This window comes from Panicum hallii, chromosome 6 (assembly GCF_002211085.1).
Source record: "Panicum hallii strain FIL2 chromosome 6, PHallii_v3.1, whole genome shotgun sequence".
NCBI lineage: Eukaryota > Viridiplantae > Streptophyta > Magnoliopsida > Poales > Poaceae > Panicum > Panicum hallii.
The window spans coordinates 870,522-931,774 of NC_038047.1; the positions used below are offsets into that span (position 1 = coordinate 870,522).

The 61,253-nt window shown below is 46.9% G+C and overlaps 8 protein-coding genes and 1 pseudogene across 11 annotated transcripts; 2 read left to right on the plus strand and 7 right to left on the minus strand.

Moving 5' to 3' along the window:
* Positions 1-4,240: 4,240 nt before the first annotated feature.
* On the minus strand, positions 4,241-7,075 carry LOC112897458. Its single transcript, XM_025965752.1, has 2 exons — positions 6,031-7,075; positions 4,241-5,300 (listed from the first exon to the last, which is right to left on the minus strand). The coding sequence occupies exons 1-2, from the start codon at positions 6,616-6,618 to the stop codon at positions 4,659-4,661; spliced, it is 1,230 nt and encodes a 409-aa protein (XP_025821537.1). The 5' UTR covers positions 6,619-7,075; the 3' UTR covers positions 4,241-4,658.
* A 1,206-nt stretch (positions 7,076-8,281) lies between these two features.
* On the plus strand, positions 8,282-15,628 carry LOC112897171 (U-box domain-containing protein 4). Its single transcript, XM_025965396.1, has 5 exons — positions 8,282-8,479; positions 9,673-9,947; positions 12,807-12,920; positions 13,020-15,065; positions 15,190-15,628. Exons 2-5 carry the CDS (start codon positions 9,678-9,680, stop codon positions 15,247-15,249), a joined length of 2,490 nt encoding a protein of 829 aa, XP_025821181.1. The 5' UTR covers positions 8,282-8,479; positions 9,673-9,677; the 3' UTR covers positions 15,250-15,628.
* Positions 15,629-15,783: 155 nt separating this feature from the next.
* On the minus strand, positions 15,784-25,470 carry LOC112897170 (phospholipase SGR2). Of its 2 annotated transcripts, none has more exons than XM_025965395.1 (22): positions 25,006-25,470; positions 24,422-24,495; positions 23,962-24,114; positions 23,638-23,793; positions 23,099-23,170; positions 22,883-23,020; positions 22,613-22,663; positions 21,705-21,875; positions 21,008-21,157; positions 20,644-20,709; positions 20,028-20,552; positions 19,643-19,730; positions 19,451-19,557; positions 19,289-19,361; positions 18,138-18,240; positions 17,826-17,919; positions 17,655-17,717; positions 17,423-17,471; positions 17,242-17,342; positions 16,768-16,814; positions 16,419-16,664; positions 15,784-16,113 (listed from the first exon to the last, which is right to left on the minus strand). In XM_025965395.1, the coding sequence occupies exons 1-21, from the start codon at positions 25,292-25,294 to the stop codon at positions 16,421-16,423; spliced, it is 2,814 nt and encodes a 937-aa protein (XP_025821180.1). In that variant the 5' UTR covers positions 25,295-25,470; the 3' UTR covers positions 15,784-16,113; positions 16,419-16,420. The 2 variants fall into 2 exon arrangements, with proteins under 2 accessions (XP_025821180.1, XP_025821179.1); XM_025965394.1 differs by having other exon boundaries at positions 24,422-24,522; positions 25,006-25,469.
* An 845-nt stretch (positions 25,471-26,315) lies between these two features.
* LOC112897202 (far upstream element-binding protein 2) lies at positions 26,316-31,583 on the plus strand. The gene is made up of 7 exons (XM_025965449.1): positions 26,316-26,638; positions 26,768-27,006; positions 27,177-27,362; positions 27,456-27,551; positions 27,625-27,696; positions 27,792-27,908; positions 30,232-31,583. Exons 1-7 carry the CDS (start codon positions 26,410-26,412, stop codon positions 31,378-31,380), a joined length of 2,088 nt encoding a protein of 695 aa, XP_025821234.1. The 5' UTR covers positions 26,316-26,409; the 3' UTR covers positions 31,381-31,583.
* A 198-nt stretch (positions 31,584-31,781) lies between these two features.
* Positions 31,782-37,349, minus strand: LOC112897201 (non-lysosomal glucosylceramidase-like). Of its 3 annotated transcripts, none has more exons than XM_025965447.1 (19): positions 37,132-37,349; positions 36,858-36,928; positions 36,492-36,608; positions 36,157-36,213; positions 35,938-36,008; positions 35,657-35,756; positions 35,496-35,566; positions 35,306-35,406; positions 35,087-35,190; positions 34,932-34,985; positions 34,788-34,843; positions 34,632-34,670; positions 34,398-34,545; positions 34,117-34,301; positions 33,960-34,030; positions 33,794-33,866; positions 33,637-33,698; positions 32,341-33,520; positions 31,782-32,253 (listed from the first exon to the last, which is right to left on the minus strand). In XM_025965447.1, exons 2-19 carry the CDS (start codon positions 36,885-36,887, stop codon positions 31,956-31,958), a joined length of 2,817 nt encoding a protein of 938 aa, XP_025821232.1. In that variant the 5' UTR covers positions 36,888-36,928; positions 37,132-37,349; the 3' UTR covers positions 31,782-31,955. The 3 variants fall into 3 exon arrangements, with proteins under 3 accessions (XP_025821232.1, XP_025821231.1, XP_025821230.1); XM_025965446.1 differs by having other exon boundaries at positions 36,858-36,958; XM_025965445.1 differs by having other exon boundaries at positions 36,858-37,003.
* Positions 37,350-40,227: 2,878 nt separating this feature from the next.
* Positions 40,228-40,905, minus strand: LOC112896801 (annotated as a pseudogene).
* Positions 40,906-42,488: 1,583 nt separating this feature from the next.
* LOC112897422 (succinate dehydrogenase [ubiquinone] flavoprotein subunit, mitochondrial-like) lies at positions 42,489-48,015 on the minus strand. Its single transcript, XM_025965713.1, has 16 exons — positions 47,828-48,015; positions 47,520-47,675; positions 46,255-46,342; positions 45,938-46,084; positions 45,720-45,860; positions 45,223-45,308; positions 45,046-45,138; positions 44,890-44,953; positions 44,601-44,744; positions 44,325-44,512; positions 44,059-44,233; positions 43,805-43,975; positions 43,517-43,586; positions 43,301-43,421; positions 43,161-43,198; positions 42,489-42,819 (listed from the first exon to the last, which is right to left on the minus strand). Exons 1-16 carry the CDS (start codon positions 47,900-47,902, stop codon positions 42,717-42,719), a joined length of 1,860 nt encoding a protein of 619 aa, XP_025821498.1. The 5' UTR covers positions 47,903-48,015; the 3' UTR covers positions 42,489-42,716.
* Positions 48,016-49,793: 1,778 nt separating this feature from the next.
* On the minus strand, positions 49,794-51,491 carry LOC112897781 (uncharacterized acetyltransferase At3g50280-like). Its single transcript, XM_025966178.1, has one exon. The coding sequence runs from the start codon at positions 51,373-51,375 to the stop codon at positions 49,984-49,986; it is 1,392 nt and encodes a 463-aa protein (XP_025821963.1). The 5' UTR covers positions 51,376-51,491; the 3' UTR covers positions 49,794-49,983.
* A 761-nt stretch (positions 51,492-52,252) lies between these two features.
* On the minus strand, positions 52,253-53,947 carry LOC112897492 (uncharacterized acetyltransferase At3g50280-like). The gene has a single exon (XM_025965798.1). It carries the CDS (start codon positions 53,907-53,909, stop codon positions 52,497-52,499), a length of 1,413 nt encoding a protein of 470 aa, XP_025821583.1. The 5' UTR covers positions 53,910-53,947; the 3' UTR covers positions 52,253-52,496.
* Between the last annotated feature and the right edge of the window lie 7,306 nt (positions 53,948-61,253).

A 61,253-nucleotide genomic window follows, 5' to 3' on the forward strand; every position in this document is an offset into this window, starting at 1 on the left:
TTAAAAACTCTTATTCATATGGGGAACATATTTATTTAGAATTGAAGGCACATGTATCTAACACGTGTTGTTAAGACGATCTTTATTATCCTTATTGAATACTCCTTCCTTTCTCATCGAAATGTTTATTTGATGCTTTGGAAACCTGTTTTTTTCTCTCTCTCTCAAACACTATCTCCTCATCTTTCCCTACATTTGGCTGGCTTTCTGGCTTCAGCTTCATCGAGGGTGAGCGCATCACCCAGATTTCGAGTGTGCCTGTAGCCACCTGCTGACACCCATGCATGCTCCACCAGGCACACCGTACCCCTAATCGGTAAATAGTGATGATCACCGCTAGGTAAAAAAAAAATCAAGCCAACCGGGTAAAAAGCTAGCTAATATATACATGTCGTATGGTTTTCCATCCATTATTAGGATCTGAGACGGGGATTTACTAATGCATACAAAATTAATGTGGTCCAAAAATATAAATAGACGATGGTGTTCTTTTCGAAAAAAGGAGGGAGCTAGTGTTGCACAGAATGAAAATGGAAACTTACGTACTAAAATCATTTGTTAGCTTGCTTCGAACTGGCCCGACCCCAATCCTTTGTTCTGGTCTTCTGGATCAGTCAAGAGCTAGCCAAAAAAGTGCCCAATGCCATCATCCGATCCATTGATGGCCAACCACCTGACCTGAGATAATGCATTAATTTGTTCGAAATCGTACGTGTTAATTGTCGAATGGATCTACGTGAAGCGTGCAATTAACCACACATGCATGCATGCTACTGCTGCCGCCTGTTGACCTCGCCCGCCCGTGCCGCCGCCCTCCTCCGGCTCCGGCTCCGGCTCCGGCCCGCCCGCCGCCGCAGTGGGGAGCGAGTGGTGGCGAGCGACAAACGGGAGGAGGGTGAAAGTGTTAGCAGGATCCCCTTTTACATTTGCTTGTTAGGTTATTACTTTGTGATCGAATTTATGCAAACTGTTTTCATATATCGTTATATTGTCATGGCATTTCTTCATATATCATTATATCTAAGTAATAGTGTTAACATTAACTCTTATTTTAATTAAATTTCAGGCAAGGGATGGCGTTAATCTGGTTTTTGCTTGATTTCTTCACGCCTCTGCTGGCGGCTCAGCCTGTACCTGCACTGGGATCAGGTGCTGACGACGACTACTGGGAATTCGGGATTTCGCCTCGGGGAGTTCCTTTGAAAGAAATCTAAAGTATGCAGCATCCAGCCTTCCTACAAAGGTCTCTTCTGCTCCCCTATTCAAAATGGGGCGTGTTCATGCTATACGATCGATGTACTATTGCGTTCTCGGATAAGGAGTTTGTGATGTTTTTAATGAATGCTTCTGCAAATGACATGTCGTTAGTTTCTTCAGTACGACAAGTCAGAGGCAGCTATTCAGAGAGACATGATTCGAAATGGTGCTGCTTCCCTCGTTGGGGGCGGATCTAGGGAAGGCTAGGGGGCTGAAGAAACAAACCCCCTCCCCCCACCCCCCAAAAAAAAGATCATCCGGTGTCCGAAAAACGGGTCCACAACCAATCTTAGGATATTATATCATCTGCTAAATGAAGGCCAATCAAGCATGTTCCTAGCAATCTGTTCCGAGTGATAAAGCAGCAACCCATGTTTTGTTGAACTGATCAAGAATCAGCCGAGGCTCTGGCTTTCAAAAGGAGCCCACAATACTTTTCTTCCATGTGATTTAAACGGTTTCTCCCAATCTTTTTTATAGAATATAAAAAAGGAAAGTTGTACACCTTCAGTATGTAGAAGTCACCATCATTGACGTCAGGAGGAGCAGGTGAAATAAAAAAGGAAGTAAGGAAACCATGAAGAGATTTTCCCTTTCACACGAGTTGTTTAATTAGTGGCATCCTAACACACACGACCTTTTGTAGTCCAACCCAATCTTTCTCCCCAACCAACCTCTCTTCATCTCCTGGATAAGCATAAGCACATACTAGCTTTTCGAGGCAAGAAGAGATCAGAGAGGTTTGAGTTGTGATTCATGGAGTGGATCCAATCCAACAACGCATGTGAATGGAAGGTGCTGAAAAGGCCGCCTCCATTAGGCTGTCTCCAGCGATATCCTCCAAATCCTATCCTCTACATCCTTCATTTATAGAATTCTCTACAAGATTCTCTCCTCTATATCTCATTTCTCTCCAACAACGTTCTCTAAATCTCGTTCTCTATACATTAAACCCTATATTAGAAACGTATTTTGTTCCAAATTTTTGTACGTACGTATTTATCATACCTCAAACGCTATGGACATATTTTATTTTTATTTAATTCAGTGTTTGAAACGTAAAGAAAAAATAGAGAAGAGGAGAGAGAATCTCTATATATAGAGGAAACCTGTAGCGTTCTCTATTTTAGAGGACCATTTAGAGAACGCTGCTGGAGCAATAGAGAACGGAATGTTACTCTATATATAGAGTACAGAACGTTTTACAGAACGCTGCTGGAGACAGTCTTAGCATCGATGAAATCGTCGGCTGAGGTGGAGGTGAGAGATAGTAAAAAAAAGGAAAAGCAGCTCATGATTCTCATGGATTCCTGCACCTCTTCTCCTAAAACTCTAGCTAAGACCTCCTCCAGCGGGGGATGATGTCGCCGGCCTCGGCTGATGTGGCGAAGAGAGAGAGAGTGTGTGTGTGTAAATTTAACTGCGCTAGCTACTATTCCCTCTCTAGCTCTTGAGACATCAACCGAAGTTTTGTGAGAGCACACCCGCTGGAGCTACACATATCGAGGAGAGGAAGAGAAAAGCCTTTTGTTTCTTTATTGTCTCTCAGTTCCACCTCACCCAACGATGTCGCTGGGACCGTTGGAGGAGGCCCAACGTGCCATGCGCTAGCGGCGAAATATAGCCGGCACAACAACTTTTTGAGTTCCTCTCTCTTCTCCAGCTTAGTGTAAGCCGGCGATATCGCTCCTCGTTGGAGGAGGCCTAAGGCAAGGCAGGCTGGTTTGTGGAATCAGTTGGGCTTTCCGACAAGGCCCATAGGCTCTTCCAGGTCTATTCGAGCTTAGTTGACGAGGCCTGCTGGTAGGTATTCTGTATGATGGGCTTGATCGACCAAGATCAGGTGCTAATCCTGCCTTACTGACAAGTACTATGCGTGGCAAATGGACTAGACGGTAATTGAGGGATATACCTCTAGGGCTGCAGACTGCAGTAACAATCATACAACTCCAATAGTTCATTCACCATGTGCACATATGCCACACAAACTACACCTTTTCCCGGTCTCCTCCAATGAACTGTAAAGACTGATGGTCACAAGGACGAATCTGCGCATCACTTGCTCGGAAAGCCCCGTAGAAATTGATAAAGATTCTTTTTTTAAAAAAAACCATTCGGGAACAACCAAGTTGAAATATATATATTTTTTCGATCAACTCTCAGAGGCACAAATCCAAAAATCAGGACACGTCACTCTCATCCCTTCTTATTTCTAGTCCAAAAACGCGCCAGGTCACCAACAGAATCAACCATCGTTTCCTAGACGGCACAAGCACCGGAAACAGTCACTTTCAGACAATCTCTCTTCTTCACGAATCAGAAACACCAGAAATGCAGTTCTCACACACCAAGAGAGAGAGAGAGAGAGAGAGAGAGAGAGAGAGAGAGAGAGAGAGAAGAACAGCACACAAGAATTTCCCCAAATATCTAACTGCGAGAATAGGTTGCAGCACATAAACTAATGCCTGGATTAAACTAAGATTAGATTAGATACACAGTACGAATGCTTACTATAATACCATGGTTCGTGGACCTGTGCCCATCGATCATGTATTACTAAACACCAGGGCATGACAAGGCTGTGGGCTGCAGCACCAGCCTGAATCATGTCCCCCATGTTCACCAGCCAATCTTAGAATATTGGGTCATCTGCTAAACGAAGGCCAATCAAGCATGTTCCTGGCAATCTGTTCCAAGTGATAAAGCAGCAACCCATGTTTGAACTGATCAAGAATCTGCAATGGCATACTCATACGTGGCTTTCAAAAGGAACCCACTTCTTTTTCTTCGTGCAAGGACAGCCAGTCTGCACAATGCAATGCTACGCTATGCAAGAATATGGCATATTCTGCTGCACGCGTCCACATACTTCACTATCTATCTTTTCTGTCATCGACGGAACAACCAATGGCAATCTGTGCCTTCAAGGTTTAGAGACAGGATATCAAGCATACAGCGACATCTGGCAATGCCAGACTTGAAGTGAAGCAATGATTGATAAGTTATATTCACAGAAATTAGTATCTGACCAAGTCATTACAGTAGATAGGGGGGAAGAAGAAAAGAAAAACGATCCTCTATCAGATGACTATGATATATTAAAAAGAATGGGAGGTGAAAGAAATGTCCTCTCCGTTGGCAATGCCATTTGTCCATAGCTCGGGACTCAGCTTCAGGATAAGTGAAGCAATTTTCACTGTCCCACACAGCATCATCCGCGAGAGACCCATCCATCAAAAACCATCTCTGACCATCCATCTATAGTGAGACACATGTCGCCAACTCCAATCTAGTAGTGTAGAGTAGCTCTAGTTCCTGACCGGCATGCACATCAACGGATACCTCCCTCTATCAGTAGCATAATGCTGAAGATGGTGAGGACGACGCATGGTGAAAACAACTCAAAAGTCCAACACAGTCGAGGTGAGGTTCATCAACCGACCCAAAGCATTTGGAGCAAACTTCCTCGCAAAGAGGTAGCAGACAGAGGTGGGCTTTGAGTTGTAGAAGCATTGTGTGCCATTATTCCTGATGGCCTGGATGAACTCTTCTGTGATGTCTGCAGCACCATAACTTGCTGGATGCGGGCCTCCTCTTGACCAATCAACCCATGTGATGGTCCTGTTCGCGTTGAGGGGCCCATGGAACAAATGAAGATAAGTTGGTATGTAATGCTCATCTGGGTAACAGGATGGCCTGCAGTGCTTTCTGAAGATTGAGTAGTACTTGTAGTCTGCTACTATCTGGACAGCCAGTTCACGGTTAAGCTCAAACCACTCTGACCCTTTTCTCCATTGATCTGCCATGATGTGAGGTGCCATGCGCCGGTTGTACCGGCCAGCACATTGAGGGGTGTCAATGTTGTAGGACTCAACAAAACTGTGCGCCGAGTTAATGAGGTACTCATAGACGGTCGGGAAGTTGAATACAGGAATGCAGCTCTCCGAGAGCAGCACAAACCGCTCATTTGAGAAATCCAACAAGGCATTGGCCAGCAGGCGCTTCTCAGCATCCACAAGAGTTATTGATCCCCAGGACACCTCCTGCATTGGAAAGAAACAATATGTTAGAAATTGGAACAACAAAGTTATCCATTGAAAAAGGGATAAAACTGCAAGCGCATAATAAGGAGAAGAACTGTGCTGTGAAGCAGAGAAGGAACACACACATTACACTGAAATTCGAAGGTCATACTTTAGCACAAAAAGAAAAAGGGAGAATAATAGGTCCTTTGGGATATCACTCTGAAAACCGACTTTACTGAATAGGTCAGCCCAAACTTCTTGACTGTTTAATTTATTAAATGATCGAACAGGAATATTTGTCAAGCGAGAATCTCATCACCACTCATCTGAAATTCGTGAGCACCACTAGCCGTTGAACAAATTAAGTAGTTTACCAACCTAGCTAGCATTGGGACAAGCAAGCATATTCCCCTAGAGCAAATCCTCACCAAATTGCACGCACACACATCTCCCAATCAAGTTGAGCACATGGCAGGCACCAACTAGCACGACATGAGGCCACCAAGGCACCAGCTATCCAAACAACCAGATTTTTCTTTTTTTTTTTTTGAGGGGGAACCAGATTTTTTTTTTCATGCACAAAACAACAATAATGCGACGCAAATTCTCAAGCTGCTGGATTGCAATGTGCTGCTAGTAGGGAAGATTCATGTGCACAATAATGAATGGATGGATGGATTAACAATCAGCTAGGTAGTCACGAGTAATAATAAGCGAATGAATAAGGTGAAAGAAAACAAAAACCAACCTCGCTGGGGATCTGCCTGCCGTAGAAGGCCGAGTTCTTGGAGACGTTGAGCTTGTAGTCCGGCACGGTGTGGACGTAGACGGAGTAGAGCCCCTGGTGCCCCCGGAAGAACTTGTCCCAGAGCGGCGCGAAGGGGATTGGCCCGCGCGTCATGAAGAGGAAGGCGACCTTGGGCACCCGCTGGAAGGGGAAGTCCTCGGCCTTGGGGACGAGCGAGGCCCGCCAGAAGAGCTCGTCGTCGGTCATGGAGTGCGCGAGGCGTGGCGGGTGGACGAAGGCCTTGAAGGCGAGGCCCATTCCGCAGTCCCGGTCGCGCGGGTCGCAGCCGAAGGTGGTGGCCGGGAAGAATAGCTCGGCGTGGGAGGAGTTGTAGTAGTAGCGCGCGACGCTGCCGCTGACGGAGAGCCCCAGCACGACGCCGCCCATGAAGATGACGGTGGCGGTGACGAGCTTGAGCAGGCCCGTGGACCAGTCCTTGCGCGGGGTGGGCGGGAAGTAGTCGGACTCCTCGTCCCCCATGCCGGCCCCGGCCGCGCCGGCGCCGGCGCCCCGGGACTTGAGCGTCTGCTTGGAGTCGCCGCCCCACATCTCGGATTCAAAGGAGCCGCCGCCGCGCGAGATCGAGCGCTCACGTCGCCGGGATCGGAGGCCCGACCTCCGGCACCCGCGGGGGAGATGGGATCGGGTGGGACGAGTGCCACTGGCTGGCCCCCGGCGGAAGGGAGGTGGGGGGGACGCCGGGGAGCCGCGCGCGCAGGTCGGCACGCGGAGACGGAAGGGGCCAAGAGGGGGAGAGGACGCTTAGCGGCGAAGGAGGGGGAGGGCGGAGGAGGTCGCTGTCGAGTGGTGGAGGCGCGGCTGGGAGGCTGAGGGGGGAGTGAGCGGCGCGGCTCGGGGGCGGGCGCGCGTGGGTATTTATGGGATGGATCGGTCGGGGAGCCCCTCCGCGGCCGGGAGGGAGCGAGATTTCTCGATGAGGTCGCCGACGAGGAAGAGGAGGAGGAGGCAGCCAGGAGGTGGGAGGGGAGGGGAAAGGTTGCCAAGGCCCGGGCCAAGGGGGAAACGGTCAGAAGGCGGGGCCCGCCCGCAGAGCCGCGGTGGTAGCGGGCCGCAACGTGGTGAATTCGCTTGGGCCGCGGCTGACGGACGGGGCCAGGTGTCCCGCGGCGGGCCCACGCGGCGTGGAGAATTCGCCCGGGAGACCGGGCTCACGCGGTCGTGCCGGGTAGCGGGGCCCGCCTGTCATGGACCGAGATATACTACTAGAGCTGCCGCGTAGCGTGGCGTACGGGGGGCTGGTGGTGGGGCGTCTGGAACGGTCGGCCAGCGACCGTGCTGGCGGTGGGTCCCGCCAGCCAGTGGCGCGGGGCACGTGACGCGAGTCGTGTTGACAGGTATGCGGGTGGGGCTGCCGATTTTCCGGCCGTTGGGCCGGTGCTGGGCGCGGCGGTCGGCCCGCGTAGGCGTAGCGTCTTCCTGGCATCAGGTAACGCCGTTTGATCAGCAGGTGAGTCCTCCACTCCTCCTGCAGTGGAATCCACACGTGAGTGAGAGAGAGAGAGTTCCTGCATGCAATCGTATGCGACGTGCCAGCAAGCGTTGCGTAGGTACGCGTGTTCTCGTTTGTTGTTTTATCTGTAGACGTAGCGTAGTCGTCTTCAAAAGGACGTCATGGTCGTCATCGGAGACAACGATGCAGCGTCCATTGTGGCATGGCCTGGAATGTGTCTGCAAGCTGTTGCAACTAAGAAGCGCGTCAGCAGCTGGAACGTAACGTACGAACAGAGCAGCGCTGCTCGATCTGTCCGCGCCGCCGCCGGCCGGCCAAGTCAAGGTCGCGGTCAGCCTCAGCCTCGGCCCCGTCGCCGGTCGCCGCAAACGCACCCACGAGCTGACTGGCCTGGGCCCGGCCGGCTCCTCCTCCTCCGGTCGCCCCGGCTCTTTTGGGCCGGCGCAAGCAACCTCGGCCCATCATCCGCTTGGCGGTCAACGTTCCACGGTCGGAATAGTCCTCGGAGTAGGTGAACGGGCTGCCACCACGACCGCGTCGTCGGTTCGTCCCGGTGCGCACCCGCCACCCTGCTGCTGTACATACAATCAATGATCCAGCCAGCAGCCATCATCATCCAAGCCAGTTGGATCCAACAGTCCACCACCACCGTAGCACGCACAGGCCCGGCCCGCCCTGACCTGCCTGACCTGACCTGACCTGACCTGACCACCAAACCCGCCCAACGGCCGGGCCGAGCCCAACCACTCCCCCAACCCAAGCAGGAGGCCGAGTCCTCTCGCTTCTCTCTCCTCTCTGGCTCTCTTCTTCCTCCCTCCTCGCACTCCGCGTCGCCAGAGGAGACACACCGAGCGAGCGATCCCCCCAACCCCACCGCTACCGGCTCCGCCCCGGATCCCCTCGCCCCTCGCCGCCGTCGCCGCCGCGAGGCCAGGCCAGGTCAGTCTCCGCCTTCCCTCCCCGTCTCCGCTTCACCGCCTTCAATCCTAGCTAGGGTTCCTCCGCCGCCGCCCACGGCCGCCCCCTCCACCCCCTCCCCCGCGTGCTCCCGCTCCCACCGTCCTAGGGTTCCCGAGCACCACCCCGCCCAGCCGAATCTCACCCCGGAAACTTCCGGGCGCCCCCCCCCCCACGTCCCCGCTCCGCGCGGGAGCTCCGCCTCGCCCGGCGGCCCGGCCGCCAGCATTCGCTCCACCCCCCTCGCGGCTCCTCGCGCGCTGTTTCACGCCATCGCGGGGACGGAACGGGATGCCACGCAGGCCGTGCTCAAAACCTTCCCCATTTGGACTCCACGAACCCAGTGGCCGCGGCTCGTTCGTGAATTAATTAGGCTTCCATTAATTTTATTGCTACTCTATTAGCTGCTGCTGCTGCAGTTCCTACCTAGCATGCCATGGCAGCAGCATCACTGCTAACTGTTGCCCGTCACGGCATGGCATCTCCCAAGCTTGCTTGTGTCGTGCCACATGTTCAGCGGGCTATGCCTCCAGTGCCAGTCTTATTCGCCCTACCTGCCCTGCTCAGCTGTTGCTGGGCAAATACTACGTGTTCCCGTGCAATCACCGGTTACCTCCCGACTTCCAACCTAGTTCCTGTGGCATTACGTGCTACAATAAATCGCATCGCGTCTCTAGCTCCAGCATCTTCCTTGTCTGGACGCTAGCATCGCGCCAGCATACCAGGAGCCGTACCTTACAATTGTCCGCTCACAGCCGACACGCAGATTTCAGAGCTGTATCCTATCTGCCAATCATGACTGTTCCATACAACTATCTGTACCCTACGAAATCTACTCGCTACCTTAATGGCGGATTGCTTGGACCTAAACTACAATTAGCTGTCATTCTTATGCGCATCGCTCTTAGTCAACACTTAGCATGCCAATCAGGATATGCATATTGTGCATTGTTGTGGATCAAAAAGAGATGTCACAATGCAGATAAAATAAAAAATATTATAGCTTAGCAAATCAGATATGCTGGGATGACTACCAATTAGTACGCACAGTAATAATATGCGTCTTGAGAACCACCTGTATGCTTTTAATGAGACAACATATACGGATGCTTTTGGATTTTCTATAATTATGGATTTATGTAGTCTTACTGTCACATGTATGGCTTCTTGAACAGGGTTGATGGATAACCTCTCCCCAAGCACTCTGCTAAATAATATCTCCCATCTTGGTGTCTTAACATCTGATGGCTCTACCGTGAGACCCAAGCCTATCCAGAAGTACTGCCAAAATGTATATGATATCTCGAGCATTGTGAACCCCCTTCTTGAAGATCTTTGCAAGTCTCCAGAAGAGCAGCTCAATGAGGTCCTAAGAGATCTTGACACTGCTATCAATGAAGCTTCAGGCCTTATTGGAAACTGGCACCAGACAACCAGCAAAATATATTTCGTAAGTACATACAAAGTCAATATATTCACCTTTCACTTGCTCACTCTACTTCCCATGTATTATGCTTTAGAATTACGGCACTGCTAGTGACCGGACGTCCGATGGATCGGACGCTCCGTTGCAACATCAAAATAAGACATTTGAAACATAAAAAATGTAAGATTGCAACATTGCAAAAATGCAAAAAACAATAGTTCAATGTAAACATCGTATTCTGAGAAAAAAAAATTCCCGCCGCAACATCGAACGGATGTCTCATGCAACATTCCCAAACAAAAATCACCATATGATAGGTTGAGATTGAGCACAGTGAAACATTAAAACACAAACACTGCAACATCAAAGACTTACAAATGAAACACCAAAAATTGACTAGCGCAACATTCGCGCATATCAACAGCACTTGCAACACCCAAAAATCTCTGCTGCAACACCATAAGGTACCCATTGCAACATCACAAAATCTCCACTGCAACATCACCACCCGGTGTTCCCCCCTACCACAGCCTTCGCTCCTCCTCTGCAACCTCCGGAGCTGCCCGCCATGGCCGCCGCCCGGAGCTCATCCGGCGGCCGGCGTGGCTCGCCCCTAGCGGGGAAGCGGCGACCGGGGCAGGGGAAGGCGCGGGGGAGCGGCAGCCCGCCCCCCCCCCCCCCCCCCACCGCGTGCGCCCCGCTTGCTGCCCTGCCACTCGGAGGGCTGGGCCAGGAGGGCAGGACGGGGCTTGCTGGCGAGCAAGGAGGTCACGACGGCGAGTGAGGGCCCCACGGAAGGCGGAGGTAGCGGTGTCTTCTCCTCCATCCCGCTCGATGTGTTGCTGCCCTTCTCGTCGGAGCGCCTCGCTGTCGGAGGGGAGCACGGGCGCCTCGCGGCTGGTGGGGGATCGGGGGCGCTACGGTCGCCGAGAGCCGCGCTCGCTGGGCGCAAGTGCACGAGCTCCGCCGTGCTCTTCCCGGCGGCCACCGGGGGGCTCCACCGCCTCCCTTCTCACCGCCTAGGCGGGCGCATCGGCGCGGGCGAAGCAAAAGTGGGCGGCGAGGTGGCGCGTGCGCTGGAAATAGGATGTGTGGGGTGAGCAGCGTGGCTGATTTTATCCGGATGGGAGTGCTGCTTTAGATGATGGATGGGGCGTCCAATAGATCGGACGTCCTATCCTTAGCATTACCGTTAGAATTATGCCACCCAAGGGAAATCAATCTGTCGCTTTTTAACAGCATCGCACCCTTTCCAGTTCTTACTAGCAAGCTGGTACTCTTCTGATTCTTTTGTGTGGAAACTCAGTATCATACATGCATTGGCTATATACAAATGTTTTGTATTGTCTGTTACAATCACCATTTAGCCTTACTCACCCTCTGTTTTTTCTTCTTATTGTCTAGCATTTACACTACCAAGATAAGACATCACGAAGATTGCTATCATCCTAATAACTTGAACTCTTGGTCCTTGAAATATAGTAATCTTTTTAGCTGTTGCTAACAGCATATATGCTTGTATGAGCTGAAGCATTTGAAAATTCAATATAATCAATTTTCAGGCCAACATTAACTATGATTGGTCACTTCTTGTGTTAAATGAAATTACCACTCTTATGTACAATAACCTTTTAGGTAACTATGATTGGTCACTTCTTGTGTTAAGTAAAAATATAAAATTACCATTCTTCTTACCTTTGAAGTGTGCTGGGAATTGATCGTGGTCATTAGTAGCCTAGATGTTCTAGCTAGACTTACTTGAATAGCTTTACCCGTGCATTGACATTTTAATATGGTTTATCTAGTTAGCATATTGGTTCAAGGGAGGCAGCATGTAAATCCATAATACATAGTTATGCAAAAAGAAAACTGGGCAGCCATCCTAAGGATATACTTATAGGTAAAGACTTTACATTAGTGGTGCATGTGCTTGACTTCCCACCCGCATGATGGGGCCCACGCGCGCACGGCAAGCCAAATGCGTTTATCCAGTCGCCATCGGGGCCCTACCAATGCTGCCTCATCTTCTCTTGTGAAGTCTCTCTCAAGAACTCTCAGATCTCTCGTGTGGCAGCTCCAACGCTGCTGGTGGTGGCAGTGGTCGACTACAGGTGACTAGGTTGGTTGGTCCCCCTCCTATCTCCCCCTCCCTATCCTTCAGATTGGAGGCACAGTGGTGATCGGAGCTCACTGGTTGAGTTGAAGGGCTGGATTTAGGGTTGGGGGTTCGGGATTGGGAATTCAGGGTTCGGGTTGGGGTGTCCGGCAGCTGTAGAGGGATAACCGGCCTGGCAGCCGGCCCAACGATGTCGATGGGTGGTGGGATTGAGGGTGCTGCCAGCTGGGGGCCAGCTGCCTCAGTTAGCGGAGGACGAGGTTTAGGGGTGGCGGCGGTGGTGGGTGGATTGGCGTGAGGTTGCTGTTGGCTGTGGTGGTGGCTGTGAGGTTGCTGGTGGCCATGGCGGCGGCAGGGAAGGTCAAAAATGGAATGCAATTTGCTTTCCTAATCATTTGTTTCCTTTTATGGGGTGTGCTTGCAGCTGGACTATACCATGGCCGTACGTTCGTTAGATGTGTCCATACTTACATGCTATTCATGTATGAGGGAACTTGCATAAGTTAATTGGTGGTCAGTTTTGTTGTGTGCAGAGAACAGTGTACTTGTCCTTGTTGCTGATATTCCTTAATGTTTATGTCATTACACATGAAACACTTTCTTGTCCATCATGTGGTGTAGGTGTATTCTAAATGTTTACATGTTCATGGATTTCCCTCGAACTTGCAAGGTTTAGCATTTAGCTAATGCCACTTGATGAGTGCCATAAATATTGAAATATACTCATGAATTTCTGATTTGATAATGTTCTTATTACCTTAAAACAGGGTTGGCAAATTGAATCAGTAATATCAGATATTCAGGGATGTTCCCTTCAGCTGTGCCAGCTGGCTAATTCTCTATTGCCTTCTCTGACTGGCCGTGCCTGCACATGTATTGAGGTAATAAACATCAATTACTTTTTTTATTGCTTCTGTTGATCACCCTAATTTCTCGTATGCATCAATCAAGCTCGTCTGTGTTTCTTTACTTTTTTGTAGAAACTCCAGGACATAAATTATGAGCACATGTTTGATCTAGTTAAGGAGGCTGCCAAGGAGCTTGCTGAGACAAGCGCAGTGAGTTCTGATAATCTGTTGAAACTGTCAAGGTCATTGAGCCTGTCAACAAACATCGAACTGTACATGGAAGCTATTTCCCTTGAGAATCTCAGAACAAGGGCACTAAGAAGTGAGAATCGTGAAGAACTGGATCTAGCTGAGCAGATGATTCCACTGGTCAACCATATGCATGATCGCCTTCTCAGGGAAAAACAACAGCTTAGCATCAACGGGGTTCCTATTCCTGCTGATTTTTGCTGTCCGCTGTCCTTGGAACTGATGTCCGATCCAGTTATTGTAGCATCTGGCCAGACCTATGAGCGGGTTTATATCAAGTTGTGGCTTGATGAAGGTTTTACTATCTGTCCGAAAACACGCCAAAGACTTGGTCACTCCAATTTAATTCCTAATTATACTGTGAAGGCTTTGATAGCTAACTGGTGTGAATCTCATGACATTAGGCTACCTGATCCTATGAAATCCCTGAAGTTAAACTTTCCTTTAGCTTCCTCCTCCCTCCAGGATTTGGGTGCTTCAGGTGGCAGTCCTCTACATCCTAGTGTCATCTCAAGGGCTAATATTCCTGGGTCCCCAGAAGCTGATGTGTATTTGAGAAACTTGAATGGAGCATCTCCTCCCCACAGTGTGGCCAATCAGAACTCTCATGTGCATGCCAGCCGTTCTGGTCATGATGTCTCAACAAGTCAAACTTCAGAAAATACAAATGGTTCTGCACCTGATGTATCAAGGTTATCACTTGCAAGTTCTGAAGCAAGAGAGTCTAGTTTGGAAGGAAGACGTGGTGGTTCAATTGGACAAACTTCAGAACAGTCGACAGAGGAAGCGTTTCAATCTTCTAATTTGGATAGGGATATGCAGGACAACATGGCCAGTTCTTCATTGAATGGCAGTCTTCCAAATAGTGGTCAACTTGATGGGGAATGTGACAATGGGGTGACAAGGGTTCCAAGTGATAGGACAAATTACAGTAGCGATGCATCTGGAGAGGTTACAGATGGTGGTGGTGCGCCTGTGGCATCTTCTGTTCCTCAAAGGGAACATTTAATCCCTCCAAGACTGGCCACTAGAGGCCAATTTATTAGACGGCAAGCATCCGATAGGGGTTTCCCCAGAATTATATCTTCCTCATCGATGGATGCAAAAAGTGATCTCTCTGCCATTGAGAATCAGGTTCGGAAGCTGATTGAGGATTTGAGAAGTGATTCTGTAGATGTTCAGAGGTCAGCAGCATCAGAGCTTCGTCTTCTAGCTAAGCACAACATGGAGAACAGGATTGTCATTGCAAACTGTGGGGCTGTAAATCTGCTGGTTGGTCTTCTTCACTCACCAGATGCTAAAACCCAAGAGCATGCCGTGACAGCTCTTTTGAATCTGTCGATAAATGACAACAATAAAATTGCTATTGCAAATGCTAATGCTGTCGATCCTCTCATTCATGTCCTTGAGACTGGGAACCCTGAAGCTAAAGAGAATTCAGCAGCCACTTTATTCAGTCTCTCGGTTATTGAAGAAAATAAAGTGAGGATTGGGCGATCTGGTGCAATCAAGCCTCTAGTAGACTTGCTAGGAAATGGCACCCCTCGAGGAAAGAAAGATGCAGCTACTGCATTGTTTAACTTGTCTATACTTCATGAGAACAAACTTCGCATTGTGCAAGCCGATGCTGTGCAGCACCTGGTTGAGCTTATGGATCCTGCTGCTGGAATGGTCGACAAAGCTGTGGCTGTGTTGGCAAACCTTGCTACGATAACAGAAGGGAGGACTGCGATTGGGCAGGCACGTGGCATTCCAGCCCTTGTTGAAGTTGTTGAGTTGGGTTCTGCAAGAGGCAAGGAGAATGCTGCTGCCACGTTGCTTCAGCTCTGTACAAACAGCAACAGATTTTGCAGTATAGTTCTTCAAGAGGGTGCAGTGCCTCCTCTAGTCGCCCTTTCACAGTCAGGAACACCTCGAGCAAGAGAGAAGGTCCGCTGCTTCCACAAATCATCATATTTTTTAGAATTAGAAAATGTAACAAACCACCTCTAAATCCTCATCCTAATGCCAGTGTAACCTAACTCTGCGGTGTGATATGCTGTTTGTCGTGCAGGCACAAGCTCTTCTCAGCTACTTCCGCAGCCAAAGACATGGGAATTCAGCAAGGAGATAGCCTTCATAATTTTTGTTGCAGTGTACATTAAGCTATGCCCCTCATCGCGACTGGGCTCCTGTTGTTCGATTGGCACTGCCGGACGCGTGGGCTGGAATTGTTGCATTGCAGTGCCCTGTGCTCAAACTGTTCATAGATTGAGATTGTTATAAGCTCATCTCATGCAAGTGTTGTGGGCGGTGAGTGTTGTCTGTTGAGATGGTATCTTTTTGGTTTCTTTTCTTCTCTGCCTTTTGAGGATTTCTTTTGTATAGCGTATCCATTCACCGAGATTTTGTCCTGTATATGCTATTAGCTGTGGCGTTATGATTGTTTGATGGATCATGGATGTACAAGTTATAATTGTTCTGTACCATATAAGCCTTGTTCTCATTTTTAATTGCTTGTTCGTTGATGGGAAGTTGAAATTTCGCTGCGGTTCTCTTTCTACCGTGTAACTTGACGTCTGCGAGATTTGAGTCTCTGAAATAAATTGTGATATACTACCACATTTAACTCTTCTTTCCAGAATTAGGTTCTGAAATTGGGGCAAGATTATAGTAATACAAATATATGGCCGAGCTGAAAGCCTGAAATATTCCTTAATATGTACAGCTGCAACATTACATCCAAGTAACGAAAATCTATAGCCAGATTCTATGTACAACATTGCATTCAGGATAGGAGAGAGCAAGTTGCGCTTGGCAGCAACCGTTCATGTTCTGTACAACGTTCTCTGGAGTGCCTAATTCTGGTGACACGTTCACCATTTCGTGGACTTTAGTTTTCTGAGCCGTTTGTGGAATTGTCCTTCCATCACATGCCTACATCTTATGCTTGGCGAGGACCGTGAGGTTGTAACATGATTGCAACAGATAATGGCACCTGGGGGAGGAAGAAAGTGTTGGGCTTGGTGTTCATTCAAAGGAAGCAAAAGATTCCACCCATATCACACACATTGTTCCATTGTGTCAACTAAAAATGCAGGGAATGACAAGTTGCTAGTTCCCTCCAATTTACCATTTTCTAACTCAGCTATTTATTTGATGATCAGGTTGGATTTTAGAGTTCAGGTAAACAAGTACCTTAGCAGCATTAAGAAAAAACTAGGCAGGATGTTAATCCCAACTAACCAAACTGTGTACGTAACAATCTTGAAAGGAAATGAGAGCAATAATCATCCGACATACCATCAAGAGGCTTCGCAGTTGGCATCATTCTCCTTTTTTCTTGTGTACGTTCTCACCTTTCTGGAGAACTCCTTAACTAATGCTTCATCGGCAAATGTCAGGGGCGTTTCTTCAACAAATGGATCTCTCTCATAAAATAGTTTAATAGGCATCCTTCCAATGACATCTGTTGGAGGTTCCTCAGGTATGTCACGATACAAATGTCTTAGAATGAAGAGAGCCGTATCATGATCTCGCCAATAGTTGCTACAGGTAAGGTAACAACTCCAAGGTCAGTGAAAATCTGAAACTAGATTTAAACAGGTAACAATATAATCAATCAACAGGAAAGTTTTTTTTTTTTACTCACGTATGAGCTCCCAGAGCAGATAGATATGAATGTTGAAATGTTTTCTCCTGCAAGAACATGATCAAGATCGAGATAAAAAAAATCATTGAATCTAAAACATACAAGAACAGCAAAGCCAAAAATGGAAGTGAGGAGAAAGTGGATGATGTGGCCAAAGGAGTTCACTGCAGTCTGCACATGTGAAGGTGCCAGCCAGTTACAAATAATGTGTAAATACCGAGCAGTGCTCTGACATGATGCAAACAGAATTTCAGAGTTGCACACCCCTTTGTATGATCAAACCTCAACCAGGGTTATCAAACCACAGTTTAATAATTAGTCATTATTTTTTAAACTGAATAATTAGAAATGCTGGTGGTGGAACCCGAGTCTTCACAGAAGGGCTGTGAAGTCGGGATTGTAAGATGGTGTGTGACTGTGTGCCAGTTGCCCAGTGTGCTGTAATACACCAATATAGAGTAGAAATTTTATCACCTGAAGTACATGGTCAATTCGACCATCTGGTGCACCTGTCAACCTTTCCATCATCATGGAACCATATGATCTCTCTTTCTCATTAGCAGTCTCACCATCCTCTATATGAATAACAATTATATTTTGTCAGAACTGTTTTATTTGGAATTTTAAATGTAGAAAGATAAAGAAACATGAATACCTTCTGTGTCATTTCTGCTCAATGCTAGCATAGCAGCTACTGCTTTGACCTATAGAAGGAAAAAAAATCGAAGAGTTGAAAGTGCATATTCACTAAAGGCTATACTAAGAGCTTCACTGCTAGATCATTCATAACACGTACTACTTAATAGATCAAAACCCACCAAGATTCACATCACTGTTTGTTAAAAGCATGCACCAAATTCACATAACCCTTGCAGAGCAGACCTTACCTTTAATGACTTCAATTGACGGGCAATGGCTTGAGAGCGTGCAGCAATATCTTCTGTGAACTCCTACAAGGTATATCAACCCAAATAAGGTAATCAAGATACAAAATCCTGTCAAGTAAAAAAAACACATTCTCTGCTAGGAACAGACAGTTAAAATGATGAATAACCCACCTGCACTCCAACATGTATCCTCTTTCCACCTCTATGGTAGGGTACAATGACAGGGCGCTTCTTTAGATAATCTTCACATACAAGTGGTTCAACTCTGTATAAAAGCCCACCTAGATTCATATGACATATTCCTCACTACGCAACAGATAAGTACACTGTCTTCCAGTGCAATAAAGAACTGTATCTAAGTGTGACAAAGGCTATCCACATCTTTTCATATCAGGTTGCCATTATTTAGTTCCATTGCAGTATTGTATATGAACTCTCCAAACGTGACATAAAAACAACACTATGTTTCAGAAAGCTACAGACCTGTATGCTACAGGATCAAAAGGATGAAAAATGTTGAACATCTGCCGGCAGCATGGCATCTCTTCGATTATGTTCTCATCCTGCCAATAATCTTGCCCCTTGCCTTTAGAGCAAGGTATAAAATTCAGATACAAGTCATGGAATGATACGAGACAGAAAATCATAGAGCAACTGGCAACAATGGAAGCACTACAGCTGCCAGGGAGAATTGTCAGCAGCTGTGTATTAAAAGAAATGCTAAAAGTAACTTGAAACATGTGGCACTATGAGGATGGCGGGGACAAAAGCACTAGAGGATCTGTTGCGTGAGGAGTATGAGCGGTAGTCCAAAAAACCACAGGCGTGAATGTAATAGAAAAACTAACCCAAGCCATGGAATTGGCATGTCATCAGACCCTTTTTTTCTATCTATTAATACAATAACACAGTTCTCCTGCGTGTTCGAGAAAAAATTCATGTGCCACTATATGGACATCATCCTTGATAGTACATAGGAACGGCAGCCCATTTTATCCTCTTCAAAAGTCGCCTGTAATTGGGCTGTTTTTTCTATCAATACAACGACACGCAGTTCTCCTGCGTGTTTGGGGAAAAAAAATGTGCCACTATATGGACATCATCCTTGATAATACATAGAAACAGCAGCCCAATTTATCCTTTCCAAAAGTCTTAAGATTTTTACAGATACAAATTACAGAAACAACTTTAGAAAAGTTCGATGGCCATTGAGAACATTTAATGAATGGCCAAGTAAAGTTTATTATTCTTGCAAAAAGTTTTCGGCAATTTCACAGGTCTTTGTTAGGGCTATCATGCAACGAAGCATACATAATTTTCTTCTAGTTACTCGTGGATAAATCATTATCAAGCAGGTAGTTCAAAAGGTGATGAAACGCTAAAAGAGCTCAATATAATTTAAAATATAGTCTAAACCTAACAAGAACACAATGTAAATTTATCATAACCAAGAAAGGACCGGAAAAAAAAACATCAACACTGATGGAAAGCAAGCGAAAAATACACAAAGGGTTGATTGCTGTTCCAACAATAATCACTTATAAACAGCACTATTATCAGTCAAAGGTTCCATATTTGCTTTCAAATATAAGCAGAGATTTTCTCCTTTCAAAAAAAGGTCAAAGGTTCCATACCAATACCAATACGGACATTACGCAGGGAAAGGAAGACACCCAAGGGAGATCCAACAGCAAAGAATGTGTCAACCTGAATATCCAAAAATAATGTAACAATGACATCAAATTCAAGTGAATGAAACAATGATAAAATGCTGAAAATAACCCAGGCTATATTACCTTAAAGTTTAGTTTTGTGTATCTGATTTGTGGTGAGTAGGACTGATTCGTACTTCCTTGCACTGTGAAAAGTTTGCCAGAGTTCATAGCAAGATTGGCACTTTTACCTATCACAAATACATATTAAGATCTGAATAACAAACACATTACAAACCTCCTAAGAGATGCCTTGGACCAAAAGCAACTACTTACCTTCATGATACTCAACACCACTGATGCTTTCAGCCACTAGATGATTCTGTTGTTCAAGTTGCTCTAGCCTAGCTTTAAGACGTTTCACCTGAATAACGGAGAAGTATAGGCATCAATTTGTTATGTCGGTTTAACTAGCACTATTGCTTGGATTCAAGCTAAGACTGTTAATTTTGGGCTTCGAAGTGAGGTGTTGAGTATCTGAGCAAGTAAATGTAAATGTAAATCTTCAATATTACTATAATATATGTATTTCAATATTAATTAAATATATTTATGTGTCCTTCCTTTCAAGGCAATAAACAATTGGTGAACCTTTTTATGAAGTTGAAGATTCAAAGATGATAACCACATTATAAATTAGCTGAATTCTGTTTAGTCACACCTCTTCTTCTAGTGAAAAAATCAATTTATCTTTGTCAAGGACCTCTTCATGGACTTCCTCAGCAGACCTTGAAATGCCAGATCCTTCAGCATCTTTTGTGCTTACAGCTGACGTAGTCCCTTCCTCACTATGTATTGTCTGATGATTCTCAACTGTATTTTCTTCTTCATTTTGTTCAGCGTCAACTGCACCAGGTGACACAACTGTGTCATCGTTGTTTGGTGAATTCTCGCGCACACATGACGGGGGTGCACCATCCATATGTGAAGCATCAGTTCTGGTGCTATCTTCATCAACGACACCATTTACAGTATCAGCACAAGAATGCCTTAGAGCAGCAGTATCATGATCCTTTGTGGCTGCATCATGTACAGCAACTTCATTGGCTGATTTTGCTCCTTGACTTCTATCAGATGTCCATTCCATGTTCAGATACTCTGTTGGAAATGGGGCCCAAAGGGTTTCTTGATGGCAAAGTATATCATAAGACAAAACACTTCCTAACGAGTGGCCATACAATGAAACCTGCAAAAAAAGGGCAAGTCAAAATATTTCTCGCTTTATCGACACAATTGCAATCATCAAGAAAATTGTCAACAAGTCATGGACTGCAAACCTTTCCACCGTAACCAGGATTTCTCTTCAGAAATTTCATGTACAGCTTGTTCAACTGGTTCGAGACCTGTAATATGTTCAAGTTACTAATTTATTGTAAGGAGTTCAACAATGCTTTCAATCATTCAGCTAATACAATATAAAAAAATATCACAGGAATATTCAAGTTTTCTAATATACACCAAAGGAGCATATCTGGAGCAGTAAGTTGGAACGTCAAAAGACATAGTATCAGTGCCATCAACAGTTGCTTGGACTAATCAGATTTGGTTCAAAGCCACCAAAGAAAATCAAGGTTTCACAAAAACAAACAAACAGACCAAAACATAGAAAACAGAGGTTATTGCAGTGATATAGCAACTTACCGAGTCAATAATATGTTGACAGTAGATAGGACTCATGTAATATAGAACATCATGAACCGTGGCACCTAACGCAACTCGAAGCCCTTTAACTCCATCCAAAGTGAGTTTCTCAACAGTATGTTCACCACTGAGCTTCAAACCCTTCCTCCACTGCAAAAATAAGCACCAGTATTAGAAATGGAAGTCGCAACAATGGAGATTTAACCCGACATATCATGGTTGCATAAAAACAATTCTGTGACCTGTTTTCTTATCAATATATATAAGCAAACACTAAGCAACTGTTATTAAGTGTGTATGTATATATAGCTCAAAATGCCTGTGTGTGTTAGATAACAGCCAGTACTTTGTTAGTTCATATTAAAACATAGACAATGTTCAAAGGTAATATTCTGAAGTGCTAGGCATTTTTTGTCAGAATATATAACAAAGTAGTTCATAATAATTAACCATTGGCTACAATGTTAATTCAGGATGTCTGAATCCGGAATTCTTTAGTGGTAAGCTAATTGCATTGCTTCTGTTGTGTTGTGAGGGAGGGAGGGAGGGAGGGAGGGAGGGATTTGTCCATGTGGTGTTTTCTGCACCTGTTTATTCTTGCTCTTAAAAGAAATAATGCACAGCCCTCCTCTTATTCGAGGGAAAAAAAAGGTATCTCAGCAGGATGTATCACTTATGGGAAACTTTGAATTGTTACCTGACAGGGAATAAATAGAACCCTCTGGGTGCTTCTTTGATAAGAAGTTAAGTATCTTTCAGCTAGATTAGCAGTTACTCGACGGAAATCAACAACATCATCAACAAGATTAGCTTTCTCCAGCCTCTGCCCAATGCCATGAACCATGAATACAAGATGACCAACTGGAACCTATGAAGAAGCAATTGCAGAATGTATTACCACTTCAAAGTTTTTTGCTGCACACAAAACCTTATAAAATTTAGGGGAAGATTTTCAACACAATGAACTTCTGATTATTCAATAATGTAGCAACCTTTTGGTGAAGATGATAGTGCTAAGCATTCAGACGACACAAAAGGTGCTCCATTGAACTATATAGTTTTGCAATACAGTCATACAGTCATTTGCCATCAGGCCAGTCAGAATTCAAAATGTGCAAGGTGATGTCTAAGAGATGAGTTAACGACTTATGAGGACACTACCTTCCCCCAATGCTTGATTTGTGGTTTCTTGCGTCTTAGATCTGAGCCAAGCTTGTTCCTTCATGGAGGCACTAGCTTCTCCTCTCTCCTCTTTTAATTGTTCACAAATTTTATCCTAGGCAGACACCTAATTAATGCCTAACGCATTGCCATGTTGGAACATACTGACCTCATGTTTTTTTAGTACAAAAAGTCACATCATGCCACCTAGTCGTACATTTAACAAAAATGTTGCTAACGGCCTACCAATAAGGGAATTAGGTTAACTAGAGAAAATAGCAGGGAAGAAATATTCTAAAGTACCTTTTCCTGTAACAATAATGTATATCTAAATCATTTGCCTGTGGAAAACATATATTCACAGTGCACTTCAGTCTCACTTCTGAATTCAGACTACCGATATGGAGAAAGAAAAGGTCACTGCACATCTGAAACAGTAAATACCTGAGAGCAGTAATCATCCATTTCCTCTTCCTTTTGCTGACGCAACTCATCCTGGAAAAAAATCAGATGGAAGTTATACACTAAACAAGAATTGATCAGGCAATTGTCCACATTCCAGATTCATACTTACAGGCCTGATACGATCTAAGTCGACAAACCAAAAGTAGGAGCGCACTTCAAAATTTTAAGGCAAAAAATAGAGAACAAAGCTGCTGTTCCGCGACAGTCCATTTGTTTTTCTGTGATCTAAACAGTAACATGGTAGGTTACCTGTGAAGGCTTTGCAGGATCAGGAAGAGGAAAACCACGCCTTAATTTGATTGTGTTGCTACCAAGCTTAGGACCTGTATCAAAGACAAGCCAAGCTTCCCAAGTATCATCCTCTCCAGTAAAAAGAGCATGCAAATCCTGCACAAATTATATCTTAGCCTTGGCCCCAAATTATCAATCTTTATTTTCTGGCGAAGCATTATCAGCATTACATACCGGTGTACTTCCTTGTAGATCAACCCGTGCTGCAAATAGGCCTGAAGGTTGAAATTTGCGACGATGCCAGACCTAGTTTTGACAACAACAGGGTGTTCAGCTATTTTCTGAGCTAAAAATTAGAGAAGGGAGTACAAGTATGGCCAAAACTAACAGAGCAAGATGACTAGAGTGAAAGGCTTATGCACAGTGTAGATCACATCACAGCTTATGTAGTTATATCATTTGCCATCACAATCACGAAGCCCACGGTTCAGAGCTAAGTTCCCAGCTCACTGAATTAATTTCACTATCTGATAAGTGAGTTTAGTTATCCTTTATAGCGCAAATATAATATCCAAAGATTCCTTATTTAAAATTTCAGCTCACAACCCATTGAATTGATTTAGAGTATTTGGATCTGGTCAACCAAGCTTAGTTATCATTCCTAACACAAATGACTATTCAAAAATCCTTAGCAGTTATGGTAAATTGGCAGTCCAGAAAATATTTACGGATAGCCTTGGCAAAATGCTACTAAACAACACCCCACAAAATACCTGGCAATTATATGCTAACTCCAGTTGTTCAGCAACATCCTCGCGCAAGGGAAGCCAATCAAGACCACCTTTGCGAGCAAACCAGTGGCCTCTCAAGACACGCCTGTTTTCCCCATTCCAGTACACAGGGAAGCAATGGCGCCTCAACAAATCAACCTGCAGGAGAGCAGGCTGTTATGACAATAACTCATTCACTAGATAGCATACTGGGAGTAGTCAGTAACAATGGGTAGAATACAAATAGGAGCCAAAGTTTTACTTCTAATGATCTATATGTGATTCATATTGGTAATGATTGAACATACCAGAAAAGAGAGCACAAACCTCATATAGTCCACCTTTCACAGGAACCCCAACACGCTCTTCCTCCATCTTATAAAGATATTCAGAATCATCACTTTCAACCAAGGATCCTCTTGGTCCTTCACTGCATTCGGCATACTCCCTCCACCAGTACGCAAGAAGCTCCTCCTCCCTCTACAAACAGTAGCCAATAAAATGAGCTTCAACTCTTCAAGAAAGTGATTACGAATGGAAAATATAGTTCCCCTTATATTGTACATAAGACGAAAAAGAAGAGCAAAACAAGTTTAAACTCAAATGTGCAAGCACAGACTACTATAGATAAAATAGCAAATGTAAAACTAAGAAATATGGATCAATTGTTTGAAGATGTTAATTAATTCTCAGATGGATGTATTTCAATAATTGTAGCAATAATACTAATGCTGGAGTGGTTTGTGAGTAAGAATTCAGGCATCTGCATCTATGTTAAGACACTAACCTCCAAGAAAGACGCCTCCAGCGCCAGAGAGTCCCTCTCACTGAACCGGAAGTAGTCTCCTTTCCCGACAATCTCTGTCCTTGGTACCGAAGAAGAGAGCACTGTATCAATGATAAATCACATGAAATCATTAAGTGTTGAAACATGGATACTTTTACCTCAAGCATTGAATTATTGAAAACGTGATAGTTCACGAGACCAATGAACTAGTACAACAATAGCATGTGTGCTCAACCGTGCAGATTTGTTCTGCTACTGTTCAATTATGATGACCCTAAAGTAGATACAGGTCGCTGGAACATGAATGACCCCGATTTGCCAATTGCCACCTTTTAAGTTTCCAGTTCCCATGTCAGTCATAAGCCCAAATTAGTAACTAGTTTGCGTGACATACCGACATCTAAAACTAACGCTAGTCGTAGAGTTAGCATGAGCCATGGATGAGTTGCTCCGAAGCAGATGATTAAGGCGGGGGCCACTGATCAACTGTTGGAGCACCACAGGAAACCTAAACGCCCAAGTCAAACACACGCGGGTGGATGCGGCGGAAGCCGGAAGGGAGGGCAGGAGACGGGGCGGCGCACCTTTGTCGGGGAGGGGGAGCTTGCAGAAGTACCAGCGGACCTCCTGGCCGTCGGAGGGGCTCTTGGTGCGCGCGAGGTACTTGTGGCGCGCCGCGCAGTGCTTGATCGCGTCCTCCAGCCGCCGGATGTTGGACTCCGTGTTCCGCAGGGAGTCCGGCGACGCGCCCTCCGCCTCCCCGGCGGGGGGCCCCGCGTGGCTCGCGGAAGTCCCGGACGTCGACGCGCCCGAAGACGACGCGTCGCCCCCCGGGCCGCCGCCCTGCGCCCAGCTCTCGTCCGGCCCCGCCATGCGCGCCGCCCCCTGGTTCGGGATCGCCGGCGACGAGGGAAAAGGAGGAGGAGCGAGTCGGAGACGGGGAAGAGAGGAGAGGAGGGCGGTGGGGACGGCCGCGAGGTGGGCCCCAAAGAAGGGTTGGGAAAGGAAGGCACGGGACGGAATGTGCCGCCCGCGAGGCGAATCAGAAGAGCCCGGCCCAACCGCAACGTCCGGCCTGGGTGAAATCACAAATCAGGACCGGCTGGCTGGAGCAGTGTGCCGAATCCCTCCTCTGCGGTTTGTAAAATGTTTGTCGAATTTAAAAGGTGCTTCCAAACAATCGACAAACAATCGACAAGAACTTTCGGTTTTAAGGATTTTTTAAAAAATAAGTGCTTTACAAATGATCTAAGTATACCATATTTCTAATAGCTCCGTGTTTTAGTCAAGTGAATGCTTATTGGACGGACAAATATCAACTGTATTATAACTTATAGAGATGTTGATATTGTACAACAAGCTAGCACGATTTCGTTTACGCACTGAAGTGTATATTGGTTGGCTATCATAAAAGTGATAATAGTAAAACTGCAGTTATTTAGTAACTTGTTATAGATCTACATTACACGAATGCTCCTAGCGCGCTCGTATTGCGCCTTATGACGGTCTTTTCCCTGAGTCACGGTATGAACTTTGACATCCTTGGTTTCTCAATGAATTTGAAACACCAAAGAGAAACACCGCACACAAAAAAATCACAAGAAGAAAAATACAAATACATTAACTCTGAGCGTAGGAAAAGTAAATAAGATGGGACATCAAACTCGAAGTGGTGTATGCTAGGATGGTTTTATCCCTTAGCTGAGGCTTGAAACCTTGCATGCATGAATGTATATGCACAGACTAAGTATCCCAATATGTTGTACCGTAAAGATACACTTTCACTTGCAGACAGGAGAATACGCCTTTCTACATATGACACGTACTAGCTGCAACAAGAAACGCCCTTTCTTCCCTTTATATAAGCGGCCGATAACAGCCACGGACCCCCATCTCGCCCCCAGAAGCGCCACCACACCGACCCGTCTAAAAAGAAAAAAAAATCGGGGGCGGCGAAAACCCTCAAACCCTAATCCCTTCGCTTCCTCATGGCGGACCCCGACGCTGCGCCGCTGACCCCGCCGCCAGAGGTAGTAGCCCCCGAGGAGCATCCGGCGGCAGCCGAATCCGCCGCCGCCGCGGCGCAGGAGGTGGCCGCGGCGGGCGAAGTCGATCACAAGAGGAAGCTTGAGGAGGTCGGCGCCGATGCGGAGGCGAACGGCGACGGAGAGGACGCCAAGCGACCCCGCGTGGACGGCGAGACCGACGCCTCCGCAGGTGGATATCTCACGGCCCCCTCGTCAATCTCTCTCCGAATCTGTTTAATCCATGGCGTGGGCACTGCTACTTCTCGTTGAAGCTTTCAGCTAATCCGGTCGATTCGCTCGTTTTCTCGTTTGGGATCAGGGACTGAGCAGCAGAACGATGGGTCCTCCGTGAATGTCGAGGAGCCCGCAGCTGCAGGCGACGGCAACGTTGCCCCTACCGAGGGGGTGGCAGATGGTGATAATTGCGCGGTCGCGGCTTCTGAGGTTCTGCCACTCGAGCCCACACCAGAAGCAGCAGCTGGAGCTCCACAGCAAGAAGGTGAAGCAGCAACTGCCTCGCATGAGACATCTCGTAAAATCGAAGTGCCCAATAGCAAGGTATATTCATCTGTTGAACTGATTTTACTGTTGAGATTCTGCTTTAACTGATCATACATAATACTAGCGAGGCCTAGGAGGAATGGATGAAACAGCAGATAAGAGCATTTATAGGCACTACGAATTTTGACTTGTTGTTCGGTGCATGCTGATTATGGGAATTAATGCAGGTTGGTGTACTGATTGGTAAAGCTGGCGAAACAATCAGGAACTTGCAAACGAGCTCGGGTGCAAAGATCCAAATCACCAAGGACGTCGATGCTGATTCGAATGCTCTGACCCGGTCGGTCGAACTAGTTGGAAACCTTGCAAGTGTTGATAAAGCTGAGCAGCTTATTAAGAGTGTTATAGCTGAGGTACTAAATATGTGTGTCCATTCGTTAATTCTAGTTGTTTTTGACCTGTGCATCCACCTGCCAAATCCTAACAATTCCATCGCTCTATTCCAGGCTGAGGCTGGAGGTTCGCCTGCTTTAATAGCTAGAGGCTTTGGAAGTGGACAGTCAGGATCCGAGCAGTTTGAGATGACAGTTCCTGATAACAAGGTCCTTTCTTAGCGTTGACGATGTAGTTATAGTGTGCCATTTTATATGCTCAACCATTACCTGTATGCTATAGGTTGGCCTGATTATTGGAAAAGGTGGCGAGACAATTAAAGGCCTGCAAACAAGATCTGGGGCTCGTATTCAGGTGGATATGTTACTTGTTATGTTGGCATGCCAATACTTCTACCGCCCATATATTGAGTGGTCTAAGCTGATGAAAACTTTGAATTTTTTTTGTAGTTGATACCCCAACATCCTCCAGAGGGTGTTACATTGACTGAAAGAACTGTACGTGTAACTGGGAATAAGAAACAGATTGAAGTCGCAAAGGATTTGATCAAGCAGGCTATGAATCAGGTGATGTGATCTTACTTTGTCTTTTGTTTGTAGTCTATTCGTGCTTTCATTGTTAAGTGTTGCTAGAAGCCTAGAAGCTTGAATTCCGTTATGCTTTTGCTTGTTCATTCGCTCTATGATTTAACTCTGATGCTAGCTGCTGATGTGATTTTGCTTCATGATTGATTTACTCATGATATGGTTACTCATGTTATGCTAGACACAGAATTCAATTTTCTCTTCCTGGTACTTCTGTTACCTTGGCAAATTCATGGCATTACTGTTGAGAACGCTGGATACTGTGCTATTATATTGATTGGTTGATTGATATAACTGCTCTGAGCTTTGGATGCCATGCCCATGATATGCCTGTTGTATCATTGTATGGTTCGTATAATATTTCTGATATTTTGGAGCCAAACTTAAGATTTTCTGTCATTGTTCTAATTAAACAGTCCTCATCGATAAGCTTTTTAGCTTGTATAGATGTCTCAAGTATACTGATATTTTTGTTATAAAGAAAAACACTGCTTGGTTTCACTATTTAGTTGTTAATATTGCAAGTAGATTGCCATTTTCTTGTGTTGGGGAGTGTTGGACCTTTGTTTTTTTATTAATTCAAGTGTTGTTATAAACTAACCTCTCTTCTACAATGGCCCTTGTATGAAGTACCAATCTTGATATATTGCAGGGCCTAGTTGGGCTGAAAGGTAAGTTCTTCTCTTAATTAGTGATCTGTTTGTGTTCTCTTTTCCATCTTCTGATGAAAGATAGATGAGACACCATTACTTTGTGAGGACCAAGGAAATCAATAATTTCTATTATCTCCTCATCCACAATGTTTTTTAGGAATATTTCTCCTAAGCTTCATCAAATTCAATACCTCCATGAAATATTTCACTTCCTTCCGCTCGTCTAAATCCCTATCCTTAGCACTAAGCTCTATGATTTTTGTTGCCTTATTTTGTCTTCCCGTTTTACAGCACTATGCATGCTTCGATACTTGTCCACTCTTGACTATAAAGAATATGAATTATAAAAGAGTCAAAAGAATGCATTATCAAACAATTCAGAGATGGAATGGACTGTTGACAATACATAGCAAGTGGTATGTTTGGGAGATTTGGATAAAACTGCTAGAATTCTTTATCCCACTAGCTTGACTGTTAGTAGTAAATACATTATGAATGTTTTTTATCTGTTAGACTTAATAATAAACATGGGCATGCTTAATTGAAATAAGGTGGAACAAAAGATCCATGACTTCAGCTTTTCAAGTGCTGTGTTACCATACCGGCGGATTGTCCAATTAGCATTTTGCTAATTACTAGATACGATCTGATGATGTTTCCTACATAAGCAGTCACAACTGACAAATCAGATTCATTCGCTTCCAGTTTCCATGGATTGTCTTTGTTGAAGGTGCAAATTTGGAGTTGGTTGGGTATCCTAATGCAGATACAGCTAGCTTTCCTCATGGGGGTCATCGTTCTTCATCCTATACATGCACCGCAGAGGGATATTTTCCATTATCCCTTACCCTTGCATGGTTTATGTAGTTGGTAACTGGTGAGGCTGCCTATTGCCACAAGGAAACAGAAACAGTATGGTATTTGAAGACTGCAACAGGTGTATCATTGCCATGACAAGGCTACTGCATCAGCATGTCTAGGTTTGCTAAACTGAATTGTTTGCGACTGTATGTTGTCTGCAAAACACGACTTGCATATGCTATAGCTGAACAAAAAGTTTGCACATCATTGGTACTTTGGTATAGCGCTCTTATGTAGAATGTTGAAGTAACTATAATGAAATGCGGGTTACTTAGCACTATTATAAACCCCATATTTTTTACAGTTGCTATCAGAATTGTGTGCTGCAGTGTATTTAATCTCTCAATGTTTATGTGTTTTGGATTGAAGCTGCTTGTATGTTTATGAGATGCACAAATATTTTAAATACTGAACAACCCTTCTTTTTTATCCACATTTCTTGTTGCTGTTTTCAATGATGGTTACCAAGATCTTGATGATATTTGTATTATATTAATGGTGTCACATACATTATGTTCTCCACAAGTTTGAGTCGTATTGATGGAATTCTGTTCTTGAACAATTTTCTTGAATGATTTAATGATCAATGTTGGACTGTCTTAAGTATGGTACATGGCCAAATATGCAGGCGTATTTTCTCATTGTTATTCTTATTTAATTGCAATGTGAACTCTGTCTGGTTGCTCCTTAATAACATCCTATAATTGCCTTTTGCTTTCTTTGATAGGTGTATTTGCTACTATTTATTATCTAGTTTTCCGTTCTGGTTTCTAACAGGCTTTGTTTTACAGAATTTCTCAAAGCATGTGAACCAATCTGGTGGATATGGTCCGCAAGGTTACCGCCCTCAGGGTCATGGTGCAGCTTCGCAGTGGGGGCCACGTTCTCAAAGTCAGCCTGGTTATGGGTACCCACCAAGAGGTATGCCTCCACCTCAGAACTACAACCCACCCTACGGTGGTTACCCACAGCAGGGACCACCAAGAGGCAGCATGGGCTGGGACCAAAGGCAGGGCCCTCCGCCCCATCCTTCATATCAGGGTGGTGGTTCTGACTACTACAAGCCGGGATCTCAACCATATGATAGCCAGCCACCAAGCTACCCTCCTGGACCAGGGAACTACAACAGTTATGGGCAATCTCAGGCTCCTGGATATGGACAACCTCCGTATCCGCAACATGCGCCTCCACAGAACTATGGCCATGGGTATGGTGATCCTAGATACAATGCTCCGCCTCCGAACCAGTACTATGGGCAGCCACCTATGGCCCCCCAGCAAGGCTATCCTCAACAGGCAGATCCTTATGCTAGGCCTCCATACAGTGGACCGGGACAATGGGCTCCCAGAGGTGCTCCGGCTGCAGATGGCTCCTACCAGGCACCACCGCCTGCATCTTATGGGCCACCCTCCCAGCAACCTCCTGCTTATGGCCAAACATATGGCGCAGCAACTGCACCTGATGGGTATGCTCAACAGGGCTACCCACAGCAGAGTGGGCAAGCACCAGCTCCATATGGCCAGAATGCACCAGCAGCACCAAGCTATCCTCAGCAAGGCACCCAGCAAGGTGGCTATGCACAGTACCCACAAACCCAACCAGCATATGGTGATCAAGCAGCTCAAGCCAATTCGAACTATGGCTACCAGGGAGCTCCAGCAGATCCCAACTATGGAAGTGCCTACCCACAATCAGGATATGGAGCTCCGGCAGCTGGTCAGCCTGGTTATGCTTCTGCACCAGCAGCTGGCCAGCCTGCAGCATATGGCCAGGCAGGATACACCCAACCAACTACAAACCCTCCAAGTTATGATCAGTCTGCAGCAGCACCAGCTCAGAGCGGATACGCTGCACCTGCCGCAAATCCACAGCCTGCTCCAGCAAAGGGGGTGTCACCACAGCCTGCTGCTGGATATGCCGGTGGGCAGTGGGCAGCATGAACCTCTCTCAAACTTCACTGACAGCAAGATCTTGTTGGGTACCTGTTCCAATATTTGGATCTTTTGGATGTTTCTGGGGATGCAATGGGCAGCGGACTTTTGTTATCTGAATGAGATTGTAACCCTTCAAGTTGTAATACTTGCATTGCTGTAGAACCTAGTAGTCTGGTTAAGGTGACACTAAACATCCTATTCAGCTTTAAGAGAACCTTTGTTTTATTATTTCGTAGCATGTCGAGTAATTTCTTGATCCCTTGTCTATATGTTTTGCTTGGTTTTGTTGGTGTGTGTTTTGCCTTCTGTTATGTTGTTCATGGCAAGAGAAGGCTGCGCTTGAGCATCTGAAACTTCGTTATTTTCGTAGTATCTGATATGTTATTTGTGTTAGCATGATGAGAATGGACACTGTAGGAACATTCTTTTCAGACGAAGTGCCTGGAAAGTGTAAAGTTTCATCCTCTCTCTATATATGAAACAAATACGTTCAGGTGACAATCTTGTGGCAGTTCCTAACTGCTACGGGAACGCTGATTGTTTTTAAGACATGGAGTTCCCTCCAGAGTTTTAACCAGCTCTCATGCTGGGAACGCCATTTGCTTAATGGCGTTGTAGATGGCCCAAAGGTATCCCTTTGGCTGCTGCTGCTCCGGCAGCTTCAGCATGCTCGCCACCTTCTCGAACTGCGCCTGCCCCAGGGCGGCGTCTGCCGGTGGCGACTCCTGCGAGGCGGCCTCCGCCGCCGCTGTGAGGCCCTTGTGGAGCTTCGGCGGCGACAGCGCCCACTGCATCGCCCAGATGCTGAGTGGCCGCATGTAGTGCAGCGACCGGTAGCCGCCTTCCTCCGTCCACGCCTCCGGCGTCTGGAACGCGTACCTGCCATTCACCATCGTTCACTCGCCCATGAGCCCGAGCACGAATTTGGTAAGCAATTTTAATTTTTGGAAGCTGTTGAGCACTGACCCGAAGCCGTCCTTGGACCAGGCGGCGTCGTGGGCGCCCTTGGCCGTCCGGAACGCGGCCTCCGGCATGCCCTCGTGGACCATGGCCGCCGCCACGGCGTACGTCACCCCGGGCCACACCTCCTTGGACTGCGTCGACGACGCGTCCACACTGCCGTCCGGCCGCATCCCGTTCACCGCCCCGACCGCGCCGCCCTTCACCCGCATCACGTTGTAGTCCAGCACCGTCGCCAGCGCGCTCCGGGCCTTGGCCTCCTCCACCACCGGCTCCAGCCCGCACGCCCGCGCGTACCACTGCCCGGCGAGCTGGTCCGCCATAATCGACGAGCTGGTCGCGCCGCCGCTGTTGTCGTAGTTGAAGTAGGTCCCGTTCCATAGCTCGCCGTTGTACACGCGCTTCGCCTTGCCGTGCCGCTCGCGGAAGTAGGCCTCGGCGGGTCGGTCGCCGACGATGCGCGCCATGGCGGCGGCGGCCTGCAGCGCGGCGACCCAGAGCCCGCCCGTGTAGGCGCTGACGCCGGAGACGGACCAGATGTCGTACGTCTGGTCCGGGATGCCCTCGTTCTCGATCATCCCGTCGCGGTCCCGGTCGAACTGGTCCATGTACGCCATGGCCGTGTACACCGCCGGCCACGCCGCCTCCGCGAACGCCGCGTCGCCCGTGGCCACGGCGTCGCGGTACACCTGGAGCACGAACTTGGGGTTGAGGTCCTTCCACCGCGCCGCGTCGTGGAGCATGTACGCGTTCAGCTCGAACCACGGGTCGTTCAGCCCAACGTCGTGCGGCACCGCGCCGAGGACCTTGCGCCGCACGGTCTTGCCGTCGAGGGTGCGGCGGAGGCGAGGGTCGTGGAGGAGGACGGCCCGGGCGAAGTCGCGCTGCAGGCTGAGCTCCAGCTTCGGGAAGAGGGCGAGCAGCGCGAAGGAGGAGTAGAAGTGGACGTCGTAGGTGTTGTACATGTTGTACTCCATCCCTTCCAGGTACAAGAACTGCCCCACGTTCTCGTCGCCGCCGCGCAGCAGCGCCGTGCCGAACGCCGCCGCCGCCCCCGCGTGGGAGCGCTCCGTCGCCGACGCCATGGCGCTCACGATGCCGTCCACCGCGCTGCCGCCACCCTGGGGCGCGTCGAGCAAGAACGGACTGGATGAAGCAAAGCCGGCGTTCTTTGGAGGCTGCCCGTCTGTCGCTTACATTTCTTTGTCAGTCGCCATCTCATGATCTTTTTTTTTAAAAATTTTGCCTGTTCAAAGACAGATGATTTGTTTGATTGATCAGTAGCAAGTTGCTCGCAGTTACCTGTCCAGATGGTGCCTCCAGCATTGAGGTAGTAGAGCTCGTTGAACAGCGCAGCTGGATACCTGAAACCAAATGTTCAGTGTTTCAGACCAAAACAATTGTCCAGCCGTGCTTCATTGTCAGTTTTGTCAGGAAATTAATCTGACTGAATTCTAACCATTCAGGCAGCCTTTCATCGTGTAGGATCGGCCTTTGCCACTCCTCGATCTGGGATTCCCAGTTCATATGCTCTAGTCATGCAGTGAATTCAAACACGCGTCAAACAAAATGAAATTCTTTTGATCATATCTCTTTCTGCACGAAGGTTCAGTCATGAAGCTCACCAAGAAGAGCATCATGAGCCAGTTGCTCTGCAGCTGCGTCGGTATCAACGCCGTAGAACTTGGTGTACCTCCTGCCTCACCCACAACACCATGCAATGTCAGTGATCACTGACAAGCCACTGGTCACCTCAGGATCAGCAAGACGCGGCGCGCTCACCTGCGGTACGTTGTTCCGGCGGGGAACTTGACATCGGGGCACGCCCAGGCCAGGGAGAACGACACCACCCGTGCCGCCCCCGCCGGCACGGCCGTCGACGCCGCCACCGCCGCCCCGACGGACGACCCGGGCTTCGACGCTGCCCCCGGCGCGTTGCCGGCGCCGGCGTGGCCGAACGAGCCGTGCTGTTGCAGCAAAAGTGCACGGCGCGTGGAGCGTCAGAGATTCAGAGGACAACAATTCAGAGTTCAGGGATGGATGGATGGATGGAATGTTTCTACCTTCTTGATCTCGTTCCACATGTCCGTCGCCGTGAATTGGCCGGAGCTGGACGTTCCCATCGTGAAGGACGGGCAGACGCTGACACGGACGTCGTCCGTCTCCTGGGATGCGATCGCGAACGTCACCGGAGGGTGCCCGCCCGCCGTCCTGCATTGGCGTCAGTGTCATCTCAGCACCGGCATTACAGAAGCGCAAAAGGGAAAAAAGAAGGCGCCATGGATGATCAAACACACCTGTGATGGAGGAGAACGCCACTGACGCCGTCCCGATCTCTGCAAAACAGGCAAGAACACAGTTGCAACATGTAAGAAGGCAGTGTGAATGATTCCTGGTTTCTGCTGCATTGCATCAGCTGCAGATGAGAATAAACACAATGCCATGTCCATTACTTCATTTCTGAGTTGATATGATTCCCGGTCAGTTCCGATTTCCCACCAACCGAGTTCTGCAAGAGGAATGGATCAAAGGTCAGGTCATCAAGGATCTGATGCCTTTCTACTGAAAGAATAAGCAAGGTGTTGGTCTGCACTTACAGCCCAGGTGAATAGCAGCGTCACATCTGCAGGTGTGCTCCCAGAGTTGTGTACCTGAAATGCAGGCGTCAGCAGGCTACACATAAAAAAGTTGTAACTCAATTCAAGTCATTGCATCTTCAGCAAAGACAAAACGAGAAGAAAACAAATTGTACCGTAAACGTGAAAACAGCAGCCGGGAAGCTGCTCTCTTTGTAGTTGTGAGGGATGAAGGGTGATATCTGACGGCAGGTGATCTTGATCTCTGGATCAGGCTCGCCTTCATTGGAATTTTCAAACATTATCATCTCATGGACATGATTTATGTATCTACAGAAACATTATCATTCTTAGTTAAAATTGTTGATCTGAAACTGACGCAGTCATCAATTTACCATCATATACTGTCCATGATCTTGGAAACAGGGCGTGGTAAGTGCATTTGTCCTCCTTCAGCTTCCAGTCCCAAGATCCAATACCGGCTTTACCGACTCCCCTGTAAAATTAAATTTGCACAATGCTTAACCATGATGCCTTGCCTATTCGGATGCATACAAATAGAGTTGTTAGGATTGCACTGCTCACTTCAGGAGATCAGCAGTCGGTGAAGACAACACTGTGGAGTACTTCTTCCCGTTCGGGCGCGAAACAAAAGCCTAGGTAGGAAAATAGTAGTTATCAGAAGTTGTTTACAGTTAAGTGCAACTGGGTATTGCAAATTATGGATGTAGTTGTAGAATTATTACTGAAAACTGATTTGCTAGGATAGGTTTCTCTTCATTTATGACGGGGAATATCTGAAATTGCTGAAAATACCCTCTGTAGCTTCTCCCTATGCTTCCTGCACTGAAAAATGGAAGTGGTTTGAACAAACTGTCTGTCATCAGCTATAGACAAATTTTATACTAGCTCTCACCACGGAAAATTTAAGGTAATGTATATATGTGAGAATAGCTGAATTTATTCCTATACCAATACTAAATTTAGCTTCTCTAGGATTTATATATAGAAAGCTGAGAAAACTGACCCTAGCCCACCGAGCGGTACACCACGGTAGCAGTTATCCATCCATTTTCTCAGTGGATCATAAACTGTAGCCTTTAGAAAAGTGACAAAAAGTTTTGAAGTTTAGTGACAGGATAGCATAATGTAGTGACGTTCAACAACTGAAATCCAATGAAAGAAAGTTGGTCTCGGAAAAGAAAAAACCGCTATCATAAAGTTTGTTGATAAAAGAGCTGCTTACTCGGCCTTCTGCACTATCTTCAACTTGCAATTTCAATACTTTGACAATCATGGGAACCTACAATGCCACCATAAAAATAGTCAGTGTTAACCTAGAAAAGGAGTATGTACAGTTATTGCTAAACATGATCGGTGTTGAGTGCTGATACGACTAAGCCAAATTAATCAGTGGCATTATAGTATGAGAAGTACATTTGCCGTCCAGGTCAATAGAATTATGGCAATAGAGAGGACGGCCCTATGCTTGGCATTTTCTTAGGGAAGTAGAGAAGAGCCAATTTAACCACTTCCATTGGCACCATCTAAAACAGAAAGCCAAACGGTAGTACAACTTACAATTGCCATCATATCATTCATGGTCATGCTAAACATCGCAACCTTCTTGCCTTCATCATCGAATCTCCTCTGCCAAGTCCTCGATGCAGGCTGCGAACAATCGATGTGCGAGAGCACCTAAAGTAGGAACAATCATGTGAGAGTAGTGTGCATGCTGAAGACAGAAATGGTTGAAACAATGAATAATATCCTTGCAGATCATCAGAGGAACATCTCATGATCGGTTATGTTCTAGGTAAGAAGTTCAAAAGCCACTTGGCAAAAAAGTACAAGAACACAAAGGGATGGGTCCATAGGAATAAAGGGAAGAAGAGATGGCGCTTCTGAACAAAAGTTCCTACAACAGAGTACTGATTCAGAAGGTACCTTGGCTTGCTCCAACTCTGCACTTCCCATGTCGGTTCTGGCTGGGTTGAAGCTGAACAGCGATCAGGGTTCTGTAGACAGACAGTCGAAAGCACAAGAACCTGAATAATCCAAAGGAATCACAGAAGGCAGTGCACAAGTATCACCTGTATAATGCCAAGAAACAGCAAAAAGCCTGAATGCAAGGGAATGGACCCAAGACATGCACTCCAAACACCCGTGGAGAGGATCTAGAAATCATCCGAAAACGACAGAGGAGGAAGAAGAGCGATACCTGAACCCGAATGCTCCCAGCCTACCACAAAATCTTGGATCGCCGAGCTCTTTCAGAAAGGCTCTCTGCTCTGCGTTTTATAAGACTCCCATCAGGGAAAGAAAAGCAATGGACTCCACGAGGGTTCTTGTTGGCATCAGTTTTTTTTTTTTTCATGTCTTGGCTCCTTCTGGCGAGTGGAGAAGTAGGCACGGACTAGTAAGCAAGGAGGCAGACGTCAGGGGTAGTTTAGTAATGTTCTGTTTATATAGTGACGATGTCGTTTTGCCCTCTTCAGTGATTAAGGATATTTAGCCGGCTGACAAGTGACAACAACTGTGGGCGGTGGCCTGCAGCTAAGGGATTTTTTTTTCCCGGATGACACTGATCAAGAAAAGGACAAGTGGATGCATCCATGGTGACACATCTCATCAGGAAATAAAGTCAGGAATTCAGAATCAGAATAACAGTGTTCTGAAACCAACAGCAGGAAGCATTTTTATCAGCGAGACAGACAGTAGGAATAAAGGGTATCTTGAGAGAAAGATAACCTTAGAAGCCAAGCAACCATCCTTTCCATGGTGATCGCCGTTGAATCGTCAGACTCAGATATCAGAATATCACCGAAACAGCGTGCTGAAACTGAAGACCAGTACCAGTAGGGCTGTGCATTTTTTTTCCTCCATGAGTTGAAGTCAGTACTAGCTCCTCTGGATGTTTATCCATGACCAACGATATTTCAGACTCTACTAGCAGCCAGAGACGCAAGTCTTGTTCACATGTTTCGCATGTTCTCTGAAACTGAAGATCAGTACCATTAGGGCTACGTCGCATTTTTTTTTTCTCCATGAGTTGAACCTCTGCGTGCACATGTTTAGCAATGGGCAGCAACAATTTTAGACTCTTCTAGCAGCCGGACAGGAAGTCTTGCTCACATGTTTCCTGCTGCTGCTAGCCGGTCAGCCTTCCAGAAAGTCTAGACGTAGGCAGCCGGAGACAAATACACGGATACCAGCGGGCGAGCGAGTTGTTTGCTCCCTCAAGGAACTGCTGCATGCGTGATGCCGACGTGCCGTCTAGAAGAAGAAGCAGCAGCAGCAGCAGCTCATTTTTCCATTCCATTCCATTCCATCCACGTACTGATGATGACCATGAGTTTTAAACATCGAGGACGACGACTACTCACAGGAACGGGAAATAAACTGCGTTCTGAAACTGATGGTGTGCCCAGACATCGTCTCTCTTCCATTCCTAGAAACTGACCATACATTGTCCACGGATGACGCATGTTATGACTTTGTGGTGGTGTCTCTCTATCTGCACGCTTTTCGTTCAAGCCTGGAAGTCCTGTCTGCTGATTCAAGGGATTAAAGAACTTCTCGCCATGCACCCACTAACAGATAGGAGATCTTTTGAACTTGACATTTGCCTCTCCTTTTTCTTGTATAAAAAATTACTTTTTTTTACGAAAGCAGGATTAACAAGGGAGAGTTGCATCCCAACAAATCTGGGAATCGGGACGCGTGCACCAACCATGAAGCTTGCAATTATATTTGTGGCTGCATGCTGAGATCTTGGGTTTCTCTGCAGGGTGTGTACTTGATATTGTTTGTTGTTGGAGACAAGCAAAGCACGCGCCACAAAATGCACTAAGATCCAAAGATGAATGGTGATGGTGGACATCAGTATATATAGAACACAAGATTCACATATTCAAGAGTGGTTGTCGTTCGGATCTCGATGTGTTTGTTGTTGCCATGTCGGAGCACTCGCCTGCCGTGCAGGCAGAGCTTCCAGCGCTCCATGGCATTCCCTCGTTGGCAATCTGACTGGTGCTAGGAGCTCATGGTTTTTTTGAACGTACGGCAGGAGCTCTGTCAAAGAGAGAAAAGAAGAGGGGTTTAAGGTACAAATCACGAAAAACAGGGCCAGTCCCTGTGCCCCTTCACGAGAAACCCAAAACTAAAACGCTGCGTTACTAAGGGGACGTTTGGATGGGTGCCCGTGGCTGCCCGGCCAAAAATTGGCCTTTGACCGTGGACACCGGCGGTGTTTGGATGCTGTCTGTAGTTTGGCAGGCTCCAATGATTGTAGTTCATTTTTGCGTGCTCTGGCCGGCCAAATCAGGGCGGGCGGCTGTATTCTTCGCCGAATTTTGGCCGCGGCCAACGCTTTGGCAGGGTCCATTGAGGGCAGAATCCAAACGCTCTTTTGTCCTCCCCGCAACTTGTCGCACCGATTGGAGTTTATTTTCGAGAAGGCGCCGATTCCGCTCTTTCCACCAATTCCACATAATGTAAGTCGCCAGACCATTGAAATCCCGACGCTGGTTTTTGTGTACAGTCCTAGCCGTTGCCTCCCACCAATCACTGATGCAATCCAAGTCATGCGCTCCCATGACAGGACCTGGTTCCAAACTGCCTGGGCAAAGGGGCAGAGCAAGGAGAGGTGTTGGCTGGTCTCCAAAGGCCCATTGCAGAGAGCACATGAAGCTTGATGTGGCCAGCCCCGACGCGCGAGATTGTCAGCCGTTTGAATGAGAATCCAGGCGGACAGTTTGCACTTATTCTCAGTCCTCGCACGCCAGATAATGTCCGTCTTGACGCAGTATAGACGCCATCCGGCGTCCATTTCCTGGTGATCGAGGCACCACTCTCTAGATTTAGGAGCACTCCTTGAATTCTAATCCATAGCGAGACAAACTTCTCAGGGTGCCGTTTGTTATTTTAATTTGTAGTGCATTGATCTAGGAGTTGTTTGTCAGCTCTTGCACTACTGTTTTGCTTTTTCTTTGTACCAGTTCATAGTGTTGTGGGGCCAGGCCCTATCATGGTCAACGGTTTGTATGCAGAAGCACTGGACCGCGAGTCCACCTATAACACAGTGGATTTCAATTTAATATAATGGATGCCAACTAATTTCTTTAAGATTATTTTAACAAAGTTCTACTAAGATTTTTATCTAGCCTTCCTCTTTTTATAAGAGCCAGCTGCCTCCATCCCTCCCTAAGCCTTCAGTTCCCCAATTCCTTATTACTCTATCTCATAAGCATGAGAGCTCTTGATTAAATCATGTAGTCATGAGGTGCAATTAACGACTGCATTGTTGAATTTTAATTTATGGGATAGAATTTATCATATTTGTAATTATTGACGACTGCACTACACATTGTAAATATAGAATGTGGTTGAAGAGGTGCCAGAACGCGGCCCCGTCGGCCACGCCGTGGTTGAGCGACATGGTGACGAACACGCCGTCGGCGAGCTCGGTGACCTGCGCGGCGAGGATGGGCCGGGCCCGGGAGCCCGCCGCGGCGTCCGCGCCCACCAGCCCTCGAGCGGGAAGAAGGACCAGACCACGCGGGGGACGTGGAGCGGCCCCGCGACGTCGGCCACGGTTACGCCGGCCGCCACGGCGTGCACGAACTCGGCGCCGTCGCCGGTGTCCCACCATCGTCGCTGCTCCCCCTGGTCTCCTCGACGGCGAGGAGGCCGGCGAAGGGGTGGAAGCGGGCCAGGGCGCGCGCGAAGGACGACGCGAGGCGTTCGACGAGCTGGTCGCCGCCGCCGCCGCCCGGACCCGGAGGCTTGGGCAGGAGGACGCCCATCTGGATGTGGTCGACGGTGAGCATCTGGAGGTCCCACGGCGTGAGGTGCACCGTCTCGGGCTCCGGGCTCGTCGCCCCGCAGCCCGGGTTGCTCGCCGTACACGGCGACGGCCGGACCAGGCGCCGGGACACGACGCGGACGGCGTGGCAAGCAGACGCAGAGCTCTCCATCACCGTCACCTGATTATTTTGAGAAGACCTCTGACCCGACGATGAATTCGTGGTGCTATGATTTTAGTGCCCACGGCAGCATTCACCAACCACAACCGATTTGAGATCCAGAAGATACAAGACGGCGATCGCTGCGCTTTGGATTTTGGATCGCCACCGACCGTACCTTTTGCAATTTAGCTTTTCTTTAAAAAAATTATATTTGAACCTCTCAGCCAAGTAAACTCAATTTTAAACCCTGCGGGTCGGCGCCATGACCTACGGCGCTGAGCTAACACTGCTCGGCGCTGAGCTACTTTGCGTTGTACCGGACGTGGCGGTGATCTGGCGCTGACATCGACAATACTCGGCGCGATAGATCTCGGCGCCGAGATCAGGTCCGTTCATCTTGGTAGTGAACCAGAAATCTTTACATTTTGGCATATGACATGACAGACTAGCAGAATAACAGTTCCAACAAAACATGCAACAACCATATTGGTGAAAACCCTCCTCTCCAACCTATGGTATAGCAGTTTTTTTTTTACATTTTTTAGTGATCTGATCCTGGTCTCAGCAATTGGTTAGTTGGGACTGCGGAGCCGTCGGCCGATCCACTAACCAAGATAAATGAAATGCGTTATCACCATGACAACTATAAACATAGTTTTAGTTTCTGATTTGCATATCATTATGTAAGGATCCTGCAATATATAATAAGAATCTACATAAATAGAAAGTGAAACAAATTTGATGATAAAAGTACTCTCAGTACGAAATATGGGATGACTGTCAGTTGATGTCGTGAAGTTACATTTTAATGAAAAATGCATAAACACAACAACATTGTAAGCACAATATAAGTGATGGTGTTCACCAAATTATCATCAATAGTTCTATGTGACCAAGCCAAGGCACTCAGCATGGCTGTTTCATAATTCATCAGTCTCAATCATGACATCCGGAAAGCGCATTAAGATATTGCGGTTACAGAACAAATGATCTGACAATGATAAGCTATACCATGCGGCATGAGGGAACCCTCGAATCCTTTTCGGACATGACCCAACCAGAATACAGTCAATCTGCTACTAAACGATGGATCAGCCCGCGTACCTGGTAACCCGATCGGAATTCATGTGCAATCCAATCCGGAGAAAAGTGGTTTCTTCCCTCAGCAGCTGGCACATGCTGGCGAATCGAGCACGCTAAACACTACACAGCAGCACCCTCTGCATCCAAACCTGAGTTTACTTCGCCTAGGGATTCAAACGTAATTTCTTTTCAAAAGAATCAAAATGTAAAATATTCGGCGCCACCGACAAGATGGCAAAAACGATTCCTTTGAAAGAAAGAAATAAAAAAATCATTTTTACAACTATATAAGAGGGCTGCACAGTGCTCGATCGAACGCACTTGCAGTTGCAGCTTGATGGTGTTGACCAACAATGATCATCCATCCCAGCACCTTGTTTGAGCTCGTTCCTGCATGTTGCACTGCAGCAGTCTGAAAATGGCATGTCTTAGGCCCCTCTGACCCTGAGCATCAGTGCAAAAGGACCAATCGAACAGAGCTACCGCACTATGCAGATTAACATGAATCAGCCAACGCACACGCATGAGCTCAGAGCATCAGGTAGAGCATTACCAACCATGCAAAATTTCATTTACACAAACGTCGGTCAGGCATTAGCATGTGTTTCTTCTTCTTTATTCCTATCAAATTACACGATAGAGTAAAAAGAAAAAAAAAAGGACGGAATACTGGTCACGTTCTCAGCCAGGAATGCCCATCTCCTGCTTTATTAACACCTTACAGAGAATTCCTGAGGTGTCAGGCCTGAATCAATCAATACACACGCGCTTTTGGAGGGAATGACTCGACTTCGTCGTCCAATGTGTTCATGTGCACTGGCCTGTACGCCAATCGAACCTTCTCGTTCTCCCAGTACCTGTACAAGAAGAAACATCCGTAAATCTAGATGTCATTACTGAATCAGACAACTGTGTTTCCTTCAGCCGACTTCTCTGAGCACCTTTCGTTTTATGGCCACAATAGATGTTGGCTGTTAAATTCATGTTCCAAGATTTTATTTTTAATAACCTACTGATGCATGATATATGTTGCTACTGCTTTGCAAATACGTTTTACATTTGTTCAAGCACAACTTATTTTCCTTGAGTCTGTAGATCGGCTTCTGTGGAGCTGCGACATCTGTCGTGTAAATGATGCAGCATAACAGGAGAAATTGTTTTGACATTATTTCTGGACTTAATGAACAGAAATACTTACCCCAGTGAGTGCTTCATCCAGTTCTCATCGTCTCTTGTCTGTCAACATGGAGGGGGAAAAAAGATTATTATAACATATAAGCATGTGGTATAAGTAAAAGGGAAAAAGTATAAAAGGAAACAGAGAGAGCAGCTGCAAACCGTGAAATCTTCACGAGCATGAGCTCCTCTGCTTTCCTTCCGAGCCTCCGCTGAATACATAGTTATGCATGCATTTATCAACAGATTTTCCAGCTCAAGGGTCTCTATCAAGTCAGAGTTCCTGTGAAAACAAATCACAAAGGAATAAAATGGATGAAAAATGAAACAAACAAGCCAGATAAGTTGAACAAATCTTTTGAGGAAGATTGAACATACCAAATGAGACTCCGATCACTGAGCTTCACATCATGAAAACTCTCCCATGTTTTGCTAATCAGCTCACAACCTAATAAACAAAAGGTTGGTGAGAATAGATGGTGATTTTGTTTTCCACGGATACCAGCCTTCTATTAATAATTCTCAGCAGTTTATCATGACAGGTGACAACACACAGTTTCCAGGGATATACCAGCCTTCTAATAATAGCTCTCAGCAGTTTATCATGACAGGTGACAATACTCAGTAGAGCAAGGTGTAGAACTAGACAGAGGACATGAGGAATACCTTCTTCAAGAGTTTCTTGTGTACGGAATACAGCAGCATTATTTTGCATAACACGCTGCATGTTGAGACGGATCTTGGAAGTTGGCAATGACCCATTGGCATTCCTCAGTTTGTCCAACCAGGCTATGGTCTTTTCTCCAGCATCTTTTTCAAGAGGTTTCTGCTTCTGACCTATAACACGGTGCAACATTGATTAGGAGCATCAGGAAGAGAAAAAAGGCGATGAATTACCAAGTACCAAGAAAAAATCTTGCCTGGCTTAGAAATATTGGCAACCCTGTTTGCACAAGCTCTGCCAAAAACAACTATGTCAAGAAGTGAATTTGCGCCTAGACGATTTGCACCATGGACAGATGCACATGCAGCTTCACCAGCAGCCAACAGACCAGGAACAACAGCATCTGGATTATCACCCTTGATATCCACTACCTGTTATGCAGAACAAGAGAATAGAATTTCTATTATAATACCGGCAAGTTAAACCCATACTAATCATGTTTACTGCACATTCAGTACAAACCTCCCCATGGTAGTTTGTTGGGATACCACCCATATTGTAGTGCACAGTAGGCAAAACTGGAATTGGCTCCTTGGTGACATCAACACCAGCAAAAATGGCAGCAGTTTCAGAAATACCAGGAAGCCTTTCCTTCAGAACCTCAGGGGGCAGATGGTTCAGATGCAAATAAATGTGGTCCTTCAATGGCCCTACAGTATCAGATGAAAAGACAAGTTCCATGAGGAAGGAAGGAGAACCTCTAGGTACCCAACATGAAATTAGTGGTGTAGCACGTACCAACACCACGGCCTTCTCTAATTTCCATTGTCATCGATCTTGAAACAACATCACGAGAAGCAAGATCTTTTGCAGTAGGAGCATATCGTTCCATGAACCGTTCGCCTTCACTGTTTCTAAGGATACCACCTTCACCACGGGAACCTGATGACAAAATGAGAACAGAGTATATAAATTGTCAGAAAAAAGAATACCATTCACAAGCAGAAATATACCATCAAGAGACTTGTTTACAAACAAATGAATTGCCTAAGCTAAGCACAAGAAGAAATGGTTGGATATATACAACCTTCAGTAATCAGGCATCCAGCACCATAAATGCCCGTAGGATGGAACTGCACAAACTCAAGATCCTGCAATTGCATATATGAGGTAAGCATGATCAGGACAGGAACATGGGCAAATAGCTAAAGCTAATAACACAGCCCAGGATAAAAGGACTCACTTGAAGAGGTAAACCAGCACGTGCGACCATAGCATTGCCATCTCCAGTACAGGTGTGTGCTGAGGTTGCTGAGAAATAGGCCCTGCCATAACCCTATGTTCATAAAGCAAAAGCAAACTCATCACTATTGTTGACATAAACAAACAATTCTGTCCCCAAATTTGTAAGGTGGCTTACTCCTGTGGCTAGAATTGTATTAGAAGCACGGAAACGGTGAAGGGTGCCATCCTCCATGTTTAAGGCAATGACTCCCTGACAGTTGCCTGGAAATTGATGCAAGTTTATTAATAGAAGTTTAACCATGGACTGCTTAAGCTTCACATGTCACCCAATCAAGTAGTAAGAAAAATACAGGCACGTGATGGAATTATGAAAATTAGTGCAATTATAGGAGTAGGCAAGTAATCCTAACTACTAGAAAGAACTAATATATTTTATAAGCAAACCTAGGTTCATTAAACACCATAGTAATTAAAAGAAACCAACACAGCAATAATGGGTTAAGACATAAAAGTGCTACAATCACGTAAGCCCAACAAAGCACCGAAGCTTGGGAAAAGGGTATAGAGCAACTAGTAGCAACCTATGGAATTCTTCTTTGATCCACCCTTTTAAGTCTTGCAGTAAAGTACTAGGTAAAAAGGAAATTGACAGCATAAAAAAAACTTTCTTACCTTCATTGTCCATGATAAGGTCTAATGCAAAATATTCCACGAAAAACTGAGTATTGTGCTTCATTGCTTGACCATAAAGTGTGTGTAGCATAGCATGTCCTGTTCTGTCAGCAGCACAGGCACAGCGGTAGGCTTGTCCACCTGATGATTATACACAGTTAGAGCAAGCAGACTAATAAGTGAGAGAGTGCTTTTCAAACAAGTTCCAGAACTATGACCTTTTCCAAAATCTAAGCTCTGTCCTCCAAAGGCGCGTTGGTATATCTTTCCCTCTTCGGTTCTTGAAAATGGCAATCCATAGTTCTCAAGCTCTATAACAGCTTTTGGTGCTTCTCTGCACATATATTGAATAGAATCCTGGTCACCTGGAAATGGATGAGAATGGCAAATTAAAAAGAAAAAATTGTCAAACTTATGACACTTGGATAATTGCTTGAAGATATCATTCCCTGTTAACCCTTATTAAGAAAAATTATTTTAAGCTAAAGATGACAGTGTTTTTCCAATGAAATCCAATTATGATGAATTAGCTTACCAAGCCAATCGCTTCCCTTAACAGTGTCATACATATGCCACCTCCAATCATCTTCGCTCATGTTTCCAAGTGCAGCATTTATGCCTCCCTGATATCACATTCTTGCAAGTTTAATGGCTTAATGCATAAAATGGCAGTGCATTTTACTAGAGCAAATATTCGTGAATCAATGCTGAAAAACTTGCATCCAACCTCAGATCAACTGAACAAAATAAAACTGCTGCTGTGCTGGTTGAGCCATGTGAACTAGGGTTATCAAAGGTATGAAACGAAGAAAATTTTAACTAGAAACAAGAGGACCGACATCACAATACAAGAATAACTTTATGGCAAACTAATACACATATTAGTCATGGCTGGTCAGTATGTTGAAACTAATTTTGATTACATAGACAAGTTTTATGCTATATGTTTTTTTGCCCCTACCATAATGCCAATTATAGAACCCCAAAATCACACTTCCACCATAAGGAAGTGCTGGATTAAAAGAAGATCGCCCATGACTCCTTCAAATAAAATGGACACAACCTATTACTCAAGCTAGCAGCTCAGCACTAGTTAACAACATTTCACTAGTTTAAGCATTCAATTAGAATGTTACTGCACAGAAATCATGCCACTGAGCAAACGAGATGCCCAAATCCAATTTAAGCGAAACAAAACCAATTAGCGACAATCATGTCCGCAGAAAACAGTTGCCACATCATCACAGGCAGCATCTTCTATTAAAGGCAATAGACCTAGCAACTGTTGGATACCTAAAAGCTGAAGCTTGTTTGTGCATGACAACTAGGATTATACAAAGAATGGTGCCAAGAAAACTTCAAGTGCATTACCAGGCAACATATAAAGAGACAACACAATGGCAAAGTAATACAAACCCATACACGACAATGGTTTCTGTTTAATTCCATACAAAACTGAAAACTCTTGGCACTTAATTTTTCCACCCCTAACTGACAGCGAATTTTGAAAGCCAAACATCACGCTTCATCCTGCTCAACTAAAAGCAGATGCCCCATGCCTCCCTGCTCGTTGCAACAAAATGGATGCAATGCAACCTTGTGGTCAAGCTTGCTCAGATCCAGTTAACGAAATTAAACCCTTATGACACCTGATCAGCTAGCACACAACTACCCTAAAATAATCCCACCAACGAAATGAGGATCCTAAGAAAACCTTTTTAATTACTTAGCGCATGGGAAGCCTTTCAGTGGGACCCGAAGCAAACAGTAGCAGCTATTCAGCAGGCGCAATAGCGTTACCTGTGCGGCGACAGTGTGCGAGCGCGTGGGGAAGAGCTTGGTGATGCATGCCGTGTTGAAGCCGTGCTCGGAGAGGCCGATCGCCGCACGGAGCCCCGCGCCGCCGGCCCCCACCACCACCGCGTCGTACGTGTGGTCCACCACCGTGTAGAACGACTGCAAACGAACGGGATCAGTCACGGCATTCTCGTCCGGACCGGACAACGGCAAATCGCCGGTTCCACGACGAACGACCAACAAGCGGACGGGGGAATCCGGAAAAGGGAAGTGGATCGGTCGAGCGGAGTGAGGCGGATCAGGAGTCGTACCGGTGCCGTGGAGAGGAGCCTGGAGGCGGAGGCCTTGGCCCTGGAGAGGCCCCGCGAGACGCAGCTGCGCCACATCGCGAGCGGAGCGGATCTCGCGGCGGCGGCGAGCGCGTGAGGAGAGCGGTGGAGAGGAAGAGGAGAGCGGCGGTGGAGAAAGACGAGACGACGGCGGGGGGAGGTTGGCAGGGGAAGGTCGTTCTGTTTCGTTTATTCTCGGGAGGTAGGGCTTTGGAAGGGACCACTTTGCCCTTCAAATTTCTGGAGTTTTTACGGCAATACCATTTTTCTTTTTTCTTTTTTTGCGGAATACTACCATTCCTTATTTTATCATTTTCACCTACTTTTACTTTTTCTTTTTGGCATTCTGTTTGACATAACACTTATGTTCTTGAATCAATTTTTTCTTTGAGTTTAATGAGAATAGCTAGCTCGTTGTGCTCTGTTTTCCCCGTCGAGCCATTCCTCGGCAACTCAATATTTGAGTGCACTCTACACTTATAATACCCATGATTTATTAATGGATTAAATTCAAGGATTTGCAGTTTGAATTAAGGGAGAAAAAAGGCTTGATAAACTGTAATTGACACCATAAATGTCAGAGGAAAATCAAATTAATTGTCACACATCTTGATCGTACTATGCTTTAAGAACAGCGCAACCCTTGCAAAAAGATCAGGTATGCGGTATACGGAACTTATATTATACTCAAGTGATTTTATTTACAGCAAATTAAATAGGTTTACACACAGAAATTTTCTTGTGCAGATAAAATCATGGGCAGCCTACCGCTAGTAAATCAGCTTGACAAAAAGAAAAAGGGATCGAGAAGGGTAAATGCGTAAAGCGATTAAGGTTGATGGGCTCCTTTCCTTGTCGTGAGGGAATTCTTGCGTGCTCGAGTGGAGGGCGCCACGGCCACGATCGTGCCTTGAGAAAACGATACGCGGCGCGGCCGTCGCCCAAGCAAAACACAAAGCTTTGCACGCACGAGGAGGCTCTCATCACTGGTCATCGGCTACAGGAGCGTGTCCACTTTTTTTTTTCTTTTCATTTCTCTTCACGTGCAGATCTTGATGCTTGATGACTCGTATGCCAATTAATTCGATGGTTTGGAATGTTTTCGGCCCGCCACGCAGGTGGCGGTCGGGGGGGGGTCCTATGTCGCTATCGGAAGCTGGATAAGACCAATACATTAGAGGCCCATTAGGCCCAATTACTGTTTATCTTCTTTCTTTCGCCGGGCTGCCTCCGCCCCTGCCTCCTCCTTTCTTCTCCCCGGCCGACGGCTGCCACCGCCACGCCGCCCGCCCCCACCCCCTCGACCTCACTCTTCCTGGGTGTCCTCAAGCCCGTGGCCGGCACTGCCCACCAAGGATCTTGCCCTGCCCCGCCGGCGGCGCTCCCGCACCACCTCGCCCTCCGCCCATCCTCCACCGCCCCCAGCCCCCTCCTCTTCTATGGCCGGGGAGGCTATTAAAGCCTCCAAGATCCCGGTAACCCCAAACCCTAACTGCCGCCGCCTCTATCACCTCCCCAGCCCGCTCCCCCCACCTCCCACACGACCGCGCGCCGGAGAGCGAGCGACCGCGACACGGGTGAGAGCTGAGAGCCGAGAGAAGGAAGAAGATAGAGAAAGGATCGGATGGAGAACGTGGAAGCCATATAGCTTCCGAAAGCTATATGGGTGCGGCAGGTGTCGGTGGGCCGCGGAGTGGGCTACGCCCCACTAGGCTTTATTGGCTGCCCGATGGGGAGTTTTTTTTTTTGGAGAGAGAGGGGCTACCGCGCTCTGCTTTGGGCCGTGTTCACAGCACTTGCTTGGCTGACAAGAAGCTTCATCAGGAATGATGGAAGGAAACAAGTTCAGGCAGCGTCGCGGCCATTCTAGCTGAGTTGACATTATGTCATTGCAGCAGTCCTTGTTCTCACTGTGTCCAACAAATTTAGTTTTGCATGTGGCGCAGAATAACAAGATCGAAATGATATTGGAAAACGAATGTCAAAACATGATTACGTACATCAATACTCCCAAACACGACCATAATTTCATCTAGTTTCAAAATATTTCACTCCAAAGCACGAACTACCAAAGAAAATGAGCCGCGAGAGTTGATCCAATAAGCTTTGTCAATCAAGTGATCACTGCATGGGCAACCTCACGCCGGCAAGCTCACCGCGTCCATGAACTCCTCGTCGGCGAGGAGCCTCTCGAGCGCGTCCGAAGCCAAGCACAGCTCCAGCGACACGCTCCCTCCCCGCTCCGGCCCCTCGAACACCGCCGCCTTGCCGTCCGTCTTGTTCCCCGCGCCGCTCCGCATGGTCACCGGCCTCCCCCACCCGAAGTCGTTCCCGAACACGTCGAGCCACGTCGAGCTCCCGGTCGCCAGCGCCGTGCCGGCGGAGGACAGGTCGCTGATGAACATGAGCTCCGGCCGCCGGACCCACCGCTCCAGCGACTGCCTCATGGTCGCCTCGTCGAACGACGCCACGGCGCGGTTCAGCAGCCACGCCGTCCAGCCCAGCCCCTTCTCCTCGATCTCGCCGGCGGTGGCCTCGGCCTTGCCGAACGCCACGGCGTTGCCGACGTACCCCGGCGGCATGCCCTCCACGCGCCCCCGGCAGTCGATGAGGACGGAGTAGGACGTGACCTGCTCCGGCGGCATGCGCCGCGCGCGGCACGAGGCTCGCCAGAGGTGCGCCACGACCGCCTGGAGCGGCGAGATGGCGGCGGCGGCGGCCGTGCCGGCCACCTCGCCGTTCGCCCGCGCCGTGAGCTCGCTGACGCTCGCGGTGGAGAAGGTGACGAAGCATTCCCGCACCGTCGCCCGCTCGACCGGCCGCGCGATGTCACCCAGCTTGCCGAACGGCAGAGGGATCGGCACGGGCCAGGCCTCGACGGACCACCGCTGGAGCACCGGCGCCGGCGTGGAGAGCTCGCGCGGGTCGTCGCCGCTGGCGCCGACGCCGCGCCGGTGGATCTCCGCCCAGGTGTTGACGAAGTGCCAGAACGCGGCGCCGTCCGCGACGGAGTGGTTCAGCGTCATGCCGACGAAGACGCCGTCGGCGAGCTCGGTGACCTGCACGGACACCAGCGGGAGGGCCTCGACTGCGGCGTCGGCGCCGAGAGCCGGGTCGAACGAGTGGAGCTCATCCCGGACTACCGACGGCGTGTAGACCGAGGAGACGATGTCCGCCGCGGCGACGCCAGGAGCCGCGGCGTGCACGAACTCGGCGCCCTCGCCGGTGCACCGGAGGGACACCGTCACGGTCCCGTCGCCGCGCTCCTCGGAGGCGAGCCGGCCGGCGAGCGGGTAGAACAGGCGCAGGGCGCGCGCGAACGAGGACTCGAGGGCGTCGACGAGGCCGACGCCGGAGACCGGAGGCGGCTCGGGCAGGAGGATGCCCTTCTGGATGGAGTCGGTGCGGATCAGGCGTAGGTCCAGCGGCGTGAGGTGGATCACCTCGAGCTCCCCCTTCAGCGGCGGCGTCGACGGGCGCACCATGCGCCGGGAGACGACCCGGACGCGGCCCCCGGTGGCGCCCTCCATGAGTGTGTGCTTGAATTGAGCCAACGTGTTCGGAGATGCTTGTCCGAAGAGTATGTATGGACATATAGTCCATGAAATGCTGACTTATTTAATCCCGAGGCTACATATTAAATCGAAAGGAGGAAGATTGAAGAGGGACGCTTCCCTGAGCATGTAGTGCGATATTAATGGGCCGCAGAGTGGGCTACGCGCCACTGGGCTTTGTGGGCTGCGGTCTGAGCCGACCCGTATACGGAACATGGGCCATAAGCTCAGGCTCGAAGGACGCTGCTCATGGATGGGATGCTTAACCACTAAGCATTATTTATCTAGTAGGAACGAATCGAATCTTCCATCTCTCTTCTTCTCTCTCCCTCAGAGTCTTCTCCTCGCTTCCTGCAGTCCCTGTTGGCGTGTTCTCTGAATGTGTCTGACCAACAGATTTTGCACGCGCCGCAGCAAGCAGCGACCATGCAGTAGTACCAAGTTTTCCTCTGACCTGCCAAGGCTCCGTGGATTTGGCGTTCATGCGTGACATATGTAGCACAAGACTAAGCACAACAGCGCATCCAGAATCTCAACCTTTCACATGATCGAGCACCTTGACATGACGACTCCGCCAGCTACAGTGCTGAGTGCTGACGATATCTAGCTTTGTTTCATCTCATCGTGCAACAAAATTAGAACAATGTAATAACAATCTCAAAATGCATGCAATCAATGAAATAACAGAATAAATGATATTCAAAGACAAATAATTAACAAGTCAAGACAGCCGGTGCGGCATCAATATTCAATACTCTCAAGTATTTGGTGACTAGCTACGATTCTGGCTAATAATGAAGCTGTGTTCGATCACCTTACTTTGCCATAGTAAAAGCACATTATTTCCTGGTAGTAATAATCGCTGTGACACGACCTTTATAGAACTTCATAATTTCAAAATAAGTGTTTGACTCACAATGCTAAAGAAACAAGCACACTAATAACATACTGAACTAGCCAAACTAAACGAACCACGAGAGTTGATTCTTATTCACCAACAGTCGAGGCGGCATACATGCACATGCAACAAACATGCTAATGTGCATCACGACAGGTTGTCAACGATGTGATTAATGCACGGCGGTCAACCCCGGCCCTCACGCCGGCAAGCTTACCGCGTTCATGAACTCCTCGTCGGCGACGAGCCTCGCGAGCGCGTCCGGCGCCATGCACACCTCCAGCGACATGCTCCCTCCCCGTTCCGGCCCCTCGAACACCGTCGCCTTGCCGTCGGCCTTGTTCCCGGCGCCGCTCCGGACGGCCACCGGCTTCCCCCACCCGAAGTCATTCCCGAACACGTCGAACCGCGGCGAACTCCCCGTCACCAGCGCCGTGCCGGCGGACGACAGGTTGCTCATGTACGTGAAGTCCGGCTCCCGGACCCACCGCTCCAGCGACTGCCTCATGGTCGCCTCGTCGAACGACGCCACGGCGCGGTTCAGCAGCCACGCCGTCCAGCCCAGCCCCTTCTCCTCGATCTCGCCGGCGGTGGCCTCGGCCTTGCCGAACACCATGGCGTTGCCGACGTAGCCCGGGGGTATGCCATTGACGCGCCCCCGGCACCCGACGACTACCGAGTAGAACGTGCCCTGCTCCGGCGGGAGGCACCGGGCGCGGCAGACGGCTCGCCAGAGGTGCGCCAAGACTGCCTGGAGCGAGGAGATGGCGGCGGTGGCCGTGCCGGCCATCTCGTCGTTCGCCCGAGCCTTGAGCTTCCTGACGCTCGCGGCGGAGAAAGTGAAGAAGCATTCCTGCACTGTCGTTCGCTCGAATCGCCTCACGATGTGCTCCAGCTTTCTGAATGGCATCAGGATTGGCACGGGGCAGGTCTCGAGGAACCACCGCTGGAGCACCGGCAGCGGCGTGGAGAGACCGCGCAGGTCGTCAGTGATGCCAACGCCGCCAGGTCGGTGGATCTCCGACCAGGTGTTGAAGAAGTGCCAGAACGCGGTGCCGTCGCCGACGGAGTGGTTCAACGTCATGCCGACGAACACGCCGTCGGCCAGCTCGGTGACCTGGACGGCCAGCACGGGGAGCGACTCAGTGGCGGCGTCGGCGCCGAGAACCAGCGCCAGCGAGTAGAACTTCCAGACTACGGACGGCGTGTAGAGCGAGGAGACGATGTCCGCGACGGCGACCCCCGGCGCCACGGCGTGCACGAACTCGGCGCCTTCGTCGGTGCACCGCAAGAAGACGGACACGGTCCCATCGCCGCGCTCCTCGGAGGCAAGCCGGCCGGCGAACGGGTAGAACAGCCGCAAGGCGCGCGCGAACGAGGACTGGAGGGCCTTGACGAGGCTGACGCCGGAGACCGGAGGCTTTGGCAGGAGGATGCCCTTCTGGATGTAGTCGATGCTGATCAGGCGTAGGTCCCACGGCGTCAAGTGGATCACCTCGACCTCCTCCTTCGCCGGATGGCAGCCGTTGCCGTTCGCCATCGGCGGCGATGTGAACGGGCGCACCATGCGCCGGGACACGACCTGCACGCCACCATCAGTGCCGCCCTCCATGTGTGGAAGCCGTGCTCTTTGGAAACCGCGTTCTTTGGGCCGCTTGCTTGCATAATTATAATGTTGTATGTACAGGCCTCGATCCCATCTAGCGGTAGGACCATATATAGTAATTTTTGAATTGGTTTGACACGGTTATAATATCTTAACGTTTTAGCATAAATTTCGTTCATATATTAATCTTGCTATGTATTAAAGTAATAAAGTTTCAAATTTTGAAGGAATTTATTAAGGGCCTTTTAATATTCATGGGTCCACATTCAACTACTGTCACACCCAGTTTTAAGGAGAAACTGGATGCATCTCATATGTCGCTAGAATAAAGTTCACACACATATGATAGATGATACAAGTATATATCCGAAACAATGTATATTAAGAGAGAGAGTATTAAATTACTTTATTACATGACCAAAAGTTTTAATGTTAAGCAACCAATAAACGTCTTAAACTAGCAGCAGAACTTCATCTTTACAGGTTGATGACTGGGAGACATACGCCTAGAACTCCTCGAAGTTTTCAGAGAACTGAAACAATTATCTTATTCTGAGCAGCATTGGTTTTAATAAAGTAAGTATAAGTACACTTATGGTTGGTACTCAGCAAGTGGAGTAAATTATATAACATGCAAGGTCAATTTCAAGGAATAGCTGACATGGTTTGACTACGGTAAGCTCTCTTTTAGTTGGTCAAGTTTTATTTAGTAAGCATTAACTAAGTGTAAGTATATATCATAAACCTATAAATAAGTAAAAGCGATAAGTAACAACAATATAAATAAAGAACATCCATTTTAGATCATCTTAAAGTTCAATTATCATACGAGGGTTCAAGCCGCTCTTAACCGTGAGCACGGCCGACATATCAGTTAAACTCTGCAGAGGTTGTACACTTTACCCACAACACGTGTTTCTCTTGATGCCCGGGTTTGCAAAACCCTTAAACACTTCCGAGGTGAGCGGTAGAGATTCACTACGAGATCTTTACAAAAATTTCCTAACTTACGACAATCCGATAAGGTTTTAAGTCAAAACGGTCATAACTCTCCGTGATGAGGAAGATGCCTTGACCAGGACCATATCATAACCTCAAAAGGACCGAGCTATACCCCGATGATGCAACCCCTCTCGCCCTTTCGGTAAGATTATCACAAGCTAATGTTTCTAATTAATTAGCCAAGACCAGAGCTATATAGTATCGTGGTTGTACTACTTTTCTGGATGGTTCTGCATATTTCAATTAAAGTAATGATCTTATAATTATTATCATAAAGTATTCCAGAACATGAAGCACAACAAATATAATATTGTTTTCAAGTTAACCAACCATAGTCTAAGTAGATGAGCAACTAGTAGTTACATCATAAAGTAAACAACTCAGATTTAATCAAGAAGGTACAATAAAAATTACGCATGCCCTTAGTTTGGGATACATCATATTATAGATACATGCATGCATATAAAATAAATGCATGAATAAGAAAGTAATAACAGAGCCAAAAGATCATGTAACTATTTACTGAAAGCGCGCTAATCTGACTAGTTTTCACCGGTTAAAATCTCATTTTGTAGTCTATGTTAATCATAATAAGACGCGCTAATCTGACTAGTTATAACAAAAATAGAAATATCCAGACACCTAGTCACTAAAGCTATACAAGCATAGCTAGTGTCATCAGGCATACCACATACTATGATAACCTGTGCCCCTATCACTCAACGGCGTTGGCCTCCGTTTGTCAGAGCACTAATGTTCTTTTATCTTCTTCTTCTTATTCCATTATTTTTTCTATCGACGCCTACATAATTTCTTCTTCTCTCCTTCATTCTTATCGCATTGTAGGTCCACTTCTACCATTGAAATAGCTTTTGTCCAAATCATTTCTAGCTATTGTCAAGAAGATAGATTCTGTCAAAATGATTTCTATATTTCATCTAGAAAAATAGCTACGGACAACATTGATTTCTAGAATTTTTGTAGACTTAGAAAAATCCATTCCAAATTCAAACTCAAATCCATGAATACTCTAACAGAATCTAAGTCTAGACTCCTGGCGCACACATATGACCTGAATGATTTCTAGCATATTTTTCCAAGCAAATGACTTCTAACCTGAATGATTTCTGGTATATTTAACTCAACACATGGGGCGGGACCTGAATGATTTCTGGCTTTTTTTCCCTACTAAATGGCTTGCAACCTGATATCAAGATGTGGTTTAGGATTTGGAGAAACAAACAATTTGATAGGTCCGACAGCAGGGACACATGCTCCAGCGCGGGGAGCTCCACCGTGACTGAGCAACCACGTAGCTCACCCAACGCCTCGCCTGAACGGTTGGATCGACGCGAGCTCGCTGGAGTGTTTGCCTAGCTCCACTACACTGAGACCGGCGCACCGCTCGCCGGTGCCTGCTCGGCGCGCAAGGTGGCTCGACCTCAATCAAGATAGATCGAGGCGCTCGCTGACCTCAGCTCACTCTTCATCAACAGCCTCCGCCAATCTCCCCGACGCTAGTGAGGACTCGCATCTAAGATAGGAAGATAATGCCACTGGCAGGCGCTAGGTGCATCCTGGGGTTTTTCAGCAAGATGTTCACAAGTGGAATAACGAGAGAAGCAGATCGCCCGTACTGTAGTCCTATACCCTGTCAAAAGGTGTTTTTTGCATGACTCTCCTCTCCCAATCAATCTCCAACGCTAGCATCCAATCTTATGGCTAAGCTGTTTGGTTGGACTCTCAGCTATTAAAAAGTTACCGTGAGCTGTGAGTTATGAAAAAGCTGCTGTAAACTGTGAGCTGTGAGAAAACTGAAATCCGTTTTGTTGAAACAGCTATGAAACTGCTAAACTTTAGCAGGAAAGGTTTGTAATGCTCTTGGAAGGTCTCAGAGACTATTGATATGCAAATTGGTTGTAAAACACTGTGTTGTTCGTTGATCCACGTGTAAATGATCATTTTAGAAAGGAGAATTTGATTTTTTTTAAAATTTTTGCATCCACCATTACCTTATGATCCACGCATAATACAATCACAATGTTTTACAAAAGATATATGGTTCATATAATGGTGTCCACCATTAACATGTGATCCACATAGCTATCTCCCTCTCGCACTAACCAAAGCATCAGCTATCCTAGTACGGATGGTATTCGCGGTATCCTCATTCTCACCATCTGGACTCTCATCTTCTTGTCTTCAAGCTGTGCCGAACGTCTGTTGTACTAGGTAGTCCTCAAGAGCACCATATCTATCGAACAACCTATCATGCAGATTGCTCTCACGCATAAAATTATACAATGCCATACAAGTAAGAATGATATGCTTCTAAGTACGAGAGGAGTAACTTGGCACGCCCTTCAAAATACGCCACTTGTTCTTCAACACTCCTAAAGCCCGCTCAATGACATTTCGAAGATACGAATGCAAGAAATTGAACATCTCGTACTTCCCTTGAGGTGGACGCCTAGAATGAAGCCGAAATTCTAGAATATGGTATGTGCTTCCTTTGAAAGGGAAAGATATCCTACTCGGTTCGGATAACCAGAGTCCACGAGATAATATTTTTCTATTAAAGCAAATCAGCAAAGGCAGACAACATAGAACTATGGCTAACTAGTAACGCATAATGTATACTGTTTGGACGCACGGGAAATGAAGAAAAATTAGCTAAAGCATGAGGATCCGTGTGTCATGTGCAGAACCCGGCCAACCGGCAACCACAAAGATAAACCTCATATCAAAGTCACAAACAGCTAGCACGTTTTGAGATGTATATCCATGTCACATATCTCCAATAGCGCCTTTGAAATAAGGCTAGAAACGGTTCTCTTTGACCCTTTCATGCTCAGTAAATGAAGTTGGATCTCTAGGCTTCATATTGTCCCTTGCTAACTTGCGCAAACAATTCAATACTTCATAAAACTTCATGTGAACTGTCCACAACGACCTTGTAAAATGATTTTCAACCTGCAAAAATGATTGGGATCCTCCGATGATCTACAAAAATATTGCCAATGACTCAATTAATGAAACATTGTGAGTTGAGGTCAAACCATAATTCGAGATGAGCAAATCATGAAGTGCCATGAAACAATCAGTGCTCATTCGAAACATCTTATAAAAGTGCCTCGGACGACCCATGCAGTTCATAACCCATTGCAGTCTACTTTATGATGTTTCCCTATATTCTTCTTTGTGGAAATACTGCTCTGTGTACAGGTTCCCCATTTGACCAATAACAACAGCCTGCTGTAAAAGTTCAACTAGAAGTAGTAGTCCCTTGTGCCCCTTTTTTGCCACATCTTCCATGTTATCATCCATCTATATAAAAGCAAGGACGTAAGCACACAATCCATTGTTGTCAGATAACATATTTGGTCAGCAAGGACACGAGCACATAAATAATTATTTGGGCAGCAAGGATACAACATTATTTGACAATAGATGGTCTCTCAGCTGAAGGAAATTATGTTTTACATTACAGGCAACTAATGGTTCTGAACAAAGGGAAATAAACAAATATTGGTTCACAACCCAACACTAGATAAATAAGTGAAAGGTTCTACGAATGCTTCAGCAACTCCTTTTCATGCTCTCTGTCAAGCAGATCGAACCTTCCTTCGTTTGTTTCTAGAGAGCGAAAGACCTCTCTAAATTTAGGTTTGACGATCAAGAAGGTGGCTGTGTGCATTAGAGCAGTTTTTTCTTGCACTCCACAATCTTTCACCATCTTCATAGCCTCTACAATGCTTGGGATTGGATTGGTTGGAGCTGCTGATAAGCTTCAACACTAGAGGAGATCTCATCTGCTGCAGTTTCTATCTTCAAACATATGTTCTTGTACAATTGAAAGAATGGGGTCTTCTTATCCTTCTCTTCATAGAAGAAGACTATTCCTTGTGTTTCTTTTTTCCTGGCTTTGATTTTTTCGAAGCATCCAGCTTGACATCATCAATGTCTTGAGTTTTTTTAACCTCAATCACATCATCATCACTTGAATCATCAGAGGATACATATCAGGGCAGGAGGCATTAGCACTAGTGACATGTATCTTATCAAACAATACATGCAGATCATCAAGGTGCTTCGGTCCTTGTTTTCTGAACCTCACAGTGACATGTATCTTAGCAAACCTTTCTCAGGATTATTGCACCTCTAAAATTAAAAGAAATAAATTAAATTAACAAGCAACACAATATAAAAGCATGAAAAATGAGTAATGAATGAAGTGCTTACAGCAAGATGTTCATCCCAACATTACTTAGAGCACTCAACAGTTTGCTTTGCCTCATTCCATCCAAGCCCAGTAGCGGTATTCTTCAACTTCATGAACCATGTATATTCCTTTTTCATATTGTCCCACTTGTTCTTTAGTTGTTTCTTTGTTAACATCTGACCCGTTTTTTCTTCATGCTTAGATACAATATTTTTCCAATAAATCCCAACGGCCTATTCCCAGCTAGTATCTCTCCTTTGCAGATATCAATGAAATGCCTCAAATTGGCATCACGCCAATCTGCCTTATCAGCCATTCTTGAATCAAGGAAAAAATTATGGCAGGCAATTCAGTTATCATTCACAAGCTTCCTATTGCAACTACTATACTGCACATATTGACTAATATTCTCCAGGAAAAAAACACCAAGCCACCGTCATGCCCATCAAAATGGAGCCTAAACTTTGTAATGCACAGACCAGCAGGCAAGATAATAAAATGAACTAAGTTTCTATCAACATGCTAAAGAGAAGGCACACTAAAAATTCAATCTGCCATTATGCATCTCAACAAGATGAGTACAATAATCTATCATCACAAAGTAATCTCAAATGTAACAATTTATACTTCCAAATATACCATGCATCTCATTTTGACAAATGAAATCAGTCCAAATAACATTAATTGGAATCAGTACCAATCATTCAACCAAGGTTGAGGGGGAGTTTGAGGTACATGTAGATCGGGCAGGGGAGGCAGCAGGGCAGCAGGCAAGGGAGGCGGCTGGAGAGGGGCCCCGCTGGTGGGGAGAAGGCGTCGGGAAGGAGATGTGCAGGGGAGGTGGAGGGCGTGCACGGCTTCCCCATCTGCTTGCTCCCTGGCGGAGAGGGGCGCCGCCGGTGGGGAGGGCGGAGGCCGGGAGGGAGGTCGCCGGTGGGGAGGGCGGGATCTATTGTGTCGTGTCAGGGAAGAGCGGGGGGAGGCAGAGGGTGTGCGCAGCGCCCAAGGTCCTTCTGCTTGCTCCCGGGCAGAGAGGAGCGGCCGGAGAGGAGCACCGCCGGTGGGGACGGCGGCCTGAGGTGGGGAGGGCAGCCGCCGGTGGTGCGCCGGACGGACCTGGAGAGCAGCGAAACCCTAGGAGTTGGGCTCCATGTAGGGGAATGGCAGAGGCAGTCGCGGAACAAAAAGAAACGAAGGGGTACGACTAATCGATGGCAGTGTGGGTAATTTCCTGGAAAGTTGGTCCTTGCAGCCGCGGAAGCAGGGGCAAAGGTGCTTTGCAAATTGCACTGCACCGAAGCAGGTGCATTCGTCCAAAGCAGCTGCGGGACGCGCCCCTTTGGTCGGCGTTGAGCTTTTTGACAGCAGAAGCCGGTTGCGGAAGTCCAACCAAACGAAGCCTAAGCATCTTGGTGGCACATGCCTATGCACACGAAGAAACCACTCTCGATCACATAGCATACAAGAATAGGTAAGCATATTGATTTTCATGGCAAACACATAGCTCAAGCTAAAGTTTCAAAACACATGTCAAATACACTAAAAGGTGAGATGCAATGGGGAAAAAATAATGAATATGTATATAAATACATACAGAATAATGGATAACTAAATCTACCACTAAGGGATAAAAATTACAATGGTATAGGGGTATTATGTTTTTCTTTGGGTAGCACATTGTGTTACCATATAAAAAATGAGAGACGGAGAGCAAAGATAAACAATTTGATTAGTATTGGCTCCAAATTTATACATGAATTTGTGCCAATTTCACAAACCTGCCTTTGTTTTGGACTCTCTTCTCACACAACTTTATAACTATTCCATTTGATGACCAACATGTCAATGCATGATAGTTCATAAATTTGACATGTGGGCCCTAGATGGTTATGAACATGTTTACATGTGGGCCTTCTCTAATGACCATGAAAGAGCTAGGAATGATAAAGAAGTTATAGTTTTAATAGAATGTAGCCCAAAACAGCGGTGGTTTGTTGTGAAAATGGCACACAATATGTATGGATATTAGCTCACAATAATACTATTTCATTATTAGACCAGAAGTAAGGGTTGATGGATTGACATTAGTAATTTGAAAATTATGAACATGCAGGGCCCTGCCGTTG

Bases quoted from the DNA above. Each gene is read 5' to 3' on its own strand.
- LOC112897458 (XM_025965752.1), bottom strand. From the start codon at position 6,618: ATGTGGGGCGGCGACTCCAAGCAGACGCTCAAGTCCCGGGGCGCCGGC. The intron at 5,301-6,030 runs GTTGGTTTTTGT...TTTCCAATGCAG, and splicing joins GCAGGCAGATCCCCAGCGAG to GAGGTGTCCTGGGGATCAAT.
- LOC112897171 (XM_025965396.1), top strand. From the start codon at position 9,678: ATGGATAACCTCTCCCCAAGCACTCTGCTAAATAATATCTCCCATCTT. The intron at 9,948-12,806 runs GTAAGTACATAC...ACCTTAAAACAG, and splicing joins CAACCAGCAAAATATATTTC to GGTTGGCAAATTGAATCAGT. The intron at 15,066-15,189 runs GTCCGCTGCTTC...TTTGTCGTGCAG, and splicing joins CACCTCGAGCAAGAGAGAAG to GCACAAGCTCTTCTCAGCTA.
- LOC112897170 (XM_025965394.1), bottom strand. From the start codon at position 25,294: ATGGCGGGGCCGGACGAGAGCTGGGCGCAGGGCGGCGGCCCGGGGGGC. The intron at 23,794-23,961 runs GTTTGTGCTCTC...GCTCTCCTGCAG, and splicing joins TGAAAGGTGGACTATATGAG to GTTGATTTGTTGAGGCGCCA. The intron at 17,920-18,137 runs GTCTGTAGCTTT...GCTTTTATACAG, and splicing joins TTTGATCCTGTAGCATACAG to AGTTGAACCACTTGTATGTG.
- LOC112897202 (XM_025965449.1), top strand. From the start codon at position 26,410: ATGGCGGACCCCGACGCTGCGCCGCTGACCCCGCCGCCAGAGGTAGTA. The intron at 27,363-27,455 runs GTACTAAATATG...GCTCTATTCCAG, and splicing joins TTAAGAGTGTTATAGCTGAG to GCTGAGGCTGGAGGTTCGCC. The intron at 27,552-27,624 runs GTCCTTTCTTAG...TGTATGCTATAG, and splicing joins TGACAGTTCCTGATAACAAG to GTTGGCCTGATTATTGGAAA.
- LOC112897201 (XM_025965447.1), bottom strand. From the start codon at position 36,887: ATGGGAAGTGCAGAGTTGGAGCAAGCCAAG. The intron at 35,191-35,305 runs GTAAATTGATGA...ATTCCAATGAAG, and splicing joins ATCATGGACAGTATATGATG to GCGAGCCTGATCCAGAGATC. The intron at 34,844-34,931 runs GTAAGTGCAGAC...TTCCTCTTGCAG, and splicing joins CGCTGCTATTCACCTGGGCT to AACTCGGTTGGTGGGAAATC.
- LOC112897422 (XM_025965713.1), bottom strand. From the start codon at position 47,902: ATGTGGCGCAGCTGCGTCTCGCGGGGCCTCTCCAGGGCCAAGGCCTCC. The intron at 44,954-45,045 runs GTGAGTCCTTTT...ATGCAATTGCAG, and splicing joins GTGCTGGTTTACCTCTTCAA to GATCTTGAGTTTGTGCAGTT. The intron at 44,234-44,324 runs GTTTGTACTGAA...TCTGCATAACAG, and splicing joins CAACAAACTACCATGGGGAG to GTAGTGGATATCAAGGGTGA.
- LOC112897781 (XM_025966178.1), bottom strand. From the start codon at position 51,375: ATGGAGGGCGCCACCGGGGGCCGCGTCCGGGTCGTCTCCCGGCGCATG.
- LOC112897492 (XM_025965798.1), bottom strand. From the start codon at position 53,909: ATGGAGGGCGGCACTGATGGTGGCGTGCAGGTCGTGTCCCGGCGCATG.